Source organism: Haliotis rubra, unplaced genomic scaffold (genome assembly GCF_003918875.1).
Source record: "Haliotis rubra isolate DU_JTF1 unplaced genomic scaffold, ASM391887v1 Scf1881, whole genome shotgun sequence".
Taxonomy (NCBI): Eukaryota; Metazoa; Mollusca; class Gastropoda; order Lepetellida; family Haliotidae; genus Haliotis; species Haliotis rubra.
This window is the reverse complement of record NW_025765871.1, coordinates 1-72,089: the sequence shown is the minus strand read 5'-3', so window position 1 is coordinate 72,089 and position 72,089 is coordinate 1. Positions and strand designations below refer to the sequence as shown.

Genomic DNA, 72,089 nt, shown 5'->3' with positions numbered 1-72,089 from the left:
TTACAATAAGTTAAAACAACACGCGGCATCTACCTGCCTGGCATAATGAACTGACCCAAAGGAGAGATTAGACAAGACGAGAGAGCTAGTTTATTCATAAGGACTTGAGCTCACAGAGCCCCTCGTCATCGTTACACAATACATTTTACATTCGGAGCATGGAGGCAGGACATTTCAAAATTAGCTCTTAATATAAACATTGCTTTATGAATTTAGCTAGATACAACTGAGAAATCATATTAGAGGATTGTAACAGTTGAAAAAATTTGAATCTTGATGGACATTCCCAATAAAATCGATCAATATATTTTCTCTGTTTGCATGATATTTTGGGCATACACAAATGAAATGATATTCATCTTCGATTGCTGGGGTACCTTGCTCAACACAGAAATCACATAATCGCAATGCTCTATTTAAATGTAAATGTCTACCAACTTCTATTTTTAACCTATGACATGATATTCTTAAACGTGTAATGTAACACGACAGACTTCGAGGGACTGTTCATAGAAAAACTATGCTTATTATTTGAATATATCGCAAGTTTAGTGCTATTATCAATATCACTTTTCCATTTTTGTAAAAACTCATCAACCAAACGCTGCCTGAATACAGTACAAAATTCTTTTGAGTTTACACTCAGTGGATTCAGCCACACAAAACCAAAGCCTTGTTTATATAGTACATCTTTCACAAAAGAAGCCCAGTTTTTAGCACCTTTAGTACAATTTTCCATCATAATCTTAAAAGCTAACCCAAAAACTTTTGTATTTAACAATCTATTTGTATTTAACAATCTGAAAAAGTACCGCAGAACCCGTACAAATCTGTTTATGTAGAGAGGATATCTTTCTAATTCTCCGTAGACTGCTGCGTTAGTAGCTTTTGAATGGACTTTTAATATTCTCTTGCAGAACTTAAGGTGTACTCTCTCAATTTCGCTGGCGTATGTTACTCCCAAGACTTCACATCCATAGTTCATTGTATTGGATAAAAAAGAATTGAAAAGCTGGCAGTTGTTTTTTTGGTGTAAAGTCACTTTACCGTATGTTGGCACAGAGAATATTAAGGGCCTTTAATCCTTTGGCATACACTGATTTGTCCATTAGATGATATCATGTTTCCTAGGTAGTTGAAAGTTTTCATTATTTCTAATTGTTTATTTCCAATTGACCATTGTTGTGGAGTGGATGATTTCTTCCTTTCTCGAAAATCATTATGTTAGTTTTACCCGCATTTATAGACAGTCCCCATGTGCCGCAATACTCGTGCAGTGAATCTAATAGGTTCTGTAATCCTTTTGGTGACCGAGACAAAAGTACCATATCGTCTGCAAAAAGAATCAGGAATAGATTAATACAGTCTATTATTATTCCATCATTGTCGCAATTCTGTAGTTCCTGTTCTAAGTCCTCCATGAAAAATGAGAATAGCAAGGGGGACATAACTTATCCTTGTTTTATTCCAGCTCTAATACTGATGAATTCGGAAAAGGTTCAGTTTACTTTTACACATGCTTTAACTTCAAAGTACATGGATTTTATTATAGCCCACATTTTGCCTTTTATTCCGTGTTTAAATAATTTACACAGTAAATCGTTCCTACACACGCTGTCAAAGGCTTTGGATAAATCGACAAATGAACAAAACAATTTCTCTTTCGTATTTATGAACTTTTGTATAATGGCTTGTAAGACGAAGATCGCATCCACAGTAGAATGACCTTTCCTGAATCCAAACTGTACATCGGATATTGCTTGGTATCTATCAGCCCAGGTTGTCAGTCATTTTGTCAGAACCGAAGTGAACAGTTTGGAGAAGCAGCTGTTCAGTGTAACTCCTCTATAATTGCTGACATCATCCGTAGGTCCTTTCTTATGTATAGGGATTATCACTCCTTGTGTCCGACATCTTGGAAAAGTCCCGCTAATGAATGAATATTATGTTGAATAGCTTGGTTATTTGGTCCACAATCACATCGCTAGCACACTTGAACATTTCATTAAGTATGCCATGTAGTCCTACTGATTTACTGGACTTTAGTCTTTGAATAGCTTGTTGGACTTCTTCCTGACTTATTGCCCTATCTAATTCACATGGGTTTGTAGTTCGTTCATTTTCCATTGAAATGCGCACCAATTTTTCTTCTATGTCTGTGTTGGTGAATTGCCCTAATTCGCTATATATTTCGTTAAAATAATTACGAAATTCAGCTGCTTCTAGGCTGTTATCTGCATACTTCTTATTCTTTCCCTTAAAATATTTCCAGAATTCTTTTGGCTTTCTATTCTTTAGATTTTCTATCTCCATGGAGATTACAGGGTGGAGTATACAGTGTGAGATTAAGCTGCACATAGTACATGTATAGAGATGAGAAGGGAATAAGTGAGTGTTGTTGTTATTCGGGTTTTCTTGATAATTCATTTTAAATAATAGAGATGAATTAAATGTTGAACTAGTTGTTTTAGCTTCCTGATGTTACATAGTGAGTAGACATAGTTTGCAAATCGTAATAATATCAGTTGTAATAGTGTTGGAGATAGTAAAGTGAGATACATAATTTCAGATGATTTGGGGTGGTATATACGAGGAGATATAAAACAGTAGCCCGCCTAACTATATTCGCGATGTCCAATGTTTAAAAAGCTTCCATTTTATTTTGAAGAAATTATTAGCAAAACCATATTAAACATTTCACATATCACACCACATTGGGGAATAGAATTTCTTTAGAAAGTTGCAAAAATATGAAAAAAACAATGTCACTGGACCTCTTGGATACCCCCATTTTAATCTTTCAAAAACTGTATCCGAATATTCAAGCTGGCACTGTTTACAATATGTTGAGAGCTGACATTTGTGTGACCATTCAGTATTTAGTTTGAACCATTGGCATCATGTACAATGGGGGTGTCCGTGTATGAAATAACCAATTTGTTTGAGGTTGACAGATAATATGTAGAGAAATAAAACATGAAAAAACATTTAATGTGTTATGACATTATGATATTTAATGAAGTTAATTAAACCTCAAGTTCAATATTATTGAACTTTTCTTCAAATATTTTTGTTATCATCCAGTCTTCAACAACCACACATGATTCATACATAATTCAATCGATACGTGAATCCCTCACAGTTATTCGGGGATGTCATTGTGCTATTCTGCCGAATGGGTACGAGTTAGTGAGTGAGTGAGTGAGTGAGTGAGTGGTTGAGTGTGAGAGTGAGTGAGTGAGTGAGTGTGAGAGTGAGCGTGAGAGTTTGTGATTGAGTGAGTGACAGTGAGCGTGAGAGTGAGAGTGAGTGCGTCATTGTCCACCCAGCTAACAATTTCACGTTGTTACAACGTTATGCTTTCGTTGTTACAACGTTATTCTGTGGACTCCTGTTTACGTTGTCACAACGTTGTGGCCTGACGTTGTGATATGTCTTTTTTGCTTTGCTATTAACCGTTAATAGTTGAATAGTTTTCCAGTAGTGAACAGTACATAAGAAACAAAGCAAAAATTCATTTCTATGTTTATTAGTCAATTCGCATGTTGTTTTGATCGTGTGTTTTCTGACGCTGTAGCTGAATAGTGAAGAAAGAATCTCAAAGTGAAACGTTTTAACATTGTAACGGTGTGAGGAGCCCAAAGCATAACGTTTCCTCAACGTTTTCTTGCAACGTTGTTATTACGTTGTGACATAACATAAGGGGTTATAAAATGACGTAATACTAATATTGTGTCATGGCGTTGCCAATCTACAAGATTCCCACAACGTTGCGAAAACGTCGTTGGTTAGCTCGGCCGTGATCAACAGAATGAGCATCGATCTACGTCAAACAAGAAACCGAGTCTGATCACCTGATCCAGTTAGTTGCCTCTTACAAGCGTGGTTTGCTGCATACCCATTCTAAACCGGATCTTCACGGGTAGGTTCAAGGCTAAAACATTCAGTATCAATGCCGGTATATTCTAATGTCACTGTGACCGTTCTGCTTGACGTGTATAAAAAGTTCAAGCGTGTATCGTTTCATGACTAATTTTATTCGTGAGGACTGATATGTTTTTCCCGAGAATATGTCATTACCTCAACGCCGTCACTGCGCGTGTGCAATTCATACGTGACGCAAAGTTACATTCATTTTGAATTCTGTCTGAACCTCAAGCGGACGTTAAGGTAAGCAGCTCTGTGAACCTGGAAACTTTATGGGGATATTTTGTATACACACTTTGGTTTAAAGGAATTTTGAATATTTTCACAGAGGTTAATGTTTACAAATTACTTGCAAAATATTTAAGTAAATTTCAGTATAATCCCGTCAGTCGGAAACCTTAGTTGCCTGGAAACCTTTCTATTCCTGGACTCTCTGTTAAGGAAGACTTATGTTCCATAGGATGTAAAACTTCGAAGTGCATTAATGTTTGTGTTGTATTTGGATCATCAAAGTGAGGGTTGAAGAGGAGCGACATATATACTCATTGAAACGAATAAGGGAACACATGAACGTGTTCCTTTATTCTTTCCAGGTTTCTTCACAAGGTATGTATTGCACTGTGAGGAAACTCTGAAATATATAAAGGAACACTTGTACTTTCAAGTGTTCCCTTAATCATTTCCATGAGTATATATTACCGGTAGGGTCTGTGTAGTGGATATACGTTTTAATATATACTGTAAGAAGACCAAGTTGGAATGGTTTACAAAACGAACGCTGTTAGAAATTTGGTACAATGTATGCGTTTTTATAATCGCGACGTCACCACGGAGAGGCCATGAGCGATACACACAGCCAGCTAACGGCCAGGCATCATGAGGGTTAAAAAAGTCGGCTGCGAATCGAGACACAAGAACCATACACATGCAGCATTTACCCTTCAGCTTGCTGGATAAATGTCAGCATAAGGCCCTGAGGCTGATTCTAAACAATTGGGCTTTCATTAAGTAAGAGACAACTGCACGTTAATATACTGATACAAAAGTATACATTTTTATCCCAAAACATCCTCATAGTTTCAAATGTAAATAATGTTTCTTGAACTTAATTACGTTACTGAATGTGAAATGCATGTAGTACATGTATTAGGAACTAGTATAAATCGTTACATTTGTGCTAAACGATTTCAATATCATGTTTCTAATTTCTAGAGGTTAAATAGTACTTTGTAGAAGTTTCTACCGAGATGGCAAATAATAAACCATTTCTGAAATAGACAAATTCGATCCTCAAAGTTCATCGTAACAGATCGTAGTTTTGATGTAATGTTAGGTTTATTCTAACGTGCCATATCCTGACATTGACAGGGAAGGAATGATTTAAAAATATTCCTCATTTTAAGTATTTTTGGACCCGTGAAGGTCCGGGTTAGAATGTTGACACATGTCATCGGTTCCCAATTGCGCAGATCGATGCTCATGCTGTTGATCACTGGAGTGTCTGGTCCTGACTGGATTATTTACAGACTGCCGCCATATAGCTGGAATATTGCTGACTGCGGCGTAAAACTAAACTTACTCAAGTATTTTTGTTCTGCAAGTCAAAACTTACATCCCGTGTGGTACGCTGTATGGCATGCAGGCTGTATATCTGATCAAACCATTGAGCAGGAATGACGCTCTTTGAAATCTTCGAAGAAACAGCATGCACAATTGTGCTTAAAATTCCGTGAAATGTAGATACCTTGAGGTGATGCTGCTTCGGACTGTTGTTCAACATAAAGTTAAAAGAGACTATTAGAAAGTTCATGTCATACTTCTTCTCTGTCTCATGCGGGACGGTGGGGTAGCCTAGTGATAAAAGCGTTCGCTCGTCACGCCGAAGGCCCAGGTTCGATTCCCCACGTAGGTACAATGTGTGAAGCGCATTTCTGGTGTTCTGGTGATATTGCTGAAATATTGCTAAAAACTCAACACACTCACTAACTCTCTGTGTTATACAGTCTCGTGCATGTATCTCGCTAGGAATTTGTATATACACATCGCAATATCAAACAGATAAGTTGATTTAAAAGGTTGGTTCATTTCTTGCACCATTTAGATAAATCAGAGGGGTGAGTTTAGTTTAGTTTAGTTTTACGCCGCTTTTAGCAATACTCCAACAACATCACGACGGGTTAGGTGAAATGGGGTTTAAGGTCGTACTTAAGAATATTTTGCTCATATGACTACGTGCATGCGTGTGTATGTGTGGCTGCTTGTACTAGCCCAGACTGAAGCTGGTTTTATAGTGCTAGCCCACTGAGATACCATGCCACAGATAAGCATGAATACCCCACTCAGACACATTATACTGACTCCGAGCCGACCAGTCCTTGATGTACCCATTAATGCCGAGCGCCAGGCAGGGACCAACAAGTACCATATTTTAACGTCTTTTGGTATGACGCAGCCGGGGATGGAACCCGCGACCTTCCGCGTCTCTGGGCGGACGCTCTAACCAATACATCACGGAGGCGGTCCTATCACGAGAGAATTTTGTGGATTTCATCTTCTTTTTATTCTTATTTATTTATTCATTGATTTATTTATTTATCTCTTGTTTTTTAATTTTAGAATAAAAGGAAGATGAAATCCATAAAATTGTCCACATTCATCAAAACGCGTCTTCTAAAATGCTAATAAAGCGTCCCTTCTGAGATTTCTATGGTCAGACTGGATACGTGACTAGTTTAGAAAGCTACCCTATTTTCAATGTATCATTGTGCGACACGAAAAGACCATGTAGTCCTTTCATTTGCTCTCAAAATGTTTGAATGTGTCACTGAGCGTTTCACTTTTTTCTTGAGTCAACTTGAGCTCACAGAGCCCCTAGTCATCGTTACACAATACATTTTACGGATATTGCTTGGTATCTATCAGCCCAGGTTGTCAGTCTTTTTGTCAGAACCGAAGTGAACAGTTTGGAGAAGCAGCTGTTCAGTGTAACTCCTCTATAATTGCTGACATCATCCGTAGGTCCTTTCTTACGTATAGGGATTATCACTCCTTGTGTCCGACATCTTGGAAAAGTCCCGCTAATGAATGAATATTATGTTGAATAGCTTGGTTATTTGGTCCACAATCACATCGCTAGCACACTTGAACATTTCATTAAGTATGCCATGTAGTCCTACTGATTTACTGGACTTTAGTCTTTGAATAGCTTGTTGGACTTTTTCCTGACTTATTGCCCTATCTAATTCACATGGGTTTGTAGTTCGTTCATTCTCCATTGAAATGCGCACCAATTTTTCTTCTGTCTGTGTTGGTGAATTGCCCTAATTCGCTATATATTTCGTTAAAATAATTACGAAATTCAGCTGCTTCTAGGCTGTTATCTGCATACTTCATATTCTTTCCCTTAAAATATTTCCAGAATTCTATTGGCTTTCTATTCTTTAGATTTTCTATCTCCATGGAGATTACAGGGTGGAGTATACAGTGTGAGATTAAGCTGCACATAGTACAGAAGGGAAGGGAATAAGTGAGTGTTGTTGTTATTCGGGTTTTGATAATTCATTTTAAATAATTGAGATGAATTAAATGTTGAACTAGTTGTTTTAGCTTCCTGATGTTACATAGTGAGTAGACATAGTTTGCAAATCGTAATAATATCAGTTGTAATAGTGTTGGAGATAGTAAAGTGAGATAAATAATTTCAGATGATTTGGGGTGGTATATACGAGGAGATATAAAACAGTAGCCAGCCTAACTATATTCGCGATGTCCAATGTTTGAAAAGCTTCCATTTTATTTTGAAGAAATTATTAGCAAAACCATATTAAAAATTTCACAGATCACACCAAATTGGGGTATAGTATTTCTTTAGAAATTCGCAAAAAAAATGAAAAACGAACTGTCTTTTGGTACCTCTTGGATAATCTTATGCTTTCAGATAATATCATATTAAATATTTTCAATATAGTATTGGATGACTACCCGTCATAATCAACATTCAAAGATGTGGATTGTTTGATTTACATTCAGACCGGGGCTGTTTTTCAAGGACACCCCCATTTTAATCTTTCAAAAACTGTATCCGAATATTCAAGCTGGCACTGTTTACAATATGTTGAGAGCTGATCATGACATTTGTGTGACCATTCAGTATTTAGTTTGAACCATTGGCATCATGTACAATGGGGGTGTCTGTGTATGAAATAACCAATTTGTTTGAGGTTGACAGATAATATGTAGAGAAATAAAACATGAAAAAACATTTAATATGTTATGACATTATGATATTTAATGAAGTTAATTAAACCTCAAGTTCAATATTATTGAACTTTTCTTCAAATATTTTTGTTATCATCCATTAAAACCATTCTCTCAAACTCTTTGTTTTGTTATTGCTCATTAAAATGGGTCATTCCCACTTGTCCTTTGAGGTTTTTTAGGGTGGGTAAATCCGCTCCAAATGTTGCGGTTAATGGAGACATGGGCTGGATGCCTCCGTTTGTCAGACAGTGGGTATGTATTATTAGGCAATACTGCCGCTTTAACAAAATGCAATGTAGATTAAATAAATATGTTTATATGGTCGGATGAGTGCGCGGGTGGACGTGTAAAAATTGGAACTACCGTGTGAAAGCCAAACTTAAAGAATGGGGCCTGAATATGGAAGAGGGTGTGAGTGTGAAGAATGTATGTGAGCGGGTATAGATTACTTGTATGGGAAAGTATATGTCTGAGCGGTATGAAGCATTGTATAAACAAGAAGGCAGAGTGGGTAGCAATAAGTTGCGGACGTATAGAATGTTTAAAGTGTGTATGGTTGCGAAAGCTATGTAAGTATGCAAATGCCGCGCTCCTATCGATCTGCCCTTTCCAAGTTTAGATCCGACAGGCTGAGGGGATTAAGTGTTATGGTTGAATGGTTGTGCAAAGTTTGTTGATCCCTATGAAAAAAGATCCCCTGGTCCAGCCGGCATATCTCGATGCAGTGTCACATTTAACCGGGTATTTGTGATCTTTTGAGATGTATGTGTGTATATTATTGATAATGTAAAAGTGCTTTGCAATATGTGAAATAATTGTGTAACTTTGTACAATGTTTAAAAGTGCTATGCAATATAAACCTGTGTGATGTATAATATAAAAGTGCTATGCAATATGAAAAATGCAAACAAACAAAAAGTAAATGAATAGATGTGTATAAATAAAAAGAATTTCATGAGATGTGTTTCCATTTCGTACTTAAAACTATTAAATACCGGGTAGGGTGACCGGTTTGGATGACCATATATCACAGGCCGGCTGGGGAGCAAAATAAAAAGTTCATCTGTTGTTCTCATGGGTTATCGCGCTCCACTGATCTGGATCCTGTACACAATAGGTGCAGGACAAGTGGGAAGAGCCCATTAAAAGCATTCTCTCAATTGCTAAGTGTTTGGGCTGGTCCATTGTATGAAATAGGTAACATGAAAGAGATTAGCAGTGCACTGGACCATGAACTTTGTTCTTATAAGCTGTAGGGGTTATGGGATGTAGGGTGTGGGGTGTGTGTGTGTGGGGGGGGGGGTTACCACATGCTGTGCAAAGCATTGAAATGCAAGCAGACAATTTCCATTAGGTCATCAAGCAAGATTGGTCACTTCCCGTCAACCCGTTGTCAGTTCTTTAGCCAAATGTGAGATGAGGGTTTTGTGGGTTTGCTTCAATGTTGTCATTCACATTGAGGTTTGACAGTTTGTTTAGGTTATGCAATATATCATTGCGGTCTTCCTGTTTGTTGGGTTTATATTAACCGAAAATACCCGTGAAGATCCCAGTTAGAATTGATCTTCAGTAACATATGCTTGTCGTAAGAGGCCACTAACGGGCTTGGGTGGTCAGACTCGCTGACTTGGCTGACACATGTCATCGTATCCCTATTGCGTAGATCGATGTTCATACTGTTGATCACTGGATTGTCTGGTCCAGACACGATTATTTACAGACCGCCACCTTATAGCTGGAATATTGCTGAGTGCGGCGTAAAATGAAAATCTTTCGCTCAAGCGAAAATTAACATTGCAACTAGTGAGATGTTTCTCAGATCATCGGTACATTATTCAGGGCAGTGAGATCTTGAATACACCATTCCTGGATTCAGTCAATACCAAACGATTTGAAGAAGAATTTGTGTTTGCAGGATGCTAAAAGCTTTATTACGAATAGGTACTTACGCACAATATTGTTTTACTTTTCGGATAAATAGTTTCCCCTGCACAAACAACTTAACGTTTTAATACAAGACAAATCTTATGGATAACAACTTCTTGATTTATTTTACACAACGTTTCAGGGCTGGTTCTTGTCCCTTCGTCAGGTGGCAGCAACCAGACCAAACCCAATCCTAGAGGATGACACTACAAAATTTGTTGTGATTGTGGAAGCAGTTATATTGGAGAAACTTGCCGGCCGTTCAACATAAGGCTAAAAGACCATAAAACGTCAGTTGAAAAATCTGATCTCAAATCTGCTCTCTCAGAACACATCGTCAAAAATCCAAATCACTCTATCAACTGGCAACAGACTGAAATCCTGGCTTCCAACATCAGTAATTGGCGCAAAAGAAAACTTCTTGAATCAATCAACATAAGAAGATTAGTACCCGAGATCAACAGGGATCAAGGGGTTTACCTCCCTAGCGCCTGGTGCATCACCAAGTAATCATAGACTCTCAAACCACTCTGCTGTGTAAACATACGCTTGTTCTTATTGTCTGACTGACTGACTGAGTTTTGGTTTTACGCCGCTTTTAGCAATATTCTAGCAACATCACGGCGGGGGAGACCAGAAATGGGCTTCACACATTGTACCCATGTTCTTATTGTAAAAACAAATCCTATCATTGTAGTCTTCTCTTTCATCTCACTGCATTGTTTGTACATACTTAATTACATCTCTCCCCCCCCCCCCCCCCCCCCCCTTGCGCTGGCATATACTTATTTATATATCTGGCTTCCTGTACATAAATATATATAACTGTATTGTTCACTATGATCATTTTCCACCTGACGAAGGGGCAAGAACCAGCCCAGAAAAGTTGTGTAAAATAAATCAAGAAGTTGTTATCCAAAAGATTTGTCTTGTATTACTACATCAACTTCTAATTATTAAATGCCTTTGAAGAATTTCAACTTAACGTTTAATGGTATATGCTTGAAAACGATTACACATTGATCAGATTACAGTGCAAACGGTATACAAAAATAACAATGATTGATGAAGGTGTTAGCTATGTGACATTTCACCAATAAAGAGAACATGTTGCAAGACAGAGGAACACCCATCTTCCCTTCACTCACTAAAATATGGAGCAGCCACACATACACACTCATGCACGTCGTCATATGAGCAAAATAATCTTAAGTACGATGTTAAACCCCATTTCACCTCACCTCACAAACATATGGAACCATTATGTTTGAGAGAACGATAGCCTCGAATAGCTACACAGCTGATTAACGGTATTCGAGAATATCCTACAACTTCACCCAAACATATATTCACCGATTTTGAGATTTCCCACATCAATTTTTTTGAGTGGCATTCAAGAAGTTGGTGGTGTAGAGATGACAAAAACTTTATGGATGATCAACTTCTTTATGTTCACAACAGCGATGTTTCGGTATAGCTTCTAACACCGTTTTCAAGCATGTTTCGGTATAGCTTCTCATAACGTTTTCAAACACATGCAATATAAGAAGCTATACCGAAACGTCGCTATTGTGAATATAAACAACAACCTTTTGGCATCTCTTCCCACGTCAAACCTAATTAAAGGTAGAAACCGGTCGATGGTGATGGTTGTGGTGAGAAGATGGCGTTTGTCTGCTTTGCCTTTCTTTGGAGACGAATTTCACAGTCTTTTAATGTGTGAAGCTCTGCTCTAACAATTTCTTCATATTCCAAGAATACTGATATGAATGCATTTGAAAAATCTCTGAAGAATGGTCATTAGTGAAGTAGCGTGTCTAAAACATGCTTGGGATTCTGATAAAATATCATGACGTTCGACATACTCGTTTAACCTTTTATTGAGAAATGAGGAAAATAATTTACCAATAAAACATGGACTTTCTGTTTAAAATCGAAATACAGGAAGTCACTTAAAGGTTACATTTCCCAAACGACTATTTTATCCTGTGGCCTTTGGGCTATAGCTTTTAATTTATGACCTTTTCTATATGCAGAATCTTTAAGGTACGGTCCGGTATAGACACTCAGTGTCACCAGGGTACATTGGTGGTAATCTGGCGTTTTGCTTTTGGTAATAAAAGTGGATGTATCTGATCTGGAAAACAAACCTGTTCAAAAAATACATTATAGGTATGCATCCTAGATCACAGCTTCTTTTGCCATGGAGATTTCACTGATGTCACATTTTGACATTTCATTTGACTTTCCTTATTTTGAAAAGGAAGTTTAGAATTGTCGATAAATCTCGTTTCAAGAGTTGTAAAGAATGCTTGTTGAAAGATGCTGGATATAGCCCAGGAACACATTATTTACTTTGCTGGTGTCCCCCTCTCTGGTATTGCTGGAATATTGCTAAAAGCAGCTTAAAACCAGACTCACTCACTCACTCATTAACTCACTCACACTGATAGGTCAACCCGAACCTGAAGGGATTATTTAGTTAATATGTATTTTTCAGTTCAAGTCGATTTTTTACTTGTGCAATTGTGTAAAATCATGTTATCAACACTTTTGTTACAAATTTTGACGATTGTCTGAACACAATAGGCAATTAATAGATTTTCAAAAATACAAAGCACCTATGCGTTTCGTTTTTTTGATAGTATATACAGAGAATAAGCTGACAGGATGTCTCGCTCACACAACTGCCCTTGTGTTACAGATCATATTTCACTGTCTGGGGTATATTTCACTTCAGCAAGTACATACAAAGAGAAGACCTTTAACGATCATTCTTTTGTTAACATTTACAATGGTATCCTAGACGAATTCTCGTAAAACGACTTCCTCGTGTTTCTTTTGTCGGCGATTTTTAGAGTTGGACTGATGAAAGACTCACACATCTTTGCCAGATGCTCCAGCATCCCGTAGTCACATTCGCTTGGTTTTCGTGTCTGATATTTGTGGAATTTCAAAGCCAGACTCTACAAGTTGGTCTGTGTTCTTTATTTCATCTCCGCGGGTAATCCCCAAAATGTCACAAGTATTAAACCTCAAACCAACTGTCTATCCATGTTCGATGTTTGACAAATAGGTCGTAAATAACTTTGGGAATAGTCACAATTGTTTTGACTTCAGTCATGAAACCTCAATGTAACATTCATTTTTATCCATCTCGAAGCTGTAACGCTAACTGTATTTCAAACATACCCATTTAGCTTCATGTTGAATTATTACAAGTCCAATACCTTCCAGCAGTAGAAACGCCGTAAGTTTCCTTCCACTTTAAATTCAAGATCTGACATAGAAATCAATCAATCTTCTTGCCCTCATTTTACACATCTTTAAGGCGAACGGAATTGGTTGGTCGGTTTGTCCCACACAGGCACACTTGGGTCTTTTATTCTGAAACTTAAACAATGATTGCATGTGACCAGACAAAATGAATATCAACAAACATCAAACAAGACATTTATCTATCTGGGATAATTTAAAGACAATCTAACTTCTGATTTCTTTCTTTCTTTTCTTCTTTCCGGAATCTCAGAAATAATGCTCGCTTCATTCTCAGTCATGCTTTAAAGCTTGTAGTTTTTATGACAAAATGCAAAACAAAAAACAGTTTGTAAATACGCTAAGCTTTGGGTTAGTACAATAGCAATTAAGTAACAGATGTATCAACACTTGTATGGTTTGCTGCGCAGGAACCCCATTGTTGAATACAAAGACTTATGCACGTTTTTTATTACAAATTTGCTCTGAAGTAAAAGAGTAACGTAAACTAGTAAATTAAATATTTGGAACAACTATAGGTGGGTATTTATGATTTGTTTTTTTCTCGAACTCACAATGTCGTTTTACTATAATTCTGTGATAACACGGTAAGGTCATGCATGAAAGATGGGAATTTAGGAATAAATCCTAAATGAGGCAAAGTTAAAAAAAACTAAGGAGGAAAAGAAAGTACACCGAGTTTTAATATATTTGAAAACTAAAAGAACTATGGTCAAAATTGATTATGTTTTTGAACCATAATCTTTTGTGCAACGGTTTGTAAAAGTGATCTGTGGTATTATAATTTTGTGTAAAATAGACTGATCAATGACGACTGGTGTAAGAAATGAATTGCAAACCCATGACCCCTTCCATTTTCGAAATGTTAATTTCTATCAATAACAACACATTCATTGATTTTCAAAGATGAAATGTCTGAGATACCCATCAGCAGTTGATTATCGTCATGTATTTTACTTTTAGTTTTAAATCAAACCATATTTCTTTAACTGCCAACGTAGCCACACTAAAGTTCAAGGTCTGGAGAGAATATTACTAGCCCATGGAATTTTTAATTGAAAATCAGTCACATACAACCAGCTCAGATAGTTTCTCTCCTATGTTCTGAAGCCTGTTAACTAGAAGACCAATCAACTTCAAGTATCACTCAAATGTTTTCGTACAAATATCAAAAGGTTATTACTCTCTATCTATGGGTAACAATTCATTGTTTTGCATATAGTAACACATTATGTCATTGTTCATCAAAACCTTAGAAATGCATGCTGATCACAATTATTGGCTATTGGCTCATACTAAATTATAGATATATGATTTCTTTATGATACTGATGAGGTTGGTGCAGTTGTCCAGTGCTCCTCAGTTCTCTGTGCAGATTGCAAGTCAGAAACCTCTGCCTTGGGTACAAATCTGGCTTTTCTATCAGTATGTTTCCAAGTATATCAGCTCTATTCCAGTTCTCATTGGTTTCACGAACTTCTATGACATCTGACGCCTTCATCGCCTTCTTCAGAAAATATGCTCAGTTAACTGGAATACTGTTCGAAGCTACGTTAAACCAAACTCACTCACCCATGACGCTGTGCATGAGATACTGCTACATAATGTGCAGTTGGTACATATGTTTATAACAATCAGGATTCATCGTGGTCTAAAGCTTAGTGGAGGAAATTACATACATTCAAAGACGTCATTTGGCATTCTTACTACATATGTTATGCAAGCAACATCGTAAAAGTAATCCCTTAAATGTCATTTTGAGATTAGCTTTCAATTTGCAACATTATACACCGACAAGCAAGGATTTAAACGAGGCAATATATTGCAATAACGTCCTTTTAAGTGTCCTCAACGAGTATATTTATATAGCAAAATATCTCCTCTTGCCCCACTAATGAGTCGCATATTGAAATGATACTGTTACACAGATGCCATACAATGGTGGAGAACGACAATCAGATATCATAAAAACAGACATTATTATTGGCTTTCTTTTAATGTCTTTATTTCTTACAAGATCCAAGAATGGATTTAATCCTATTACCAGAGAGGAACCAGATAGTCAAATAATTGTAAATGAGCATCACCAGTTTACGATATCAAAATACAAATATAGTTTCACTCTATACACGTTGACCGATCGAACTTTCTTTCAGATACATTTTGCTAAGTGGATTTTGTCAAGCTCAAAGGTTTACAAACAAGTAGTCTTCTTCATCTGCACCAGGATTACATGTACTAGTTTCAACAAGGAACTGTCCTCGGGCCTATCGCTCATCTGTTTTATCAGGAAAACAAATGCTCAGTGCTTTGCTACATATATCCGAAAACGTATTTCACTATTATAGGAAACAAAATAATATCGACTTAAATATAAAACAAAACACCGTCCTTTCAATTTCATTAATGATATAAATTTGAGATTGTGCTTCCTTATACATGTCACAGCTGCTCTACCTGTCACTTCACAAACTTTCGTTTTTGATGTGAAATATGACACTCAAGTTTTATAGCTTTAATTAGAGATCGTGCTTCCGGGAGCACGTCTACCTGGCACAACTCGTAAAGATCCGGGTTAGAATTGATCTTCACCAACCCATGCTTGCCGTTAGAAACTAACGGGATCGGATGGTTAGGCTCGCTGACCTGGTTGACACATGTCATCGTATCCCAGTTGCGTAGATTGATGCTCACGCTATTGATCACTGGATTGTCTGTTTCAGACTTGATTTTCTTATAGACCGCCGCCATTTAGCTGGAATATTGCTGATTGCGGCGTAAAACTAAACTCACACTCTCAACCTGGCACTACCAGTGAATTTGTTTAAGTGTTAGGGCCCGGCATTTCCTCTTACACAGACAAACGCAGACAAACATGGCCAATACGCTAATGCGACCAGCTTATCGCTAATTAATGGCCAATAGCTTCGTGGTTAAGGTACTGTCTGATGATAACATTGGAATCCTCGAACGTCCATTAGTACAAAACCAAACAAAAAACAATGACATACTCCATGTAACTCTATTCTAACGTAAATACAGGTATCATCCATGATAATTGTATAATGCTTCAGTGTTACCATTTAATGAGAACATAAATAGACACATCGTGGTTGAAAGTTTACTGTAGAAAATACACTTCAGTGCTAAAACTTTAATGCCTAACAGGAAGAAGCAATGAAACTAACAAACAACAAACAACAAACAACCTATACCTCTCAGTTGAGTTTATCAGATATGGGAATTTCAATATTACAAATTTCCTCAGATATTATATAAACTTCATGAACTGTACTTAGTTAACTTTTCAAGCTAAGCAATTTCGTGTAAGAAACAACTGTTGATGGGTCTTCATTGAACCCATAGATTCTTACACAAAATAACACGATGTAATTTAGTTCGAAATGCTACATGATTTCAAACAATAAAACAAGCACTTTAGGTTATGGCCTATTGGCTATGGCCTTTTCTTTCAATGAAACGCACAACCTTTACGGTTCGATCCATTGTAGACACTTAATGCCACCAGGGCACATTGGTGGTAATATGGCGTTTTGTTTTTGGTAATAACAATAGATGTATCTGATCTGGAAAACAACACTATTTACAAAAACGTTAAACGTATCCATCCTAGATCACAGCTTCTTTAGCCATGGCTATTTCACTGATGTTACATTTGACGTTTCATATGTCTTTCCTTACCTGTGAAAAGAAGTTCAAAACTGTCCATAAATCTCTTTTAAAGAACGATTGTTGAAAGATGCTAGATATAGCATGTAAACATGTCTATGGCATTGTATCATACTTCCTTCAGAAACCTTTTCCGATGACTGATTGCCTTTGCAAAATAATGCGCATTGTGTTTCCTAGTCAACGAGGACTCATAGGTCAACCCGTGTAGGTGGGATAGTCTAGTGGTGAAAGCTGACAGGAGAAAATGTCTCGCTCACACAACTGCCCTTGTGTTACAGATCATATTTCACTGTCTGGGGTATATTTCACTTCAGCAAGTACATACAAAGAAAAGACATTTAATGATCATTCTTTTGTTAACATTTACCAATGATATCCAAGACGAATTCTCGTAAAATTACTTCCTCGTGTTTCTTTTGTCGGTTGCTTTTGGAGTTGGATTGATGAAAGGCTCAAGTGCACATCTTTGCCAGATGCTCCAGCATCCCGCAGTCACACTCGCTTGGTTTTCGTGTCTGATACTTAAGGAATTTCAAAGCCAGACTCTACAAGTTGGTCTGGGTTCTATCATTTCATCTCCGCGGGGTAATCCCCACAATGTCACATGTATTAAACCTGAAATCATAAAACCATTCTTCAATATTGTAGTTATTTTCATCATGCACATATCAGAAGTATTTCAGGCTCAAAACGTTTTGATACTCCCTCGTAGGCTTGTTGAGTAAATTTGACCATTCTATATTAGAGTGGACAGTCTCTTTCGGTAAATCTAATGTTGCTGTTAGGAATAAAGATGGGGTTTGTGTTACGGCATATTGTCGTTCTTATGTTCCCCTTGACTTTCTTATGTCAAATGATTGCATTAATTTTTTGAATCATATCATTTTGGAATCTTCCACGCACTCACAGACCGATCTAGAAGTTTGGAATAATATACTACCCATGTGATGTGATGTGATGTGATGTGATGTGATGTGAGGTGAGGTGAGGTGATGTGAGGTGATGTGAGGTGAGGTGAGATTGGGTTTAACGTCGTGCTTGAGAATATTTCGTTCATATGACGACGTGCATGCGTGTGTATGTGTATGTGCGGCTGCTTGTACTAGCCCAGACTGAAGCTGGTTTTATAGTGCTAGCCCACTGAGATACCATGCCACAGTGAAGCATGAATACCCCACTCAGACACATAATACTGACTCCGAGCCGACCAGTCCTTGATGTACCCATTAATGCCGAGCGCCAGGCAGGGACCAACAAGTACCATATTTTAACGTCTTTTGGTATGACGCGGTCGGGGATCGAACCCGCGACCTTCCGCTCTCTGGGCGGACGCTCTAACCACTACACCACGGAGGCGGTCACCCATCAAAAGTTTACACTCACCTAAAGCACTCGAGTTATGTTATGTTATGTATGTTATGTATGTATGTATGTATGTATGTATGTATGTATGTATGTATGTATGTATGTATGTATGTATGTATGTATGTATGTATGTATGTATGTATGTATGTATGTATGTATGTATGTATAGTTACAGCGAAAATGAATTTCTCCACTAACTTGAATGGAATATTTTGCAAAACAAAGTTTAGAACAGTTGACTGAAGTAAGCACCCGTGAAGGTCCGGGTTAGAATATTGATCTTCAGTAACCCATGCTTGTCGAAAGAGGCGACTAACGGGATCAGGTGGTCAGGCTCGCTGACTTGGTTGACACATGTCATCGGTTCCCAATTGCACAGATCGATGCTCATGTTGTTGATCACTGGATTGTCTGGTCCAGACTCGGTTATTTACAGACCGCCGCCATATAGCTGGAATATTGCTGACTGAAGTAAGTGGCTAGACCTATACTAGTGAGTCTAAAGTTTTGATGGGTAGTATACGTTGACTATGCTAGTTCAATATGAAATGCAGGAAAAGTTATGTTCACGTTCGTATGGGTGAGAGAAGGGTAACTCAAGTTTATTAGGGCTTAATTAACTAGGTGTTAACGGGGTATAATTAATTAATTGTTCTATCGCCACTGATGGTATTGTGATAATCTCTTCTGCTCGCCTGCCAATCGCTACTGATGATATCAAGCTACAAGGTAATTGGCGCAAGTCAAAGACAGGTGATGACTCTATCCTTTGTGATGCTGTTCGTGGCGACGGTCGCATCATTGTGTTTGAAACTGTAGAAAAACCCAAGAAACTAAGTAGCAATTCAATTGTTAGAATGGATGGAACATTCAAAATTTGCCCAAGACTGTTTTACCAGTTGTATATAATCCACTGACACATGCCTCATGGATCTATACGGTGGGCGAGCTGGCTAAGGCGCCAGGCTAGTGATCCAGCGAGCTTGAGGTACCGGGATCGAGCACACCTGTGACCGGGTGTGAAAACCTTGGAGTCAACTTTGTATGCTGACTCTTTCAGTGTTGTCACAACCCCTAGTGTATAGTACACAACCCTGTGCACTTAAAAGAACCCACGAATCCGTTGGTATATGACCAGATGGTGGCCACCTGAATACCTGCAAACAACTAGTTGCGGGTACAGCAACGTTCAGTAAACATGGACAAAGTACTATGACTATGTGTCCCAGTCTACCAAACTGTGAATGGGTACCTCGTTAGGATGAGAAAGCCACAATAACTCGGTGCGCCTAGTGGCAGCAAGAGTTGTATACTCCCCAGGGAGTTGAGATTGATTATACGATGGGAAAAATACCAGCGCCTTGAGCATGCACCAGTTGTATGAGTTAACGCCCATGTCTAACAGTTTTTGTGTCATGATATGTGGCTGGATGGTGTTGAACGCAGATGAAAAGTCAACGAAGAGGATCCTGATGTATGACTTAGGTGTCTCTAGATGTATATAGACATTATTAAGGAGTGACTGTGTGGCATCAACAACTCCTCTCCTTGACCTGTAGGCGAACTGAAGCGGGTCCAGTATGTCGGCAACTTCCTGACGGAGATGTCTCAACAAGATGCGTTCCAGCGACTTTGTTGCTATAGATGTGAGAGCAACTGGCCTGTAGTCGTTGAGTTCTTTAGGTTGTGTCTTTTTAGGAACTGGTACAATTTCTGATGTTTTTCAGACCGAAGGAATAAGGTGTGTATTCATTGAGAATTGAAACAATCTAGTGAAAACTGTACACAGTTAAAGTCTGCACTCCTTCAACACAATGCCGTCAAGGTTGTCAGGTGCTTTTGCTTTTCTGATGTTAATTCTGGAGAAGCTTTGAATGACGTCAGCTTCTGATATATGGATATGACTTTTACTATCCTGTACGGCTTCACTAACTTGAGCTCTCTCATTGGTAAAGTCGTGACAATCAAAGCAGCTGTAGAAAGTGTTGAGGTCCTCAGCAAAGGTTTTATTATCCCCGGCGTTGGTTGTCTGTCGCCGCCTGCTCTTGCCAGTCATCGTGTTCACGCCTTGCCAGGCTTGTTGCAGATTGCTTTGCTGAAACTGTCTCTCAACTTTCTCTTTGTACGCTGGTTTACACTCACGAGCTTTAAAATTTATGTCCTTCTGTATGCATTTGAGTTTTATTCATCTTTCTTCATGTATGCTCGTTTCTTTTCGTTTAATAAAGATTCCATTTCTTTTGTGATCGAGGGTGCCGTTCCACTAACCGATCTTATCTAAGATCAATCTTAGCAAGTTACGCCAATTTTACAATCGTCTTAGCTAAAAGTTACACCCGTTCCACTAACCGATCTTAGGTCGATCGTAGCCGGTCCCGATCTTACGATCCGATCCAAGCTTAGATCGAGACTCTTTCGTGCGAGAGATACAGGAATGCGAGGCACGAGTTATCTCCCTTTTCATAGTCTAGCAAATGATAGAAAGTAGTTTACGAAGTGAGTTTAGATTTACGCCGCACTCAGCAATAGTCCAGCTATATGGCGGCGGTCTGTAAATAATCTAGCTAAGATGCATAGCGTTCACTAAATGAGCGTTCATGTTAGTGAACGCTATGTATCTTAGCTATAAATAATATCGTCTGGACCAGACAATCCAATGATCAACAGCATGAGCATCGATCTGCGCAAATGGGAACCGAAGACATGTGTAATAAAATGAAGGGAGTTTGAACGTGACGTTCAGAATGCTAAGCTTACGAATAAGAATGAGACTAGTAAGCCCCTTGAAGAGTTGCGTGAATCCGTGAAAGCGATCGTGATTTTTAGAGTTGATCTTAGCAACTCATGCTGGTCGACTAACAGTCAGACTCGTTGTGTGTGTGTGTGCGCGCGCGTGCGTCTATGTGCGCGCACCTGTGTGACGGCGTATGTGTGTGTATGTATGTTTGGTGTCTGTCTGTCAGACTCACCGTCTGTCTCATTATATATGCGGTAGCTATTAACATTACTCACATGAGACATAATAATATAACAGTGAACTGTTAGTTAACGGAACCTTCCTACTTGAACAGAGAGCACAAATACCTACTAGACAAACGCCAGACAACCATCCATTTTACAAGCATAATTATTAGCATCGAACGCAATTCCAAAATACAGTTCGATCGAAATTATTTTGAAAGTTGTTTTACAAATGCCACATACTAAAGTAACCGTAACTAAAGATTAAGTTTTTAAAACTATATGCCCTTTCTTCTGAAATATTTAAACCCCAATAAATATACTTGAATCTAAATTACTTCTTGAATAACTAAGACAAATAACTAAATTAAACTGGAACGATATTTTATGGATATAGACAACTTGTTTATTATCGTGGATGCGATGTTGGGGTGTTCCTCTTTTGCCTGTCGGGCAACTTGTTTATTTCAGGAGTAAGAGGATCACCAGACCATATTAATGAGCAAGAGGATGGTGGGGTGGGTGGGGAGGACATGACCAAGCCAAGAAAGACACAAGTGGACTATCATTTGTATTTTTATGTTCAGCATACATAAATTGATAAATTACTAATCACAATCATACATAATACATAACTGCACACAATGTTTAGCATAATGTAACTGCGTAAATATAAGAAATTGACAAAGTACTAATCACGATCACAAGGGGCGGTGGGGTAGCCTAGTGGTTAAAGCGTTGGCTCGTCACGCCGAAGACCCGGGTTCGATTCCCCACATGGGCACAATGTGTTAAGCCCATTTCTGGTGTCCCCCGCCGTGATATTGCTGGAATATTGCTAAAAGCGGCGTAAAACTAAACTCAGTCAGTCAGTCACGATCACAATCATGTCCACAATGATGGTTCATAGACAATTGACTTTAAAGTCCAACAAGATGAGGAACAGCATCTCCATACTCTATCATGGTCTTCCTTCCTGCATGAAGATGGTCTTTTTATCTTAGTATCTATTCTGGCATGGTTATGGATAGACTAAGCACTAGTCTCTTAAATGAACATATTTTACTGAAAAAAGTTCATAGTAAAAAAAAATATAATATAATGAAAAGGAGCCCTGAGACTTTCTTCATTTTCAGAAGCTGAGGAAATCTAGCCTTGCCACATTTTCTAGACTTGCCTGGGCTTTCTTGTATATATTTGCTTCAGGGTCTGTACGACAGACTAGGTTATGGACATCTCTGTAGCTTGTGGAATACCTTACATTGTTAATTATTGCTGTTCTCCATACTCGGCAAAAGAGGATACCACCGCGACGTTTTGGTGTATATAGTCTAACCACAAACTATGTGTTCATGTTTATCGTACCAGCTTCTTTATGCCACTCAAAGAAACTAACTAAATTACCTAAATTAACTAACTAAACTAGCTTCAGTAATATTCCAGGTCTACCTCTAATATTGTTAATATTCCTGTACCAACATTAATAATATTACAGTTTCACCGGTGTCGTCTCAGGACGCCGACCTTTCTATTTTCCACTAGTCTCAGGACGCTGACTTGCGGTTTCCTTTGAAAGTTAGGCTCTGATTCCTTTGAAGGTTAGGTTTCACCTGGGCTCGTCGTGAATAAGATAAGGATGGCGAGTTACGACCTGTGGATGTCGTAATGTTTGTTACCAGTCATTATGTAACTGCGTAAATATAATTAAGTTACCTCCACAAGATTCAGTTACATAGCAAATCAGTAATTAGCTAGGGTGAATCCATTCTATCAGACAGGGGAGTATGGTGTGTTACCGACTCCACTGTCTCATAACTGGGAGTCTCACAACTGGGAGTTCTCGCAAATGGGAGTAGACCGTCGTGATTAGTCCTTTCTCAATTTCTTAGGTCTACTCTTATTTGTGAGAACTCCCAGTTGTGAGACTCCCAATTATGAGACAGTGGAGTCGGTAATTAACAACGAAAACACACCATACTCCCCTGTCTGATAGAATGGATTCACCCTAGCTAATTACTGATTTGCTATGTAACTGAATCTTGTGGAGGTAACTTAATGAACCTTTATACGATAAATTGATTAACATACTCAGGTAAATGTCTTTAATAATTAAACACTTTGTGTAGGTAACTTCGTGATCAAAGAGAAATTAATTTACCTACTCAGATTTACTCCGCCTCCGTAACTACAAGCTATAGTTTAAGAAGTAACTCTGAAATAAATCTGAAATTTACAGTCGAAATGCCCCTTATGCCAAACCCTTTGTACCCGACACAATAAATTTATTGAATGCCCTACCAAATTCCAAAGAGTCATGCAGTCTCAAAGAATTTTAAAACCTGATTACAAAAACCCAAAACAATATTGATTTTGATCTTAATTATGGTTCTTGTTCTTGTCAAATCGTTCATTGCTGCCTCAGGCTCGGATCTAGCGACCCACCGATACGTATAACAGACATTTAATAAACAGTGCATGTTGCTCTTGTGGATATCAACCACCCGTTATAACCTGGATAATTTTTTGAACGGAAACAAAGAATTTACTCCTTGTGTAAACCAGAACATATTTGAATCCGTCCATGATTATATCATCACAACCTTCCAATTTTCACAGGGAAATACTGAAATTAACTCAACAACCTTCTCGTGATTGATTTATATTCCTACAATAGCTTGTTAGACACACACAACTGTAAGTCTCTAATTATGACTACTTAGAGAATAGTTGTATTTGATGTAATCTGTATATATTTATATGTACTTAAAAATATATTTATGCAATAGTCAATATCGATGACGTCACATCCTCCATTTCATTTTATATTTTATGTTGCATGGGAGCGGTGTTAACATAAGCAGTAATACTTCACCAATCCCAATTCATTTTCATAAATAATAATAAAATATGTTTAAACCAAAATGACTTTCAAACTTCATAATAGCCAATAAATATGTGTTATCATAATTATATATTCTTCTGAATAAATAAAATATTCAATGAACTATTTCTTCTGTGTAAATATAATCTTTGATAATCTATTTCATCAAGGAACTATGCCTCCTGTGGGTACTAGGCTGGGCTGATCCCACTTTCATTGTAGGGATGAGGAAACACCACCTATGTGCACTGAACCATTAATTAATGTGTCTCACAACTGGGAGTTCTCACAAATGGGAGGACACCATCACGACCACAATCATGTCCACAATGATGGTTCATAGACAATTGACTTTAAAGTCCAACAAGATGAGGAACAGCATCTCCATACTCTATCATGGTCTTCCTTCCTGCATGAAGATGGTCTTTTTATCTTAGTATCCATTCTGGCATGGTTATGGATAGACTAAGCACTAGTCTCTGAAATGAACATATTTTACTGAAAAAAGTTCATAGTAAAAAAAATATAATATAATGACCTTTCGATTTTCCACTAGTCTCAGGACGCTGACTTGCGGTTTCCTTTGAAGGTTAGGCTCTGATTCCTTTGAAGGTTAGGTTTCACCTGGGCTCGTCGTGAAGAAGATAAGGATGGCGAGTTACGACCTCTGGATGTCGTAATGTTTGTTACCAGTCAAGCATGCAGTTGACTGAATTTAGAGCGGAGATCAATGATGCAAGGAGAGCTAGAGTTCATACAAATGCTTCACAAAGTAACTTCTTTGAGTGTCATTTTTGAAGTTGGAAAGTGCAATAAAGAACACACTTTATGGATAACAACTTCTTTTTATTCGTGAGTGCGACGTTTCGATACAGATTCTTGTACCGTTGTCCAGCTTCACAGAGTAGGAGAACAAATGCAGGAGTACGTAATTGTCAAAAAATACCTCCCGCAGAGTTTAGTGCACAGCGTCTCTATGTTCATGTCGTTCATCCAGGACGGCATGCAATTATAAAAGCTTTATACATAATTAAAATATGTGTTATCTTAAATGTCGCCTACTGTTGGTTTCTCAGGTGGTGACAATCTAACTTTTACTTTTTCTGTAGTGCAACACACTTATCAACCTAATCAATAGAAAATAGGGGATGGCCCTATCGGTCTGTCATAGATTACAACAGTCAGGGCATGACGTCAGATTTTATGTGATCTGTATAGTAGACCATTTTTTTGCGACAAAAATTATTTTGACAATCTTGAGTTATTTGACAATCTTTCAGATCGAACATTGGTGTGTTTTTGGATTGAAAACGCATTATTTGATATGAATAAGATAAAACTCACATTGTGTAGTTTAATAATCAATGCCACCAAGAAATGGAGCCGAATTACCGCTTGTTCTCGTTACGAAACGCGAGATTTGGCATTCAAAATGACTGACCGAACTTATGTGTCGATCGAAGATATTCGGTATGATGCTATACACTTCCTAATGCTCTTTCACTAACACTGAATAATAAATACTCATAAATAATCAAATATCAACAACACTACTAACTATGCTGATATCACGTCCCCGTCTCTTTCTAATTGAAAACATTGAATCTTACATCTGTCCAAAGAGGTATCATTTACTCGCACCCGTACAACCGGTTTGTGACCCAGGACAGCTGTCTGGCTCAGTGAACAACTAGACTGGTATTTGATCTCATATCTCAGAGGCGTTATGTTTAGGCAATCTATATTTGAGACCAGTAGTGTTGCGCCTTGCGCGTTTGGATGTTCGTCAGATTGAATTCGAAAAAAACTAAGTAAGTACACGTTTACTCACATGTATTCTTTTGGACATTTTAGTTATGATCAGTTTGATTTGTGTCTCTTGACTAGCACAATCTGCTTCCAGAAGTGTTCACTCTGTCTCAGTCTATCTCTCTAACTACAACTTCACCAACAGACAGGGTATGCTCGTACCACACGTATAACTGAGTGGCGTGGATTGGCTTCCGATGATGTCTTTTTTATATGGTTCGAGTCTCACCTGATCTTGATCTCATGTTCCAACTCATCGTTTTGATTCGGTAATCCTGTATCCAACCTTGCTCCGTTTGGTCACTCACTCCTTTTAATTGATTTGGTATTGTAAGATATATCTGGTCTGTCTTTCATGACGGGTGTGTTCTTACAGCCTACGGCTAAACGCCGTTCTCTCGAGTCTCCGTCTCCATACCATGCCTAACTGTTATGACTCATGAGCAAAACTGCAAATTTAAAGTCGGAATTCGATGTGATTTTCACATGGTTTAGGGAAGCATTTTTATCTCATAACATCCTCCGCCTGTGGACAAGAGCTGCCCACGGCTCGGATAAATTAAACATGAGCCCGGGTCAGATATGTTAAAATTTAAACACAATGTATTCCATCGAAGCAAAATAGGATCGGTAATTTCTCATAGGAGATGATAACCCATTTCAAACCTTCGAAATATTCGAGGATATTGTACCTTGCTTGCATGTGTACTGGCTCTTTGATAACCACCCCTATCTTGACAGTGTCATTACGGCTGATATGCGTACATGGGCTAACTATACACATAGCGAGGAATCCTGTTTTTACAAGAGTTGATTGTCCCCGCTATTGTTAATGTTTTTCACTGATGATTTGATTGATGTTTTAAAGGAGAATACGAACGAAACTAAGACACATTGCATCAACATATATAAATATCTTTGCCAAACAGCATTTACTTGTGAATATTACAAAACAATAACTTACATACATGTACCTATGAGACCAAGCACCATATTATTTTACATCACGTTTGTCAGTTCACAGATTACACTTATTAGAAAGTCACTTGAACATCATCAGTGTCCCTGATGAAATCTCGCACAGTGGTACATTTTGCCCGACAAGACTTCTACACAAATCTCCAGTCCTATACACATTTTCTCCTTTCACCTTGTTCTTGGCATACTGGTAGCCATCTAGAAGTACCTGAGATGGGACATACTATGCTCTTCTTAGGCCAGCCATATCGAAATAAGACAATTTTGTAACCATGCCTACATACACACACACACACACACACACACACACACACATATATATATATATATATATATATATAATAACAAAGATACACAGTAAAGTGCTTGAGAACATTCGTAAAGGAGAATCCGAACGAAAACAAAACTTTTGATATATTGTAAATGATATTCTAAAAGTCACATTCCGTGATTAAAATTGAACAAAAAGTTTGTAAAATAGCAATAAAAACACAAAAACGTACTCATATTTCCGCCTATTACGGAAACACCCGACAGTTAATGAGCAGAGGGGTATCACGTGACATGACGTCATAAGTGCCTGTTGCTGATGGCTTCCTCTTTTATTTTACCTCACAACTTCACAGTGTCCATGGATTCTGAAGCAGTAAAAGATGTTCCTGATGTCATTTCTGAAATGGATGTTCGACCGTATCAATACGATCCGATTTTACATCTTGCAAGACAATCTTCCACTGAATCGATGAAGAAGAAGAATCAAGCGAAACGGAAGCACCGCTTGAGGTCAAAATAAATTTAAAAATAGACCATATCATTTAACAAGATTACTATTTGTCAGCAAAATGTCATACAGTTCCAGCCAGCAAACTCACCCCTATAAATATATGACCTGTCACTTAGAATTATGTTTTAAAAAATGTGAATACAGTTCATTTTGTGTCAAATGGGTGACTGTAGGGTGTCTAGGATTTAAAAACAAAATAATTATGCTTCAGACGAGGGAAAATAAAAATTATCTGCTTCAAAAATTACACTGGAATTATTTTGTTGAAACAAATTAGGATCCTAGTTCTCATTAATAACGTATCAATTCTCGATACAAGATCCCAGCCTGGTCTAGCAGAGATAATATTCGCGACGCAGATAAGTTATTCCCCGAAAACTGGTGAATTATAAAATACTAGTCAGGACAATGTTTCCCCAATGTTTGGTTATGGAAATAGTTATGGTACTCGGTCATAGCCTTAGAATGACATCTTGTCAGCCAATTAGAATACAGAACAACTTTCACGGCACACACTACTGACAAATAACGAGTCTGATGCCGACGTGCGTAATTGGACAAAATGGAAAACAATGAAAGCAACAAGTACTTCATGATTTGCCGTTGTATTCGGCAATGTTTCGAGTTGACTGCATCATTTAGGGCTCCAAACCGTATTTTTTTGTCTTTTCCTTTACGCGACGACGTAGCCGATTCAGCGGCCACTGATTTCAATTTAATAGCGCCGGCCGGTTTTTTATTGGTGAGACGAGTGATTTCGTGATTGATAGCCGACACCACTTGCGGTAGCCGCGCGACCCATTCGGTGTTGGGTTTACTTAGACTTATCTTACAAATAACCAGTTCGTAAACCCCTTTGCCGCACTCATCCATACTATGTTTAGGCGCCGGAATATTTCTGTAGAATAGTTATCTCTACAATGTACTTTGATAATAAGGTCAACATGTTTGCTATTTATGTAATTTATGCATTTTAGGTAAGAAAGTGTAAGTGTGTGTTCGTGTGTGTGTGTGCCTGTCTGTCGGCTCGTGCGCTTGTGTGTGCGTGTGTGTATGTGTGCGTGCGTGTGGGTGTGTGAAGGTGTATGCGTTTTGTGTTTGTGCATACGGTTCGGCCTGCGTGTGTGTATGTGTGGTTGTGATTTTATTACTAATGTTTTATACAACTGTGACATTTGTGTCTCATAGGCCTTATGGCCGGATGCTGCTTTTAAATTCTTGCAATAATGTACCGTCTGTTTTTAATGTTCTGTAGCATGTGACACATTAATAAACTATTTCTTCTCTCTCTCTTTCTTCTCTCTTATTTCCTGCGCGTACTGATACCCGAATAATCGCTCAGCCAAAGTCCTATTGAATCTCTCGACGATGGCTTGGCTGCGATGAGCTCCGGCCGCGCCGCGCCTGACTTGGGCGTCGTGCTTGGCTAGCAGTTGTGACTGAACTGAACTGAACTTTTATTTATCTCAAGGTTACATACATAGCATAATGAGGGTTTACAGAGGTCATGCAAAGTAAGTAATGGCGACATAAAGTCTATTTAAAATCGCATAATATTGAGCGACAAAAAAGTTGAGAGTTTGATCAAGTCCGAGACATTTTTACATTGAAATAAACCTATCAATTTAAATACAGAAGGTCTCTTGATGCTCAGTGTTGGAAGTAGTTTCTTTCTCAGATCGTTGGAATAATTACAATTAAACAAGTAGTGGTATTCATCTCCAATATCATTTGAAACACATAGGGTACATTTTCTATCAGTATTATCAGTTTTGTACCATCTATAAGTCTCAATCGTTTATCGATGACATGATAATCTAAACAATGTTAAAGCAATTTTATGTTTATCAGGTAAATGTTGTAGATAGAATTCAATATCAGTATTAAGTTTAATAGATTTATAGAAAGTGCCCTCAGATGATACTTCTAAATCGGAGTGCCACTTCTGTATAAACAAATCAATGAGACTATTCTTTTTTTTTCTCTTTTTTTTCAACATTGTTTTATTCACATCAGTTGGTACATTCATTCTATACAAAAGTCATACACGTTGACAGGTGACATAACTAGTTTCAGTCGTTTTATACGAATATCATCCAAACAAAGTTGTATAATTGCAGATCGTCTAAGCTTGAGCAATTAGGTAAGTCGGTGCTATGAGTAATATTACTTGTTTGCTCCTGGGTTCATTTTCATAATAGCACCGTATCCTTCTGGGTAACCAAGAGGTAGAAACATTCATACATTATTATACAGATGTCATGCCTATTACAAGCTTGTACATGTTGACAGTTCACAACACATCAGTCTTCAAACATGAGTAGATACATTCAAGTATTATTTACTGCACAAAGATCATAGATTGTATACATTGATGAGTCATAACACATCAGATCATGTTGTGTAATGGGAGCCCGTTTACTCCACATGTTTTAGGGTCAATATTAAATTTTTAATACAGCTTATGCATATAAATATGTATATCTTTTCCCATCCGTGGATTGACACATATTGTAATTCGCGATCTCAAAATTCTACTTTAAGCATGTTGAAGAGTCATGACACATCGGTCCATGTTGTGAGTAGTGGTAGCCATTTACTCATACATTCTTTTAGTTGGTTTTTCATTCTAGCAACATATCTCTCAACTTGAAAAATATCTTTCAAGGTAGCAATAAAAGATTTGAAAGATAGAGATTCATTTCTAATACAACTTATATATATATATCTTTTTCCGGCCAAAAGAATGTGGTTCACCAGTTTGAAGTTTCCGGTCCCCTGGATACCAAAGCGGATGGATTTAAGATTAAGCTGAATCTTATAACACAGATGTTGTCTCAAAAATTGTTCCAGATTGTACCAAAAATGACTAACCTGTGGACATTCAAAATATACATGCACAATCGATTCCTTTTCATTGTTACATCTTTGACAAATACTATAATCGATCAGCTTCATTTTAAATAATTCCTTTTTGGTTTATATAATGCGATGCAAAAATCTATATTGGAAATTTTGTAGCTTGATATCTCCACAGCATTGTTTAGGAAGACTAAATATTTCCTTCCAGTTTAAGTCAGTTAAGAACATTTGTTGCCATTTACTACAAATAATAGGGAGATAATTATTTTGCACAAGTATATCATATATCTTCCGAGATCCCTTTGCTGGTTTAGTCCATTCCATTAGAAAGTTATTCATCCTAAGATCGTAGACACATATAGGTTTATCACCTTTATCCATTCTTTAGGGAGATTACTAACAACTCGATGATGGTCCAGATAAGTACCCTTGGGGTTGAATTTTTTTTCCAAGTCTATAAAGGATAAGTGCCCGTTCTCATCACATAGGTCTCTTATATAATGCACTCCTTTACCGAACCAGTTTTCTATAATAAAATTTGAGTCTGTACACTGGTGGTTAAACCATATCGGTTCAGCTAGAATAGCCTGAATATCTCTTGCATCTGTCAAATGAGACCTACAGCGGCAGTGTCTGAATTCGAGGGCGTTGTCAACATCCTGGAAAATCTACCGGATAATTCCACGCTGGTCATCCAAGTCTACCTCGGTGAACCATCATCACCAGTCGAAATCGTGAAAGGAATCAAACTCCGGTGGACCAAACAACATCAATATGTACAACGTTTGCTCTGTTTACGTGCAGGTGAACATCGATTCCCACACCAGTCTGCAGGGAGTCACCGTGACCGTGGAAGACACGATATCACTCACCAAAATTTTCCTACCCGACAACATACATTTCATGGGGTTGAAGTGCACACCTGAGACATTATCAGAAAAACAATCGGAAAATATTTTATAACATTTTATATAAGCGATGAACAACCATCTTCCCAAAGTCACGCTTGGCGATCTAGGAGACATGGAGGGGTTCGATCAACTCGGCGAGTAAAACGCCTTGTATGTCCGGCGCTTAAGATATTACAACGTGTATGAACGGGTGGCTCTGACAGACTTTAAAGAACCCGAATGGTTGATCAACATGGCCCTCACCGCACCTTATATCTCTTTAAACAAAAATAGTTCTGTCTCCGAAATTAGGAACAACGGTATCTTGCTCGGGGCTTTCATTCCGGATTCTAGTATAAATGATCGACTAATACCGGATCACACGGGCAACATGTTAGTTTCAAACGTGGTTTCAGATTTAAGGTTCGGCGTACACGATTCCCAATTGGATCTTATGACTACGAAACCAGGCTCCACACTCGCCATAGAAGTCTATCTCGGGCCCACTTTTGAGGAGACAGAACGACAACTTTTACCCGGGTTGATAATACACTGGGACTTCATGACCAGTAACCAACGTTGCCGTATCGTCATACAACCGGAACCCTCGGGTTATATCTTCTCCTTAGTATGCCTCTATGGGGTTCGTGTAGACGCACGTTCGAGTTGCCTATTAGCCTCTCACATATTTTCCTGTACGATAATCTAAGCCTTATAAACCTCAAATACACTGTGCAAGAATTAAATGAAGCACAATTAAAAAATATCTCATAAAATATATATACTCCTCAAAAGAAGTTAAGGGTCACAAGTATTTTGGAATATAAGTAGAAGATATGGAAATAAAATTGTGACAACTAATGACAAAAACAAAACCTCAAGCTCTAAAGAAACGAAAACACAAAACAAAAAGTGAATGGTTTAGCACAACTTTATTCCACAATTCATCGAAGTCAAGTACCCCAAAATCAGAGTTCACACAAAGCCAGAAATCTTTAGTAACTCGTGTAGCCACCGTTAGCATGGATGAATTCCTGACCCTGTTGACACATGCTATTCATTAAACGCCTAAAAAATCGTTGGGGGATTGTTGCCCATTCTGCGACTAGTCGTTGACCCAGTTCTTGTGGGTTGATGGCAGGGACGTGATAAGCTTGAATTGTTCGTCCTAGCTCATCCCAGGCATGCTCAATTGGTAACAAGTCGGGTGAATAAGCAGGCCACACCATATGCTGAACGCTCTGCTGCTGCAGAAAGTCTGTCACCACCCTGGCACGATGGGGTCTAGCGTTATCATCCCGGTACTAGGCCCCTGGTCCCAGTTGACGAAGCAGTGGCATTACCAGAGGTTGAATAATCTCGTTGAGATATCGAAGACCAGTCAAATTCCCATTGACGATGTAGAGAGCAGTTCTGTGGTGCACTGAGATATCCGCCCAGACCATCACACTTCCGCCTCCGAAAGGTAAACGTTGAGCAACGTTGACGTCAGCATACTTCTCTCGTTGGCGACGATAAACACGGGTACGATCATCATTAAACTGGAGTGTGAAGCGGGATTCAGCAGAAAAGATTGTCTGTGCCCACTGATCACGGTTCCAACGAACATGCCAACGGCACCAATCTCGGCCAGCTCTTCTGTGCCGCTCAAGTAGTTGTGGTCGGACTGGAGAACGTCGAGAACGCAAACCTCGGACACGTAGACGATTTTGAACTGTCTGATCGGATACGTTGGTGCCACGGCCAGCTCTCAGCTGATCCTGAAGATGTCTTGCGGTCACAAATCGCTGTCGCAGAACCATCATCATCAAGTAGCGATCATTGCGGGCTGTTGTTTTCCAGGTCTTCCGGAATGGGCAGATTCTGGACAGCATTTGTTGAATGACTCGGAATGATCGGCGCATTTCTCCTGCCGAAATCTGTCATTTCACTTGGAAAACGGAAGAAATGGTGGTTCTCTCCCATGTTCGATGATGCCGTGCATCCCCAGGCAACACAATACACCATCGTACCATTTAAAAAAAAACGACAGAAACAACACGATTTTTACTACTGTAGCGCTTGGTCTTTGGCAATATGGCGGAATCCAGGCACATTTGACGTCACGAGCGGAAAGGTCACGTGGGTTCTAGCGAAATATGCATAATGGCCGAAGCTGAGATGTACAGAAACTGTTTTCGCGATTAAAACATAATTATACATAATTTTAATTGTAAATTTGGGCATATGTTTCTGATGACTTTATCTTTCACCCAGCAAATTATTGCAATTCACTCGTATTCTCCTTTAAATGATTTGGAATTGATAGTGATGGCAAACTTATTTCTACCTTAGAAAATCATCAATAGTATTTTAACTTTCTGCTTTCAAGCGGGGTATGACAATATTTTAATACACAGTGAAACAAAACTGACAAAATTGTAAACATCAATAGTTAAAAAAGAAATCTCTGGCATTCAATCGGATCCGTCACACTTTTTAAATGAATGCTAGGAATTTCTGCCTTCTGGTCGCCGTTTCAAAATCATGTGGGCGGTGGGTTAGCCCAGTGGTTAAAGCGTCCGCTCGTCACGCCGAAGGTCCGGGTTCGAGTCCCCATGTGGGTACTATATGTGAAGACCAGTTCTGGTGTCCCCCGTCGTGATATTGCTAGAATATTGCTAAAGGTGGCGTAAAACCATATCAACTCACTCACTCAAAATCATGTATTACAAAACTAACAGAACTTCAAAGTCATTTGTCCAATACAGCGTAAAACGTCTAAATCTACCTCCGAAATTGTAATGTTGAAATTGTACTTAACTGGCGAATGCGATATGCAATATGGCCGACGACGGGTAGACGTGCCAAACTGTCAGTTGAGTGATGGCGGATGTATGTAATTCTAGAAGTGCATCAAAGTGAATGATTATATGATCTATGATTGGGATTACTACTGAAAAATTTCGTGCAAACCTCGGTGGTTTTGTACCAATACAGTGACGGATATTGATGAAGTAAGGTCGACATGCAGTGGCGTCTCGCATACCACGAATGAATGAATGAATGAATCCTCCAGATAGGTCCAAAAATCCTCAAAACGTCATGGTTTTATAATTATATAATTAACAGAATACTCAACAAACATACACATACATACATGTATATATATAGATTTCCCCATATATATACAGGTTATTTACAGTCAGGTATTGGATAGATTTATTATCTAGATTGGATAGATTGTTATCTAGATTGAGGATATCTTTTAGTTTATACAAATACTTTGAGAATCCTATAATAGTAAAATGCCATGTTATTTCATCAATGTCATTGTTATGGGCCCCAAGAAAGAATGCCGCCATGTCATGCTCTTCCATCATCTCTATATGGATATACATGTACATGTCAACATCAAGATTATCTATTAGAGTTTAGAAAAATGCATCTCTCTCTCTGAAAGTTTAGGATAACATGATGATAGTAATCATTAGCAAAGGTATTACATTTTTTACATTCCTTTTATATTTTGCTTCCGGATCCAATCCTTATTACATACTGCAATTCTTCTCTCAGTTCTGGATATAACAATGCCATGCTGTATAACACATGAGGTGAAAGTGCTGTATGGATTTTAGAATATCGAGACAAGTCCGCTCTGCATGATAGTTTATATTTCCATATTTCCATACTTCTCCTCGTGGTTACTTATTTAATACAATCTCCACTTATATTTCGCCGGGAATTCTCCTGTGCAGATGTAGTGAAATACAAAATGAAGTAAGTTATATTTCTTAGCTGTTGAAAGCAGTACTCCAAATAAACTGTCTAAGTTCTTGGTATGAGAATAATAGAGTGAGGTAGATGCACAAAAGATTGTTTTACAGATTGGGACACATAATAAGTTACAGAGACGCCCAAGCAGCTGTAGTCTGCATTTATCAATAGCCAACCATGCTCCAGAATCCTAGATCAGCAATGGTGGCATCAGTAGGAGAGAGTTTATCAAAACCTTGAAAAACTCGTTGTTAATTTTATTCTTTTCCATATCTTAATACTTGCATAATGATGTAAATACCTACTGTTTAGACCAACAGAGAGGCGGGAATTAACAGTGCGCCTTGCTTTAGTACAGCTCTCCTCAATATGTAGTTTAAAAGAAAGAGTACTTTGGAGAAGAACTACCACGTACTTTACACTATCAGACAGGGGTATGTCATGATCTCCATGTGATAAGCATGCATACGCATTAGTTGCTTCTGTTTTTGAAACACCACAATGTTACTTTTTGATGCATTATAAGTTAATCGCCATTTGGATGCGTAATTAACAACTGTGTCTACAGCTAGTTGTATACTTTTAGGGCTGTAACTAATAAGTGTAGTATCATCAGCAAGTAATACACATGGCAATCTAACGTTATATATACATATTCCAGTGTCTACCTGCCGCAGATCACTTATGATGCCATTTATGTACACTAGAAATAACCAAACTGAGATAACTCTACCCTGACCGATGCCTTGTTTAACAGCAAAAGTATCAGACTGTTCACCCTTATACTGAACGCACGCATACATGGAAGTGTAGCAGTGACGTAACAGAGACCACATTATACCTTTTATACCCAGATGATAAAGTTTAACGAAGAGACCCGATTGCCATATTCGATCAAAGGCCTTCTCGTTATCTAGGAATGCTGTGTAGATGGTTCATGGCCGGGAAGGCTAAAATCGCGACGCTTCTCGGTTCAATGAGCGTATCCTTCGCGGTACTTGCAAGGTATCTTCCCATAAGACAGACCTCCCAAAAGACATACCGCTTCAAACAACACACTTTATCGTTGGTTGCATAAGGTTTAATTAAGCTGTTCCCTTGATAATAATGGTATGTGCCCAGATAAAAAAGACAACATTAGGTATTAACTATAGTTTTATCAATTCATGTAATGAATTATGATTTTTAAATTAAGATACATTGCATCAACATATATAAATATCTTTGCCAAATCGCATTTACTTGTGAATATTACAAAACAATAACTTACATACATGTACCTATGAGACCAAGCACCATATTATTTTACATCACGTTTGTCAGTTCACAGATTACACTTATTAGAAAGTCACTTGAACATCATCAGTGTCCCTGATGAAATCTCGCACAGTGGTACATTTTGCCCGACAAGACTTCCACACAAATCTCCAGTCCTATACACAATTTCTCCTTTCACCTTGTTCTTGGCATACTGGTAGCCATCTAGAAGTACCTGGGGCGCACCTTTCTTGGATGGGACATACTATGCTCTTCTCAGGCCAGCCATATCGAAATAAGACAATTTTGTAACCATGCCCACACACACACACACACACATATATATATATATATATATATAATAACAAAGATACACAGTAAAGTGCTTGAGAACATTCGTAAAGGAGAATCCGAACGAAAACAAAACTTTTGATATATTGTAAAGGATATTCTAAAAGTCACCTTCCGTGATTAAAATTGAACAAAAAGTTTGTAAAATAGCAATAAAAACATAAAAAACGTACTCGTATTTCCGCCTTTTACGGAAACACCCGACAGTTAATGAGCAGAGGGGTATCACGTGACATGACGTCATAAGTGCCTGTTGCTGATGGCTGCCTCTTTGATTTTACCTCACAACTTAACAGTGTCCATGGATTCTGAATCAGTAAAAGGTGTTCCTGGTGTCATTTCTGAAACGGATGTTAGACCGTATCAATACGATCCGATTTTACATCTTGCAAGACAATCTTCCACTGAATCGATGAAGAAGAATCAAGCGAAACGGAAGCACCGCTTGCGTTCAAAATAAATTTTAAAATATACCATATCATTTAACAAGAATACTATTTGACAGCAAAATGTGATAATTTCCAACCAGCAAACCCACCCATATAAGTATATGACCAGTCCCTAGGAATTATATTTTTGGCAATGTGATTGCAGTTCCTTTTGTGTCAAATGGGTGACTGTAGGCTGTCTGGGATTTAAAACCAAAATAATTATGCTTCAGGCGAGGGAAAGTAGAAATTATCTGCTACAAAAATGACACTGGAATTATTTTGTTGAAAAAAAAAATAGGATCCTAGTTCTCATTAATAACGTAGCAAGTCCCCACACAAAATCCCACCCTGGTCGAGCAGAGATAATATTCGCGACGCAGATAAGTTATTCCCCGAAAACTGGTGAATTATAAAATACTTGTCAGGACAATGTATGTTTCCCCAGTGTTTGGTTATGGGAATAGATATGGTACTCGGCCATAGCCTTAAAATGGCATCTTGTCAGCCAGTATGAACACAGAACAACTTTCACGGCACACACTACTGACAAATAGCGAGTCTGATGCCGACGTGCATAATTGGACAAAACGGAAAACAATGAAAGCAACAAGTACTTCATGATTTGCCGTTGTATTAGGCAATGTTTCGGGTAGTCTGCAGCATTTAGGGCTAATTGACTTACGGAATTCTTCATTCCATTTTAAGGATTATAACTTGTCATCCCATAATAAGCCGGGTAACAATCCAAACAAACATTCCATGAACCCGAAGAAACAGATGAACCTGAACAGGGTGGCATATTTAAACAAATACAGAACACGGTCAATCGTATTTAAACATTTTTCTTTTCCTGTTTCAGAAAAACAAGATAGCAACCCGAATGCTGCTTCTGGATGGATGCTCAAATATGATGTCAAAATACCGCCTGTTGTGTAAGTGTCCAGGAAGTCTTACTGACATTGTGGGCCATGAATGAGCCATTTTAACTTATGTCCAGCTTGAAGAGGAATACTTTTTATGGATAGACAATAAAGAACTTTATCCATAAAAAGTGTTCATCTTCAACATACCAGCTTCTAAATGCCACTTAAAGAAGTTATATGTCCAACTTAACAGTTGTTTTTATAGTCTCTTTCAATATCACGACGTTCCAGAAAGGTGACCCGAGTCATTTAAGTGGAAACTGCGATTGCATGTTAGTGTGGAAATATCACGCATCTTCCGGTTGGGACCAGAAGATGGAACTAACTGAACTGAACTTTTATTCACTCAGGCTGCAAACTGCAGCATAAGAGGTACATAAATAATATTTACATTTATATACAACATAAAAAGTATATACAAACGGTATGATAGGTGCAATGTACATTGAGCTAGTTACATATTAAGTTAATGAAATTATTTCTTTAAAAAGCCGTAATTATTTTACAAAAAATTGAGAGTTTTCTTAAAGTTCCTAGTCTCTTGGTGTTAAATAGGATATTCATTTTATACATATTTGGTCTAATATAATAATACTTCTGGATATATTTTTCTCTTTCTAATTCTAATTTGGGACATATAGATAAATAATGAAATTCGTCACCAATATCATTTAGGTTACACATAGTACACCTTCTATCATTTACTGGGATTCGTCTCCATCTACATGTCTCGATTGGAAGAAAATGATTTGAAGTTCGAATTTTTAACAAGCAGTAAATTTAGGTATGGTTCAAAGTTGAGAGATGGATTTTTGAAAATGTTATAAGTGGTTGCTTTGGATGAGGTATCAATTGTTGAGATCCATGTTTTGCTGGTAAATATCTTTTAATTTACTTTTGATAACAGTTTTAAGCCAAAATATACTTTTAAAATTTGGAATTTCCAGATAAAACTCAGTCCAAGATTGTCGAAAATTCTCTCAAGATAGATTATCCATTTATGTTCACACTTGCCAAATATATAATCGTTGAATATTAATTTATAAATTAAGAGGCATAATTTTGATAATTTTCCGGTTACAAGTTTAGCCCAAAACATACCATTCTGCTTTTGATAACATTTACAAGAGGGAATCTACCAAACTCGCCATATAACATAAAGTTAGGTGTACTTTTCCTGAGTGATACTAAATATTTAAGAAAGTGTAGATGGACACTTTCAAAGCAAGAAGTATTTTCAAACCCCAGACCTCACATCCATATAAAAGAATCTGGGTGACCATACAATCAAACATTTCAAATGACAATCAAAGGAAAGTTTAAATTTTCTGCCTTGGCTTAATACAAAAAACATTGCTTTTGTTGCCTTTTCCACCAGTATACGTTTGGCTTTAGTAAATTTACTATTCTTTTGTAGTGTAATGCCAACATACGGATAATAATCTTCATTTTCCAGGATAGTATCTCCAATATTGAAACTTCTTTTGGATTTGGATGTGTTAATTTTAAGTTTCCATTTTTACAATAATTATAAAAGAATGTAATATATTTTGCAAATCTCAAGGATCAGAGGACATAAGGACGGTATCATCAGCATATAGCAAGGCAAAAAGTGTAATGAGCGTGTCTAAGCGGTTGTGGAAATCACCGGGTTTAAGTTGTAAACCACAACATGAATCTGAAGCTAAAGCATCTTCAAGATCATTAAGAAATAATGAAAACAAAACTGGAGACAAGTTCTCTCCTTGGCGGACACCTAATTTACATAAAAAGAAATTAGAATAACTACCGCCGTTACAAACACATGATTTTATATTTTGATGCATGTTAAAAATGACCTTAAAGCATTTCCCAAATATGTTATTTTGTCAAATTTTTTCAAGAGCCCTGAACTCCAGACGGTATCAAATGCTTTTTGGAAATCGATAGATGCGCAATATAATTTCTTTTGGCGACATTTTAATAGTTCCGAAAGGTGAAATAAACTGAAAATATGGTCTGTTGGCGAATATCCTTTTCTGAAACCAGAAAGAATTTGGTTTGATTCGATGAATTTATTTAATCGGCTGTTTAAAATAGATGCGAAAAGTTTTCCAAAACAGCTTAGTAGTGTTATTGGTTTATAATTTTCAGGGTTTTTAGGATCGCCTTTATTTTTATAAATTGGTTTGATGTTACCAGTTAGCCACTTATCTGGAAAGATACCAGTGTCAAGTACAATGTTTAAAAGTAACAAAAATATCTAAGAATATATCAATCGTAGTAGAGATATATTCATTTACCACATAATCAATTCCAGGGGCTTTACTATTTCTAAGATTTTCACACATGATACTATTTCATCATTAGTAATTTCAGAGTTTAGTATAGTGCTATTTCCAGTGTCGACGTGGGGAAGATTATCATAATAATTATGTTCGACAGGTAGCTCTTCATTTTGCGATTTAAAAAATAAAAAAAATAATCAATTTGTGGAGAATGTTCTGAGCCCGTTTCTGCTTTACATTTTTAGTATTTTCCAAAAGGAACGTGAATCATTTTTCCAAAGTTGTGATAGTTTATCTTGGATGGATTTAGTATGTTTATTAGAAAACTATAGACATTTTTGTAATGTTTACTGGCATTTTGCAATCGAGATTTATTCTGGGATGATTTACAATTTTGGTATATCCTTTTTGCTTCAAAGTATTTACCCCGTGAAATTTTGCATTGTTTGCCAAACCAAGGTTGATTAGTGCGATTTTTTAAGGGATGTCGACGCGATTGATTTTTGCATTTAAAGCCAAAAAGCTTACCTGCTGTAGAGACAAGCACATTGCTTATGGCATTATTAACAGGAATGATTACATGGAGCGGGTCATCAGAACCCTCATTAAGAACATTGACAATAGATTGTATAACTAAATCTGAGTTACCAACAGCTTCAACGTACTCATTCGCACGTGCTTTCTCCTGATCTCGGGAGTTTCATTATGTACAGTGTTAGTGGTATTACTTTTTACAACAAAAGGCTTTGTGTAAAAGGATACAGAAACTGGTGAGTGAATATCAGAAAACAATGGTTCAAACTCGTGCACTTTAAAACCAGCGACAGCGTGGCAAATAACTGCGCTTGCTATGGCGTAATCAACCACGCTTACACCTTTACATGTAACTCTACCTATCCCTTTATCCTCTCCAATCCCACCATTAAGAATATACAAATTGTTATTTTTACAAAAGTCTAGGAATTTATAACCATGTGAATTTACTCTACCCATGTCTTCATTACATCTATGGATTGGGATACCGTATGATTGTAGTTTATCGACATCATTCATAAAATCACACAATTCTAATGGAAGCATTTCCTCATTTACAATATCATCGTCACTTGATACATAATCTTCCAATATTCCCGTACGAGCATTTATATCCCCGATTAGGAACAAACTTTCACATATGTCAGATAAAACATTGTTTAGCTCCGGGAATGTATCATCGTCGTAATACCTAGAACCCTCAGGGGGTATATAGGTAACTCCAATATAAACACAGTCGTTGGAGATATTTTGACAATTAAAGTGAATTTAATCACTTGAGGTTTCAAAGATAAGCACATAATCCGATTTAAGTTCAACCAGTTTAAAATATTTGCCAATATCGGTTCAGATGGCAACAGGTATACCCACCCGATCGTTTGTTCGTAACAGGGGTTCTATTGTTGTAGAATATATCATAGCCTGGTATATCAATAGAGTCAAAGTCGTCTAGTTTGGTTTCAGCGAGACACAGAATACTGTACTCACTTATGAGTTTACAAATTCTGGAACAATCAATCTTGTTTTCAGTCCACAAACATTGAGATATAGAAGATTGAGATCGTCATTGTGTTCCGTTTGAGTATGTGTTTTGTTGGCTTCACTGTGGGTGAAAGCTATACCATTCTCACAAGTAGACTGACGTTCGTCACACAGCTATAGTCACGTTGATCATCATTCTCGTTTACCTTGACTGACGTTCGTCACACAGCTATAGTCACGTTGATCATCATTCTCGTTTACCTTGCGGATCTTGTTTGGTTGTGTATATCTCACGGCGTTGGCGTATGTGTTTCTGTTGGTTGGGCGACTACCCCCGAACAGATCGTCTCCCGGATAACACCGTCTGCCATCGATGTACAGTTTATCAACAGTTAGGTTAGCTTTGCAACCTCGACGCCGTGCCTCTTTAAACAGAGGAAGAAGTTCCTTACGCCTACTTACGATTTCAGGAGGAAATTGCTCACTAATTCCGTAAAGTGTGTCTCTGAGTGCCCGGGTGCTAGTTAAAACTTGCCAACGTTCATCCGAGTTGCAAATTTTGCAACAAGTGTACGGGGTCTGTTTGATTTGCGTGGTCCTCTTCTGTGGGCGCGCACAAGTTGAACATCAACATCACACTTGAGATTCTTCTTCACGAAGTTCTGGACAACTTCGCGTGGTTCTTCGCCTGACATTTCAGGGATTCCGTGGAAGAGAAGATTATCTCTCATTGAGCGCACTTTAATATCCAGCACGGCTTCTTTCATATCTCTCTGCTCCACCTGAATAGAATCTATCTCATAGTACGCCTCCTCAATGTCTCTAGATAATCTATCCCGTTCTTCACCACTATGGTTCTCAACGCTGTTTAAGGTTATTGTTTTCCCTAACCAGCTCGTTACATTTGCTTGTGTTTTAACACAGGCATCGAGTCTGTCAACTCGTTGAGTTGTCTCTTTGAGTGTAACCTCGAGTGAAGTGAGTTTATTGTTAAAGGTCACATGCAACGTAAAACACAACTTTGCAGATTCTGATACCTTTCGGTATGGACTTACCGAAACAAAGCGTCAAAAAATGCAAATTCAACTTATAAAGTTGAAAAATAACGCGACGAAAAAAAACGCGCGAAATCGGAGTTCAAACGTTTCACTAATTTTCCCCAGACTTTTCTGGGGAATACGGGTTTCAACAGCTGGGCTGCGCTCATAGCACGTGCGCAGTGAAATAGGTTCGCGCAGCTTGGAAGCGGGCTGTCTGGTGAATACTCGGTGAAGGCTTTGGTGTGAGCTATTTTCATAATGTTTTGTTGATATCTCACAGGCGCGAGCTTTTTTATATGTTATGACAGTAAATAAACTGTTTATATAATTTCATTTGTCTATTTCACCACACGTTCTTCTTACCGAGTCACTTTCTCAGTTCGATACTTAAAAGCAATGTCATTATTTAGCGTTGACAGAATTTCTAACTGTGATATAGATATGTCGCTGTCACAGACAAAACTCAATGTCTTGTTTTATTGACACCTGTGTGTCTGCCTGCCTGTCTGCTAATGACAATATTCAATACACAACTGCGATCACTGACCACATGCAATTTGAACTTAACACCAATCAGGCTATACACCATAAACAAAACGCATTGATTTATGGCCCGAGTTCGGTCTCTGTCACATTATGTAATTACACAGACAGGCAGATGTGATACTTGAACACATGACATGTTATGATGTCTGTTGATTGCAAAATGTTATACACAAAAAAAGGAGCATGTATTTACAAAACCCAACATCTCTATATATACACACACAAGGAGCCGTGAAGGAGGCATCTGCTAATGAACCAGCCGTTACACTTGAGTGCACACCCACCCGCTCTGACTGGGTTCGGTATCCCGGCTGCTTCGTTTCGAGGGAGGTAAACCCAAGTACAAAATATTGCACTTTTGATTTGCGATTATACGCTTATAATTTTGTTTATTTGTTTTTTCATAATCAGCAATGCATATTATATGTCATGAAGAAGTGATAATTGTGTTTTAATTATGTTTGATTTTTTGGTTGCATGTGACCTTTAATGCTGGTGAGTTTTTTTATCGAAACCTACAATATGATGCATTCGTTCTTGTACAACATGAACCATTCCCGTAAGATGTTTCATTTGATCAAACAAGGTCCTTATCCAGCTATTATTGACATTGGGGTCTGAACAACCTACCTGACCTTGTGATCCGTGTACTTGTGTTTGTCCGCTGTTCTGTATATTTTGAGCCGGGTCCCGTCCAGATTGTGGGTTGGGGACACACTGTGTAAAATCCTGCTACACTGCATACATTTCCAGGAGTCAGTATGATGATCACAATATTTTATCACAATAGTATGGAGAGCACAGAGATTTCGTGGTCAACAATAACAAATACAGGCAATCCCTAAATAACCGCATTTACGTTTTAGTAGTGTACTGCTTGTCAGCAGGAGTGTGTTATGATTGGGTGGCAGTTCAAACGCCTCGCCCAATCAAACATCACTCAGATAAAGTTAAATGGAACCTCACATTCCATATGGCTTGTTCAAGTCTGATAACAGGTACAAAGATCGCCATGAGATAGAAAAAGTGTTGATTTTTTTCCGAAAGATCTTCAGGGGTTCAAGTGTGCAAGAAATATTAGATATTTGTACAGAGAGCGTGAAAAAATAGCATAAAAGCGGGTAAATGCATGTTTAAAAATAATAATAACAATTAAAAAAAGAAATTAAGAGCAAGGAAGGTAAACAAATTCAGTGTGATTTCAGTGTTGTGTCAAATGAACTATATCTATCTGTGTTTCAGTGTTCGTCGTCGTCGCGTTCTGTGGAGTTTCCTTGTACCAGTATATGAATGTCTTCACGACCTCAAGGGGAACGATACTTCGTGGTAAGTGTTCCCTTATGTACTGACATCAATTAGTTAACACACATGTACATTCAACCAAAGTGAAAATTTGACAGTTGCCAAAGTGATTCCTGCAATGGAAGTAGATTATTGTTATGAAAATAGACCCATGATCTGGGATATCCTCGAAGGAACAACACATACAATGAAATATGGAAACGAGCTCTTTTCCAAATTCGTGCAAGACCAAGGGTTGATTCATATACACTCGTCTACCCGGCACATCCCAAATGTGTTCGATCGGGTTCAAGTCTTGGGAACAAGAGGGCAAGGCCATGACAATCAACACCGGCGTTACGTAGGACGTTGCACGTTAGAAACGTAGTGAGGGGCATAGCGTTATTTTGAAATATCAGTCCAGGACCATGTAGCTACATGCATGACAGAAGGACTGGGGTCAAAACCTGGTCCCGTTACTGTCTTTAAGTACGCCTTCACTGAACGACAACCAATTGACATTGGCCAAAGGCACAACCCCCACCCCCACCCCGACCATTATTCGCCAGGTCCTTAGTGTCACGAACACAGCACTGAGTCACACTTGTAATAAGCTATTAGCACAGAGAAATGTGAAACACAACCCTTCACTGAAGACAAACCTGTTTCACTTCTCCTGGTTGAATTTGGCATGTCTGCTGACCAGACGTTGAATATGTTGGAATTGGATCCTATGTATGGTCGTCTGTCTGCGGTCTGCAGTCGATTTCTGATGTTCCTCCGAACTAGTGTCTGCTGTTGGAGGTTGCAGTCACAAATCTGTCGCAGTGATGGCAAACCTGGTTTGTATGTCATCTTGTAACGTCATTCGCGCAGCTCAAACCTTGGGCATTCTACAACGTCGCCTGTCTGTTGCACGTCCTTAGACTGAGTATTGACTGACGACCAGAGCCTAGCATACTGCTACAACAGATTGAGCATCGCTCGCTTACGTTGCTGATTTCTGTGTCACGGCTTGCTCGCTATATGATTTAACTTATGATGATGATTTGGAGATTTTATGTGTGCTTTCCGACATGATACTATCGAAAGAGGGGGGAGTTCGACTGAAAGACATTACATTGCTGAAGGGGGCGTTTGGGTTGCATATCTATATTGGTAGGAAATTGCCAGGGGAGCGGAAGTACTGGGGGTTAGGTTGGTATTTGGATTTTGTTTCTCTTATTTAAGGTTATGTGATTTTGATGGGTTTTTTTATATTGGTACTTGTGGGATATGCATGACATATCCAGTTTTGAAATATACCAAAGACATTAAAGGTTTGGGCGATATTTAGTGAATTTAGGAGTGTTTGTAATGATACGTTTGTGTTTATGTCCAGCAAAACCGTTTGGGGCACCATTCTGTGTTGCTTGTGGTATGTGCAGTTGGACATGTTTGGGTGTTACGCCTTTGAATGACATTTAGAAATGATACACATAAGGAAGAGAGTTTTTTATGGATGTCAACTTCTTTATTATGAGGATCAGGCGATGATGTAGTAAGGATATACTCCGAAACGTTGTGTTCCCCAAGAAGTTGGACATCTATAAAAACTCTCTACCTTATGTTTGGCTGTTACGTTGCACTATGTGCATTTTCTCCCATCTTTGTTATTCTACGTAGGGTCGAATTTATTTGTGCGACCTGTTTGTAATTTGGGCATCTCCCTGTCAGTATTTTTAGACCTATGGTAGTTTTTTTTGTTTTTGTTGAGCCCATTGAGATAATCTGTTTGAATGATAATTATATTGTGTTATTTGGCGAGCGGTTCTTGGATCGATGTTACTATGCCCATTACTTCCTTCCTGAATATTGAATGGTTGTCTATGATTGAGAGGGTTGTTGTCTGTCGATGCCTAAACCCATGCGTTTTGTCTATGTAAATGTGACACCAATTCGGCCAGTGTTCCTGCATGCAAACAAGTGTTGTGTTTTGGGTTTGTTTGTTAATTGTTCCACCGGTGGGTTTTGTATTTATATTAGGAATTATTAGTTTAGTTGTGAATATGGTGGATGAATTGGTGTTTTGTTTAAGCTGATTTTAGATGTGTTCAGTTATGAAGTTCATTACGCTTTGCGATATTGGGGATAGAAATGTTTTTTGTGCGTGCATGTGCTTGACGCTTTGGTGCTCATGTTGGTATTTATGAGTAGTTTGATGGTGGGTTATGTTTGGTTATGATAGCCAGAGATCTTTGCTTAATCTTTCCCGTCTTAGTTCTAAAGGAATTTCACCTGTTAGTATTTGTAATGAGATAGGTGAGGGTCCTTACTGTGTGCGTGATTGTTTATGAGGCTTTGTATTGTACTCAGAGTGTTGTAGATTACGCAAACTTTCCATTTTCTGTTATAGTAATGTCCGTGTGCTTATGTGACTCACTGCACGCGATTTTTGTGATTTAGGTATAATATATAATTTTCAATTCCAGTTAGAAATATTGTTTTCCAAGAGTCCCCTCCTCTTGACAAATCGATGGACCTCTTAACGGATATTGTACTGAATGTATTACATGTATGCTGTTCTATTATTGCTAGGGATATGTGAACCGGCGACTCACCGTGACACCGTGAAGGAAGAATCTCGTTTGTTGTCCATGCAAGGTAATTATTATGACTCACATGTTATTTTTGTCCAAAGGATTAATTTGAATTGTAATGAATCGAACAGTTGCATCATGCACAAACTGTTGTGTGCTGTGTATTTACAAAGTTATATTTTCTTTTGAAATATATTATATGTTTAATATTCTGATACCTTAAACATGACATCTTATATTGTAAGTATAATTGGAACTTGTACATGCGTACAATACATCAAGTAACAGAGAAAATATCCTGTATTCCATTTAATGTCTCTATTGAAATAAAATTAAAATTAATATATTGACATCTTATTTCAGAAAAGCATCTGGTGTCTTCCACTTTCTTCGCAGACAATCTCAAGATGTCGAATACTATATTTCAACAAAAGATAGCCGGTATGTGCATCTCATCTCACGAACATGGGGAGATACTGCCACATAAATACCCGCGAGGACCCGGGTTAGAATTGATCTTCAACAACCCAAACGACCCGAATGAGGCGACTAATGGGATCGGCTCGCTGACTTTGTTCACACGTGTCGTCGTAACCTAATTGCAATATTCCAAAAGACCGATGCTCATGTTGTTTGGAGGGGCTGTAGGGTAGCCTAATGGTTAAAGCGTTGGCTCGTCACTCCAAAGACCCGGGTTCGAATCCCCACATGGGTACAATGTGTGAAACCCATTTCTGGTGTCCCCCGCCGTGATGTTGCTGGAATATTGCTAAAAGCGGCGTAAAACCAAACTCAGTCAGTCAGTCATATTGTTGGCTGGATTGTGTGGTCAAGATTTGATTATTTACAGACCGTCGCCATATCGCTGGAATATTGCTGTGCGCGGTGTAACACTCAAATCACTCACTCACTCATAACGTAGTAAGTACCATGGGTCATATGGTATTGATCAGTAAGTCAGTGACACCAGACATTCGTCAAAATATTGGTAATTTTGTCAATATAATTAGAAAGTATCATGAAAGAAGTTTCAGGGTCCTAGTCAGGGTATTGCTCCGGTAGATAATGTGTTAGATTGTGATACTGATGAGAGATGTTAAGTTTGATAATTTTGCTGACAAGGCGAGCCCTTAGCTTTGCAATTCTGAGATTTTAGATCCGTACATCTAGAAACCAGTGACAAAACTTCGCGCGCATATACGAAGACTGGTAAGTTTCTCTTTGTTGCGCAACCCTACTTGTGGTACAGTTTGCATGTGGGTCAACATGTGCAAGCTTTTGATGTGCTTAGTTTCATGATCTTACTCCAGTGGAACATCCGGTCCTTTACTGACGTCACACTTTGTGTCTTTTTTCATTTTTTCATCTTCCCTATTAGGGGCCGCAAGATTTTATATTTCAAACAAGAATCAGTGAGGTATTTGTCATTTGCAGCCTTGAAGAAACACAAGTTATGGGCTCAACTGGATCCCATTTCCAACTGTACCGGACGTGAAAAAAGGACGTAAGTCACAGCTTTCTCTATCAGTTTTAATGTAAATGCTACAGTAATAGACATATGTACGCACTGTGTCCACAAGTGTACATACTAGGATTATAAAAGATAACAAATTGAAACAAGTCTGCTGTGGTTTGCCACATTGCGTCTGTGATGGAAAGCGCTGAACCAGTATCAGTGTTTGAATACACCACTTCGAACCTGACTTCATCTAGATATAGGGGTAGCCTAGTGGTGTCATCGTTCGCTCGTCACGCCGAGGACCCGGGTTCGATTTCCCATAGTGGTACAGTGAGTGAAGCCCATTTCTTGTGTCCCCGGCAGTGATATTCCTGGAACATTGCGAAAATCGACGTAAAACCATACTCACTCACTCATGCGGGTATGTGTACCAAATAACGACGACAGAACCATATCCACAATCATAACAATTCTCTCATGTCTTAAAGATGAACTATATTATACTATAGCCCATATATTTTGAATACATGTTGCGCCTGGATACTTTGTGACGTCGTGTAATAATCTGATCATTTATTTTTTAAAACTTGTTGCAGGCAATGACCTGTGATATAATTAATTTAGTGGATACTTTATAGCTCATTATCTACAGGTTTCTATATTATGAATATGAATACATAATGTTTGAGTAACATTATCACTGAAATAATGCTGACGTCAGCATATACATTTTGATTCCCTAATTCAGTGACTCCATGTTCTACACTGCAGCACAGTTATGTGACGACACAGGGAGGTGTTCTACATCGCTTCCGGCTGCTGACAGCATGGATAATATTAAAAGTATCCTTACGCCATTGACGAAAATCAAGGATGGTGCCCTGGAGATGTTGAAGGACATGTTTGGAGCTCCATCTGTTAAAGTGAAGTATGTGTTCCTGACGGCGGCTTCAGCAAATCACTTCTCTGAGTCTCAAGCCATGATAGAATCACTGAGCAACAACATTCTGCCCAGTTTGAAGAACTACTCATTCTATTATTACGACATGGGGTTAAAGAAGAATCAAGTTGAACTTGTGAGTTTAACCGTAATTCATATGTAGGCCATTTTCAATAGGCTTTCGTTTAGATGTTGCTTATGGCTGTACTCGGCAATATTCCAGCAGTATGACGGCCGTCTGGAAGTAGTGTTTTGGACCAGACAGTTTATTAATGGAGATCACGACCATTGCTGTAAGCATTTATGAATGAGTTTAGTTTTACGCCGCATTCAGCAATATTTCAGCTATATTGCGGTTGTGATATGTAAATAACCGAGTCAGGACCAGATAATCCAGTGATCAACCACATGACCATCGATCTACGCAATGGGTTAAGCATGTGGGATACGATGACAATCAAGTCAGCGAACCTGACCATCCGATCCCGACAGTTGCCTCTTACGACAAGCATGTGTTGCTAAAAACCAATTCAAACCCAGTTGTAAAACGACACACGGATGTTCAAACAAACCATAGGTAGCCTGGTTTGTTTCTGTCCCCTGAGAACATTTTCATACCTTCAAAGTTAGGATCATTTGCGAGTCACTACATCATACACACCGATTTGTATGTATAATTACCACTGTACATTGTCTTGTAGCTGCAAAACTTCAGCAAGGCAGAGGTGATAAAATTCCCTTTTCATCGTCTGCCACACCGGTTTGCCAACCTGCGGTGTTATACATGGAAGCCGTTGATACTACAAGTAAGTATAACCATATCCACTCATCAATTCTCATCATATTCTCACACTTTTGTTGCGTTTATTTGACATATATATGATATATTTGATATCAATCGGAAGACCAGGATCGGATTTGATTTAAATGAAAACCACATTTTGACAGGTCCTGTAATGTTTCCCTAGTCTGTCATACAGATCCTGAAGAAAGTATATCCAAGAAAGCCTATGCAAGTCTAGAATGTGTGACAAGTCTAGAATGTGTGGCATGCCTAGAATGTGTGGCATGTCTAGAATGTGTGGCATGTGGCAATCAAATCAAGTTTGTACACAGGTGGGGGGTGTCAGCAATTTTGTACATATTTTGTCAGTATGCTTAACAATTATCGGAAGGGGAGGGGGCGTCATGGATTTTGTACATGACATTGGGGGACTTACTGCGCACATGAATTTAGGGGGGTCTTTCACATTGTACATACTCCTCCATATATATCATCACACACACACACACACACACACACACACCATAAATTATGAAGGGATCCTAACTTGATGAGTTAATTTCTTTGTCTTTTCAGGCTCATTTTGACTCAGCAGAACATGTCATTTGGATGGACTCGTCTGTTCTGTTCACGACAAATAATACACAAGCAATGTTCCAGAGACTGAAGTTGACAGGAGTTATAATGTCCACCGAAAAATTCCCATTTGCTCAGCACACCTCGATGCATTTGTTTTCCTACTTCAATAGTGATCCATGTCACTACTCCATGTACCAAGAAAATGAGGCAAACTTCATACTTCTTCATAATCAACCATTTGTGCGAAAACTTATCATGGACCCTTGGGTAGCATGTGCGGTGGATCCGAATTGTATGTGTCATAACGGAGCACAAAAACTCTTCCGGTGCCCCACCCATACACGGAAATATGGGAAATGTCATCGTTATGACCAGTCAACTATTGGTCTGATTCTCCTGAAATTATTCAGAAGGAACATAGCGACAATTCTGGCCCCAAAAGGTAAATACGCCCACATATCAAGATCGAAGGAAAGTGGGCATCGGTACCTTGAAGAACTGTACAATAAAACAAGACAAATTAGGCTACCCAAATAATTGGCTACTTCCGCAGTATGGTGTTCGGTGTATAAGTGGCCAGAGGTGCAGTATGTGATATTGACTGTCTCCGATGTTGGCTGTGTTGTGTACAACTGGCTGGAGATGCAGTATGTGATCTTGTGTATGATATTGACTGTCTCCGATATCGGCTGTGACGTGTACAACTGTGGGTGCAGTATGTGATCTTGTGTATGATATTGGCTGTCTCCGATATCGGCTGTGTTGTGTATAACTGTGGGTGCAGTATGTGATCTTGTGTATGATATTGACTGTCTCCGATATCGGCTGTGTTGTGTACAAGTGGCTATAGATGCAGTATGTGATCTTGTGTATGATATTGACTGTCTCCGATGTCGGCTCGCAGCCCGATTTTGAATGACAGCTGGCTGGGACAGAATAGGTTTATTCCAATTCTGTTTCCTCTTTTTCAGTTTGTGAATTCTGCATGACAACATCACCTACTCACCTCAACCACTCAGAAATACATTCAACAGGTTTTTAGCTCTAACAACATCCATAAAGATTTTAAAGTGATCCCAATTAGTGGAAGGTGCTCAGGACGCTTTGGTTCATGTGTTTCGTCTACCTTTGAGTAAACATGATGATGGTCAACACACTTGAAAAGACTTTTACACAGAAGCAGATCATAATACGTTGTCAAGACAACCCTGTGACATTTTCTATGATTTCTTTGATTGCAGTGTATGTCAGCTGATGGAAAACATATCATCCCAAGGACAGTATTAGAATTCTTTGTAGAACAAACCTGAAACATGTAACAAAATATAAGTCACCAATGGAATCATTTCATGCTACTGAGAATAACATAAGTAAACGATGTCATAAACACGATAGCTACAGATATATGAATTGTATATATTTCTTTTTCAGAAATATAAAATGTGCATTCATTTAAATAACGGCATGTACATACCCGCTATACATGCTGTGATAAAACATGCAATATTCCCTGCTATCATTGCCCGGAAAACGACAGCAGAAAGATCTTTCTTCCGAGGCGGAGCAAGCGCCGACAATCCCCCCAAAGTGATGCCTATCGAGCCGAAGTTCGAAAACCCGCACAATGCATACGTTGATATCACCTCCGAGCGTTCCTGGAACGTAAGACGCAAAATGGAGCATTACATGTATGTTGATGTTACTCCGAAAATAACACACATGAAACCAACCATTGACATCCTCTTTTTGAGTGGGCTTGGTGTAATATTGTTTAAGCGTAACATGGTGTTTCAACAGAATAAGCGGGACAATAGGATGTGATGAAAAGCAAATACGTTCCTTTTGTAAACACTAACTTCCATGAATCCTCTCTTAGTGAGTGAGTGAGCTAAGAATTACGCCGCACTCAGCAATATTCCAGCTACATGGCGGCGGTCTGTAAATAATCGAGTCTGGACCAGACAATCCAGTGATCAACAGCATGAACATCGATACGATTGGGATACGATGGCATGTGCCAACCCAGTCAGCGAGCCTGACCACCCGATCCTGTTAGTTGCCGCTTACGACATGCATTTGGTTACTGAAGATCAATTCTAACCCGGACCTTCAAGCTCGAATCCTCTCTTAAGCGTTATATTACAATGAGTAAGAACAATATTATAATATTTTATATTATTTTGCATTAGAATAAAATATCCGCAACACAAATCATGTTCCATGTGAACAACGTACAACAATGTGTCTTGCTCAAGTAACTTCAGATGGAATAATGCAGCAAACACGAACCTCCATGAACCCTCTCTTAAGCGTCATATTCCACTGAGTAAGAACAGCAGCTTGGTCATCCCAGTACCACTCGTCCTTGTAGCCGTAGGTCTCTGTGTAGTTCAGGAACGTCTGTCTGTTTTGCAACAGTTCCTGGAGAGATCTGTAGGCGATGAACTCGTTCGTGAAGGTCTTCACGCCCACCAGCTCCGCCACACGACGACAGTCAGCTGGTTGTGTACCCATGAACAAGACAACTGGGTACAGCAGGTAGGAACAAATGAACTGGAAGGAGACAAACTCATTTCAAGCCACTTGGAGAACAATACAAAGAAGACAAGAAGACAAAGTCATCAATATACCCCGCAATGGTATAATACTCTTCATGAATATGTCATCTAGTTATGACTATGTCAAATGGTACATTGTTCTTCACACTGACCTAACAAAAACATATATATGTAATCTATACATATACTAGCAAACTTGTATCAACAATAGACTGGCTGAGTGCTCCCATGGTTTGATGTACCTCTGTACCTTTGATGTCACTATGTTCTTAAATACCCTCAAAGTGGAAGGAGAGTATTGAAATATTTTAAAGTTCTGCTCCGGAAAAGAGCACCAACAGCAATTTCACTCAAAGTCATGGAAACGCAAAAACTATTTTATTCAGAAATCCGAAAAACTACCAAAAGGCACCGGTTCACCAACAGACCTATCTTCTTTCCAAGTTTAATGAAGAAACATTGAACGGTTTTTAAGTTCTGCTCCGGAAAAGAGCACTACCGCCAATTTCAGTCAAAGTCAAAGTACCCATGGAAACGCAAAAACTATTTTATTCAGAAATCGAAAAAACTACCAAAAGGCACCGGTTGACCACCAGACCTATCTGTGTGCAAAGTTTGCTGTAAAAATACTGAACGGTTTGTATATTCTGCTCCGGAAAAGACTTTTGCACGGAAGGACGGAAGGACGGACGGACAGACGGAGTCCACAATAATACCCCTCGCAAAACGCATTGCGGAAGATAAATATTCACATACGTCACGGATATGGCGTTCAGCGTTTTATAGTGCATATATGTATATACCTTCCCTTACACGACGTATCATGACCCTTGGTTTGAATTCCCAAATCTGTCCAGACTGTAAATGATATCCATACTCGAGGTCGTCAATAATCCCTTCATCATTTTACTATTCATTTCCCACGTTAAACTGACGCTATTGACCAAAGCGCTGTAAAATTCTAATAAAAATGCACTTCCAAATACTGAACACGTGGTTAATGCTATCGCCAATTTCTGGTGTCCCCCCGCCGTGATATTGCTGGAATATTGCTATTAGGGTCGTAAAACAAGATCCACACACCCATTAAGCTGCAATTCCACAGCGAGGCTCTAAAACACAGTTGCCCCAGTATTCAATTACTTCGCATGTCAAGGTTACCCTGCTTCTGTAAAACAGGTTAAGTGATAGGTTATATTTGACATGTTCTTATTTAAGTATAATTTGGTCCAGAACTGTTATAGAATCGATGCAAACGGACACGCGTTGTCTGTCGTACCTCAAAAGTGAAACCTTCCACGCCTATTCGGTCCCCAAACCAGATTAGAGTGGCATTGACGAAGGCAAGGATGGCGAGAAAAGCGATGACGTTGACAACGATGTTGGCGATGAGACGGATCGATGTGGAAGGTCCATCTGATGCCGCCTCGACCAGGTTGTTTTCTTTCCTGTGAAATGAATCACCTAATTAATGGCAGTTACGAAATGTGTTCTACATGAGTTCTGCTAGGATTGTTGTATACACGTTTTGAACCATTACGATATTCACAAGAGTAACAGAATGTCATGTATATTCTGAAATGCGCTTTGGCCAGTAGCTATGGCACTCCATCCTGCCAGCAATTACATTTTAAATATATGTTCAAGTCCAATATGTAACTGTGGGTAATTGGTATGAGTATTTGGACAAAGTTATCCTTGTTGTGAAAGTTGACGTGTGTTACATTTCACTCGGGCATGGTCAGTAAGATAAATTGTTCACTACCAACATGTATTTTCCAGTTTACAGATGTTGGTCATTGTTGCCAACCGAATTAGGTGGCAGGTAATGCACTCTGAGTGAATGAATTTCTTTATTCCCTCCTGCATTTACATCCGAAGATTTCCAATGTATCTGATGTTACTTGGAGCATATACACAGTACTAGTATATACATGAATATAAATAGGTGCCTTTTTAATACATTATCTATGTACACAAATGAGAGATTTTTTGATACAACACAGAGGGAGTGATACAATACATTTTCCAATTTGAGATGTATTGACAGATTATTAATGATATGCTTTCTTGTACTCTGGCTCATAATTCCAGATTTGCCACAGAATAGAGCAAGCATATTATTTTCCTCTCGATCTCAAGCGCATCCTCTCGCATTTTACGGATATACTTCTATCGCAGGTCCTGGCCACAGATATATTGGGCTGAGGCGTAGTTGTTTAAAAGTCGTTTATTCTGTAAAACATAAAGATAATGTATGGTCGAGGAGGGTAACAACTCCGCCTGGCCGTAGCATCACATGAAGTGGCAAAATTTGAAGATGACAACGCCATGGAACAAGTACTACTGGTATTACAACCAGATTAAGAGTGAGAGAAGAAGCGCTCGTAAATAAGCAGAAGGGAATGACTGACTGACTGACTGACTGAGTTTGGTTTTTACGCCGCTTTTAGCAATATTCCAGCAACATCACGGCGGGGACACCAAAAATTGGCTTCACACATTGTACCCATGTGGGGACTCGACCGGGTCTTGGGCGTGACGAGCCAACGCTTTAACCATTAGGCTACCCCACCGCCCCAGAGAGGAATGAAGCAAGATACGCAATGCATTGGGAAATACAGCTGGCGACAATACTTTGATTGTACCGTTGAATGTAGGTTGACCACAAACCTAACTGCAAATCCATCATTTCAACATTTTTTTGATTTCATGGGTTACTGTTGAATGTGAGGGGACTACGAACCCATTTCTTTCTATCTGTACTTGTTTTGATGCTAATGTAGACTGTTAGCGAACGGCAAAGATAGCCTTTTACATTTTCCTGATTTCCAATCTACATTTCAAGTCTACATTTACTTCCTTTTGTTAATTTCTAATTCAGTCTACAACCAATGCACACCCACCCTGTCTTCATTTTACCAAAGTCGTCCGACGATGCGGTGGTCACTTCAGTCTCCGGACATATCAGTTTAGAAATGGCCAACGCCGCTGGTGCCGACATCACAGACGCCGACAGTAAATGGCTGGCAGGAACCTGAAGAAAGGGTTAACACTGAAGTAAAGACTAGTGTAGATAATCTGGCTGGCTCAACAACTGTTTGAATTTACTGTGAATTGACTTCTATATTCAATCCAGTTGCGTTAGAAATTTGCTTATAAGATAAGTATCAGATGATGTTACTGGCATGGGAACCTATTGTTTCCTGCAGTCCTTAAGGAGTATTGTGGTTGAGTGAGTGAATATGAATTCGCCGCGTTAAGCAATATTCCGGCAATAATACAGATCGTACCGTGGGGAATCGAACCCGGGTCATCGGCGTAACAAGCGAACCCTTTAATGTACGGGCTATCCCACCGCCTGCCTCTAAGGAACATTGGTGAGTGACATTACTTAAATAAAATACCAATAACTTATCTTCGAAATAAAAACAATGAAATATCATCGATTGTTACCTTAATACCATTACAAAGTAAGTTCTTCTAATTAAAATGCTTTATTATCATCGTATCGTATATCGTAACAAATTCTTAATTTGAGCCAACATGTCAGTAATACAATATCAACCATATTGTATCTTCAGCGGTAGACAGAATTTCAGAGAATAACATGGTCTTACCCCAAAGCCGATGTAAGCTCCTAACAAACCACCTGAAATTGTGGCGAATCCTCCTGTCATCACTGCATGGAGCTCAGAAACTGTCATTGTTTCCAAAAATGGCTTAATCATAAGTGGTGCTTCAGCCTGAAAAACAAGAATGCCTTAGCTGTTATTCGAATGCACTCGTCTGCTGCTTCAATTTCGTCTAATCGATGTCGCAATTTTGTCATCTGCCACTTACTGACTGTGAAACTTTAAGATTTATTGATTAATGCTGTATTCTGTTCTTGCACGTATGTGTACCTTACATGACAGACGGTGTATGGCAATGCTACTTTGTTATATTAGTGATGCTGTGAACCTGTAACATGCCACGACACAATCCTCATCTTTCTTTAATCCATGCACCGCGTCATACCAAAAGACGTTAGAATATGGTACTTGTTGGTCCCTGCCTGGCGCTCGGCATTAATGGGTACAACAAGGACTGGTCGGCTCGGAGTCAGTATAATGCGTCTGAGTGGAGTATTCATGCTTCACTGCGGCATGGTATCTCAGTGGGCTAGCACTATAAAACCAGCTTCAGTCTGGGCTAGTACAAGCAACCGCACATACACATACACACACATGCACGTTGTCATACGAGCGAAATATTCTCAAGCACGACGTAAAACCCAATTTCACCTCACCTCACCTTTAATCCATGCTCTCTGTTTTCCTTGAATTTCATTTCCTTGAATTTCGGTGCTGATCTGCATATTTTTGCAACTGTTATATACATGTACTGTATAGTATAGGTTCTTTATGCTATAACCCCCGACGTTGAATAAAGCTTCTTGTACTGTCTGTCTCGTATCGTATTGTTACATACATAAACATTATTAATTTCGAGACATCTGTATTAAACGGGCAGTCCAGGTAAACCCCGGTCCAGGTTACCCGAATCGATATTGCGAGACGATCGAGGCATGTTATGCTATTTGTGTGATTTCATACAAATAAAATGGTTGTTTACAGAGGAGCTTTTCGAGAGCAGAGATGAAAGAACGAGGAATGCACTACCATGCCAACAAAGATATTGGCTGCAGCGTTGAGCGACTCCGCTGGTGTCGTTGCGAGGCAAAACGACAGGAAGCGTCCAAACACCTTCACAATAGCTTGCATGACGCCCAGGTAATACAAGATGGAGATGAACGAGCTGAAGAACGTGACCATAGGCATTATCTGAAAACAAATATTTCATGTTATAATAATTTGTCCTGCTTTACCGTCTGTACATGTTCACAAACATTAAAAAAAAAATATGAGCATTCTTCCGTCCAATTTCATTGAAACACTCAAAAGTAATTTATATTGAACAGTAATTCTTGAAGAAAGAATGCTGTTTCAAATTTGATCTACGCTCCCCTGTACGTGTACATGTAGACTGAAAACACTTCTTGCAGGATCTCGGTCTGAAGAGAAGGCACTGCTGTCTTCTTGGAACTGCTTCTTTAAGTGGCGGTTAGAAGCTAGTATGATGAAGAGGAACACTTTCGTATAGATAGCCAAATTCTTTGTTGCAATAGACGCGACGTGTAGGTGTAGATGCTAACGCCGCTATCAAGCAAATGGTGATTTGGAACTGGGCATGTATATTGTATTCAAGCAAATGATGATTTTGGAACTGGGCATGTACAAATAGTTGGCGTATACCAAAGATAAGCGGGACAGGGGATTATTTGGAGTAATTTCAAGATACATACAGCAAATGCAAAGACGTGAGCACTAGTATTATCGAAGACGAACTTAGATCCTGCATCACTGTAGGTAAGGAACGTTGTCACTTGATCACCAAGCCATTGGAAGATATTGAAACCCCACGTTGTCCTCAGGGATGACGGCGGCAAAGAAGAACTGAAGAGCCAGGCCCCAGAACACAGGATGCCAGTCAACCTGAAAACAGCGTTGAAAGAGTCAGAGAAACATCATCAAATACCTGTATATTACTCTCTGGGTTCATTTGGACTCAAGCTTGATGTCATTCAGCGTGTATAACATCCGCTACCTACCCTTCCAGGGTCTCTGGAGAAGATGAAGGACAAGAGGATGAAGGCAGCCAGACCTGCGAGGGATATCAGATTCTCGGGAGTTGGTATCGCCACCTCAATCACTAGGATTATGATGATGGCTATTAGGCACACCACATACAGCACCCTGAAACATTGTAATGTTCCATGTAGGTAGGTAGGTTTATTTAATTCCTCCAGGTTTGGAGATATAAAATTAATTGAATATTAAAAGCTTAAATTTGTAGTCACAAGTGTTGAAATTTTATGATAGATTAATTAGAGTCTTTAAACAGTGAAACTGGGTTGTAGGGCTGAATAATTGACCGTTGTGCAGAATTTATGGCTGGGCGGGGGGAGGGGGGACTTCAAATGTACAAGCTTTAGGTAATATCAAATTACATTTGGGACGTCATGCCATTGTTGCTGGCTCCATTATTTTTCAGGAATGGAACGATGTGTAGCAGTTTCAAATGTAAGACTTCGCTTTAACATTGACATCTAATATTGATAACAGAAATATTACCAATACTTTGTATGTAATTTACGTTGTGTAATATCCTCGTAACTCGCCATTCCTTAAAAATAATGGGCCTCGGCTCCATTATTTTTAAGGACAGGAGAGTTACTTGTACATTGCCCTCTATCTGCAGGCTACTATTCGGCACCTGTAACCCTATCGGACAGGAAACCCTTTCACCCGCCCAACCTGGGGGACAATGACCAGTTATAGCTCTCCCAGTCTGGGCTACAGCCAGGAAACGAAGTGGTGTGCTTCATTTGTTTGTTACTCAGCAATACTCCAGCTATATTACGGCAGTCTGGAATCTAGTTACTTACATCATGAGCATCTAGATATATACACAGCTGTGATACGATGCCATACCCAAGCAAACCAACGAGCCTAATTACCCACATTAGTCGCCCCTTCCGACAGGTGTTGGTTGCTGAAGGTCAATTCACAAAACCTTAAATATCACTGATGGAGATAAAACGAAACACTTCCAGTTAGCAGCAGCACGGGCCGGAGTTTCAGTAGGCAAACCAAGTAACTGGTTAAGAGTAATTGGGCAAACTAGTCAGCTATTAAGGTTTATACTGATGCAAGCAAATACCGAGGTATGTAACAATTTTGGAATGATCTAAGATATGGAAATTTTATGTTGTTATATCACACGATTGTAGCCCGGTGCCCAGTCGTTTAACAAAGCTATTTTAATTATAGTCGTAATAGTATACCAGCTGAAGTTTAAAAAGATGTAATAATGTTGTGGTAATTACTGTTGATATTGTTATAATATTATTGTTACTCCATAAGCTATTGCAGTTGTTTTATGTTCTATTTTTAGTTTGGATAACAAGGAGAACTCACCATCTGACTATTTTCATTCTTCTGGCATTGTCTGTGTCTGCTAACGCCTTTCCACATGCTTCAAACGGGGCCTTGATGGAGTCCCACACCAGATTCACCACGATGAGTAATACAGCAAGTACTGTCCCAACCAGAAGTCTGATAGAACCTTCATCTCCAAATTGACTGTACATAGCATAGGCAAAATATGCCATGTATAGCACAAACACAACAATAGCAATGATTCTCCATATCAGTGTGGAGTTTTCCTCGTAAATAGTAACCACCTTTGCTTGTGCCGATGTGATGCCCCTTTGACAACCATTCATTTCATAATCCATCTGGTTTTGGGGATCATATTCAGGGTTGTTATTTTCAGGCAACATTGCACTCTCTTCTGGTGTCTGAATAATAAAAAAATACATCAGATAACTAGGATTTCGAATAACAATGGATTTGGATATTAAAATCGATGACGGGCAATATGGAATTTATATATGTGTGGATATAATACTATGATAAATTATGTCCTTGGCAACATTGTTTAGACTGAGTGAGTGAGTGAGGTTAGATTTACGCCGCAATCAGCAATATTTCAGCTATATGGCGGCGGTCTGTAAATAATCGAGTCTGGACAAGACAATCCTGTGATCAACAGCGTGAGCATCGATCTGCGCAATTGGGAACCGATGACATGTGTCAACCAAGTCAGCGAGCCTGACCACCCGATCCCGTTAGTGGCCTCTTACGCCAATCATGGGTTACTGAAGATCAATATTCTAACCCGGACCTTCACGGGTGTTTAACTGGAGTGCAGATAGGCGGTGCAAGTGTAACATTTTGTATTTTGACAGTTTATAGGCCAAGGTGTTTGCGTTTGGTGTGTGTATGTGTGTGCGCGTCAGAGAGACGTTTTAGTTCAATCTTTGTGTTGTACACACGTTGGATTTCATAATGTATTCAGCTCAGGCGCATGTGCGTAACCGCAACACCAGCAGTGTGAATAGAGTAGTGACACTATCAAGTAATATTAATAGTACAAAAACTAAATTTGAGTATGACTCAATAGACCAAGAGTGGTTACATGAGTGAAGTCGGGGAACATAACCAAATTGAATTGTACCTGTTATGTGGCAGCTGTTGTAAGGCAGCATTGCAGTTGTATTTCATTGTAATAGTTCCCCCCTTACCCCCACCCAGCCTCATTATTATAAATTCCATTACTTAAAGAATAGCTCATTACCTTGTTCCATATATGTGTATATATCAAGGCAGAGGTTTGCCTAGCCTCGACCATCCAGCGAAACATGCTATAATCTAGTAGTTAGAGCGTTCGCTTGTCACGCTGATGACCTGGGTTCGATTCCCTACATGGGTACAGCATTTGAAACTTATTCCTCGTGTCCCCGCCGTGATAATGCTGGAATATTGCTAAATGCGGCGTGAAACCATACTCACTCACTCACAACAAAACACGTCATTGGCCGGACAAGGCACACTAGTTATGACAATTATATGAATAGTGGTAGTTTATGGTGGTTTATTTCAGAAAAGTAATACAGGCCATAGGCCCAGGTAACACTTTGAGAATTACAGAGTGATAAAATATGTTATAATGAAGACTGTCTCAGTAACATAACTTGATATATATATGCTGATAAATGTTTTAAGATGCTTGCATTTGATGATTGCAGAAGCGTATTAAATTTTTGGATTGTTGGATATTCATAAAAGTGTAAAGGGATATACAGTCGCCGCAATGCGTGATATTTAATAAGTAAGAAGTGATATTCATCTTCTATATATGGCAATTTACAGATCTTACATAATCTGTCATTTCTAGCCTCACCAATATACCTGCCAGTTTCTATTCGTAGTTCATGAGAACCCGATCTAAACTGATCAAGAGCACGTCTATGTTTAAAATAGCTAACTATGAAAATATAAGATTCAACACCGAACATAGGTTTAAACAACGTGTATCCAAATGTTTTTTGTGCCTTTTATTAGTGCAGAATGCCAGTCCTGTTGATACGAAACTTTGAGTCTACCAAGAAATTCTTTCAAAAATAGCGTTTCACTTCGAACCATCTGTTCTTGCCAAACAAATCCAAATCCATAGACTTCTAATATATGCATTATCCTAGATGCCCAGCTCCTGAAACCATTACTTTCCATTTGTACAAGCATGTTATAACATTTCTTTACATATCGCTCATTTGACATTTTCAATATTTTACACCAATATTTGATAGACCTTTTGATGGTATAAATATACAATGGATATCTTCGACATTCGCCTCGCACAACATGCGCTGAAACAGAGGATTTAATTCCTAGAAATCGTTTACAAGCTGCTACATGTATAACTTCTATTTCGTTAACAACATTCAATCCCCATATTTCTGCACCGTATAATAAAATGGGACAAACGTTGGTGTCGAAAATCTTAAAGAACAAGTGAAAAGGTAATGGCTTAAACATTGACAGTGATCTAAAAATACCAAATAACAGTTGCTAAGCCTGCAGACATACATTTTCTATGTGTTTGGTCCATACTAATGACCTGCTGAATAAAATACCTAGATATTTGTACCAGGAAACACATTCTATTTGTACACCATTATATTTTTGATACTTCGACAGTCTTCCACCTTTTTTAAAAACTATTACCTTTGTTTTTTTCATATTTACCGTCAAACAATTCTCAGAACAAAATATCTTTAGGACATCAAGTCTTTTCTGTAAACCAAACACTGTATCAGAGATAAACACCATCAGCAAATAAAAGAAGAAAAAACTGTACATGTTCAGGATGAAGCTGAATTCCTGGTACGCAACATGCTTCGATTTCTATGAAACATGCATACACTTTACCTCCCTTTTTTGAGAGATAGCGTTCAATAAATAACGGACTGTAGGATAAAAATGTTATCAATAGTACTGTAACCTTTGCGAAAACCCGCTTGCGATTCAACGATTTTTTCATAGCAAGAGCACCAAAATGTTAGTCTATTATTCAGAATGTGTATGTACAGCTTGCTGAAGATACTTGTAATTGATATACCTTGTAATTGTTAACTACACTAGTGTCCCCTTTTTATGTATAGGTACAATAAGACCCATACACTACGATTCTGGAAAATACGCTCGAGCAAACAGAACATTGAATAGCAACTGAATATAGGGAACTAAAATATCCTGTGAGGACTTAAAAACAATTCTGCTATGATATGATCAGGCCTAGCACTCTTGGATGATTTTAGTTGTTATCGCTGCACAGATCTCATCTCTTGTAATAGGAGCGTCAAGTATACTAGGGCTGTCTTGATCTATCTTCTCTTCAATATCGATCGATAGAATGTAATTTGACATTAAATGTATCCGTATGTTGAAATATGTTTTTGAAATGTGTATACCACGAGTCCATTGTTATGTTGGGAATAAAATTCTTAGATGAAGAAAGCCTGCACATGGTGTTCCAGAACAATTTTGAGTTATTCAGATTTGTAAGTTATTTATCTTTTACAGATCCGTAGTAATTTCTTTTGTTAGATCTTAAAGTATAATTGTACTTGTTTCTGGCATGTACATACTTTCGTAGCGATGCACCACAGTTAAAAAGGGCTAATACACCCCAGAGTCTGTCTTTCTCATGTCTTAGAAATGTGCACTCTTTGTCAAACCAAGGTTGTGAATTTCGTCTATTTATGCCATGTTTGCGTTTCATGCACTGCGCAGCTTGACATATTGCATTTGTAAGAAATGTTACTGCGTTGCAAATATCTGAAAGAACGTTATCACAAAAGCTTTCCAGCAATCTAAATATATCAGGAGAAAGTAAATTCTCCCTGAATTGGCCGACCTTGTCCACATCCCACTTAAATCTAAACTGTGCACCCTCGCCACGTGCATCCTGTGTTACGTTACCATCCTCGCGTAGAGTGGCGTGTATGCCACGTGACTGAAACGTACATCGTACAGGTAGATGATCAGACACAGACCTCGTAACGACATAGATGACAGCAATATAAGTGAAATCGCCTTACATTCATAAGACTGTCAGAACTTGGTCTCACGAAACCAGAGTTGTCTTCATCTGTCGCCGTACCGTCTTCAGCTTTAGGGCTGCTTCTAGACACCTCAACACTCATCCCGACAAAGGGATGTCCTTTTCACTGCGTCTGTAAATGGGAATCAAGTTCTCTTTCCGACGGAGCTCTCCACAGGTACACACATGTGTCGTTGTTTCTTGGAGACGAATGACGCATATCATGTGAGTCGATTAACCTCAATGGTGCATGGCTGCAAGCAATGCCTGCACTGCTCTGTACAGGCTGCGTTGTGCTCATTCGTGTGGAACGCAACATGATCAGCCCTGTTCTTGTCTTCTTACATACCAGGAAAAAACATGACATAAGTGAAACACTCTGCTCGATGATAGGTAAACACCGCCTGAAGGAAAACGCCCCTTGGACACATTTATGATTGATGCACACAACGAATTTATTTTATATTTCATATTTTTCATGTTAAATCACACACATTTCGCCAAACATAGTTTTCTAAATGATATGGACAATCAGTTGTGTGTACATCGGGACCCATTGCCATAACTTGAATATTGATCGTCAGGAACCCATGCTTGTCGTAAGAGGCGACTAACGGGATCGGGTGGTCAGGCTCGCTGACTTGGTTGACACATGTCATCGGTTCCCAATTGCGCAGATCGATGCTCATGCTGTTGATCTCTGGATTGTCTTGTACAGACTCGATTATTTACAGACCGCCGCCATATAGCTGGAATATTGCTGATTGCGACGTAAAACTAACGCACTCACTCACTCACTCATCGCCATAACTGTATACGTTTTATGTTAGTATATGTTTCACACAGCACTTCATGTCATCCCAATCATAAAGCAATTCATGTTTAACAATATACACCAAACTTAATAACCTTCCCTCATGTAAATTTTCACTGCACTCGATGGTGTTGTTTGAGAAAGGGACATTTCTAAATTTGTGAAGGATCTTTCATTTCTAAAGATTTTTGAGTGAATTGTATTACATCGTTCGCCCGTTGAAGATACCACCGTCTAATACCAATAAGCTTGTGTGTTATACCAACGAACATGCTCCTTTTGTACATAAACTCGCTTCAATAACAAATGGACGAAAACTCTCAATAACGCTGGGCTTATTCAATGACAATGCGTGTTGAAATGATAGAACACAGAGAGGAGCCTGTGCTCACTTGATGACCCCAGCAACATTGCTACAAGGCTGCCGTCACATGACATTATTCCCGCTGGCGTTTCCTGTTCACCAATTGGGTCATAGGGTGTTGTTACGTAAATGTAAACTTCGTGCCCCAGGGTAGTCTGTCTCATAGTCCCTGAACCACAATATTTTCCCTACTCCTTGCAATGTTAAAACCCTAAATGAAGCAAGTCTAGATTTCCCAAGATTTCCCCAATAATCCCACAATTCACTGGGGCTCATTTTCAATTTACATGAGTGTATTGGTTACATTCAAAATGATATATATTCAGGGACTAAGCGTTAGTCTTGGCGCAGTGCGGCGTTTCACAAATCGGGCGCAGCGCAGTGAGAGTCGTAGGTCAAATGTAGTATGAGAGTTCCGATCACCGTATTGCTAAGCAGCTTTGTGAGATAGAAACCTGGATTGTAAACGTACACGGCGTATGGTATTACATTAATGCGAATCAACTTCTGTATATATCACTATTCTGTTGAACTGCCGTTCTGTTAATCTGGTAACTGACTGTACATATGAAAACCGTACTAACAGTAAGTCATAGATAAACTATTATACGAACGAACCCGTGGAGGTCCGGGTTAGAATATTGATCTTCACTAACTCGTGCTTGTCATAAGAGGCGACTAACGGGATCGGGTGGTCAGGCTCGCTGACTTGGTTGACACATGTCATCGGTTCCCGATTGCTCATGCTGTTGATCACTGGATTGTCAGACGATTATTTACAGACCGCCGCCATATAGCTGGAATATTGCTGATTGCGGCGTAAAACTAAACTCACTCACTATTATACGAACGGCAACGTAATACCGATTTCTGAAGCCAGTCAATAGTTGCCCCGCCCGCCCTGCATTTTCATTCCAACGTGAAATAATAAAAGTGTCCTTATCCCACTTTTCCCCGCCAGTGTGGAAATGTAAATGCCATGTGAGATGTCAAAATACCTTTATCGGGTGATGTGGATCTTTCTGCATCTACATTTATTAAAAAAGTGTTTCGGAAGCAAAGTTACTCGATCAACAACAACATAAGAGCTTTCATAACAAGGTACATTTTAAATGAAAAACATTTTATTTAAAATATTTTTAGCCCTTGCGTGTTTGCACGTTAAACATACGGATGTCCAAGCAGGGAACAAATCCATTTGTGTAAGTAACAGTCCGAGCCGGCGGCAATAGCCAACGCCTTAAGAAACAGGATATACCCGGTGTATTGAGTTCAAGTTAAGTCCTGGTAGACGTCCGCCCATGCACATCACTAGTGCCAGTGAATGTAGATCCCGAGTACTGCTTGAGGATATCGGGTAAGAACCGAACCCCCAGCAAGCCATGTGCCTTTGGTGTAGGAATAATTAGTTTTGATTGTTACGTTTTGGGATTGCACTCTCCTACCCCGACGTAATGAGACGATGTTCTTGTTATCCACCACTGGTTTTATCAGGAACATAACTATGTACAGGCTGACACCATATAATTGGAATATTGCTGAGAGTAATGTACAAAATAGTAACACTAAAATGTGGCCTACACGGGACGCTGACCTACTGAGAGCCCTGTTTTTTTTGGACGAATCTACGAATTCACTAAAAATATTGGGGCGCTGGGGTAGCCTTGTGGTCAAAGTGTTCTCTCGACACACCGAAGGCCCGGGTTCGATTCCCCACATGGGTATAATATATGAAGCCCATTTCTGGTGTCCACCGCCGTGAAATTGCTGGAATAATGCTATTCCAAGCGGCTTAAAATCCAACTCACACACTAACAATACTGACATACACTCTTGATGTCGTATTGAAGATGTAACGTTAGCACGCTAGCTGAGTATACCGAGATAGCGTCTTTATATTGTTGGATTGATAAGACTACAAACACAATCACTAACAGAAAGTTTTATTATAAAACATGCATAAAAACATATAAACATCACGAACTTATGTTACATATCATGTTACCATGGGCAGTGTGCTTTTGCTATAACCATCTAGATCATGACTTCAACTGCCTGTTCATATGTGTCTATGGAACATGGTAATAGCAGCACAACATAAAATATAAGCAACACTGAATAGATGGGAATTATACATTTGAGCAAATTTTCTGGTATAAAAAGAATTATTAAAACTCGTGTGGTTTATCCTATTTAAATAGTTCGAAAATGACTATCAAGGAATATTTTCCTGAAATTATTATTTAAGATACAGGTTGCCTTTTCATGTTATCAAACTTTCCTAAAGATTCAAATACCAAAGGACAGGGGTTATGATTCAAGGTCAACTATGAGTATGATATAAGGTCAGGTAAGATTATGATTCAAGGTCAAATATAATTATGATTCAAGGTCAAGTAAGATAATGAGTCAAGGTCAAATATAATTATGATTCAAGGTCAAGTAAGATAATGAGTCAATGTCAATGGTCATACGGTGCTCTGACGTACAAATTTGGAATGATTTCTTGTGATAATGAACATGGATTTGTCGCTACACATATTTTAACTGTCTGAAGTGATTTTGCAGTCCTGCTTTCTTTGAGCAGAAACAAGTTATTCAAACAACGTTAACGCTTTAATTTACATTCAACCAACTTTTCTTTTCAAAGAGTGATTTTGGAGAGGTTTGATGGTTGTGAATATATAAATAAGAAAACCTGCAGTTTCATTTAAACCTCTTAAACAGCACTCCTCAATGACAAGTTACTGCCCCAGTCAACCACTGCCCAATTGTTCTAAAGTACGCGGATGGCATAGCAACATACAGGATTCAATATGCTTTCTATGTTGTACCGAATTCTCAACAAAAAGTGGGTTTCATCAAAATAGTAATAATAATCCTAAAATTTAAATATACTAGTAATAGTAATACTGTCTTTACTACAGATTGCTAGAGTAACCTAAAGTATGCTTTCAATGCGGATGATGTTGCAACATATAAGAGTAAGTATAGCACGTTTAACCATTATAGAACGCGTGGCGCTACAATACATGCAAAGTGGAATGTCATAAAAGGGAAAGTATGAGATCCCTGTCATGCGTTTAAACATGTGAAGCGTATTACTGAATACCATACAGCAGGTCCACGGATAAAAGACATTTTAAAACATAGCCATTCGTCCAAGATGGTCAAAGCTGAGCCCAGAATTTATTAAACATAAAAAACATTAAATTTTTGTTATAATTAAACCTGAGTACAGGTTTTGTGAGTGTGAGTGAGTGAGTTCAGTTTTACGCCGCTTTTAACAATATTCCAGCTATATCACGGCGGGGGACACCAGAAATGGGCTTCACACATTGTACCCATGTGGGGAATCGAACTCGGGTCTTCGGCGTGACGAGCGAACGCTTTAACCACTAGGCTACCCCACCGCCCGTTTTGTGAGTGTCAGTGTATCATGTCACGGTAAAGTATATATTGTTGCTTTCGTAAAAACATTTCTAAAACATTATTCTCAGGTTGTATTATATTTATCCTATAAACTTTCCCTACCAACCTATGACATCAAAAGAAATCAGTCATATTGGGAAACAAAATACTCTCATTAACTTTCGTGTCTTTGGAACTTTTGCTTTCAGTGTCTCCAAAATGCTATTTGTTTACAGTTATAAAACTAAAAGTCTATTGCCTTACTACCTATCAAATTAAGTTTCACCATTCCCGAGCTTGTAGTTGTGGTGGTTGGTTTTCAAGTTGATATGTAAGTTTCTAAACAATATCATAAATATTTGTAATATATATTACGGTCCAGGATATCCTCTCTCACGATTAAGTAGGTTTCGTAACTTACGTCGGCACTCTGTCATCCATATTTCAACTAACAAATATTTATACAATCACTCCTATTTTGGAAAACACTAAACATATGAGCGAACCACTTTGTACTGATTATCCAATCCGTTATGTATAGAATATTATAAACAGGTATTATGCATCCTTCCTGCCATTGTTCATATTTGTCGAGTACGATGGTGCATAGAGTATGCAGATCTCAAAGGTTGCTTGGTTGCCGAACCCACTATTATATGGTTCCTCACTGGTGGCTCAGAATTCTCGGAAAAACAAACCTGAAAAGAGAATATATTAGATGAAATATCACATACATACCTTAATTATTGTATTGCTTCGATTTTCTACACGTATTACTATTGTAGATTGCGTATCGATATTGTGACAATAGAAACGGCAGCGGTCGGCATATGTACAACTGACTGACTGACTGACTGAGTTTGGTTTTACGCCGCTTTTAGCAATATTCCAGCAATATCACGGCGGGGGACACCAGAAATGGGCTTCACTCATTGTACCCATGTGGGGATTCGAACCCGGGTCTTCGGCGTGACGAGCCAACGCTTTAACCACTAGACTACCCCACCGCCCCGGCATATGTACAAGCAAGCCGAGAATCAATCATTGAATTACGCACAAGGCTGTCAGTGCCTATAACAGGGACATTCATTGAAACTGAGAGCTTAGCAAATGATATTTGAAACACTTCAGTGCAAAATGCGATGATGTTTACTTTTCTAAAATTAAAAAGGGGCGGTGAGGTGGATAAAACGTTCGCTCGTCACCTCCCAGATCAGGGTTCGATTCCCCATATGGGTACAATGTGTGAAGCCCATTTCTGGTGTCCCCCGCCGTGATATTGCTGGAATATTGCTACAAGCGCTGTAAAACCATACTCACTCACTAACTAAAATATTTTCTTACCCGCTATACATGCTGTCAAAAGCATGCGACATTTCCTGCTATCATTGCCCTGAGGACTATGGAGGCAAGGTCTTTCTTCCGAGACGGAGCGAGCGCCGATAATGCACCTAGAAGGATGCCCATCGACCCGACGTTGGAAAACCCACATAATGCATACGTTGATATGACCTCTGAGCGTTCCTGGAACGTATGAAACAAAACGTAGGATTAGATAACATGCATGAACCGACAGCTGTACAACAACAACTATTTACATTGTACCCGTGAAGATCCGGGTAAGAGTTGATCTTCAGTAACCCATGCTTGTCGTAAGAGGCGACTAACGGGATCTGGTGGTCAGGCTTGCTGAATTGGTTGACACATGTCATCGTATCTCAGTTGCGTAGGTCGATGCTCATGCTGTTGGTCACTGGATTGTCTCGTCCAGACTCACTCACTCAATATTTAAGTTGTCTCAGGTGTGGGTTTGGTAGAAAACCTTTCAGTGGTTTCAGATGTTTACACATTTTCCAAATATAGGTCCACTGGACATGCTCATAAACGACATTTTATTTTATATTATTTCGAATAAGAAGAAAATATACGCAAACCATGTTCCACGTGAACGACGTACAACAATGTGTCTTGCTCAAGTAACTTCAGATGGAATAATGCAGCAAACACGAACCTCCATGAATCCTCTCTTAAGCGTCATATTCCACTGAGTAAGAACAACAGCTTGGTCATCCCAGTACCACTCGTCCTTGTAGCCGTAGGTCTCTGTGTAGTTCAGGAACGTCTGTCTGTTTTGCAACAGTTCCTGGAGAGATTTAGTAGGCGATAAATTCGTTCGTGAAGGTCTTCACGCCCACCAGCTCCGCCACACGACGACAGTCAGCTGGTTGTGTACCCATGAACCAGGCAACTGGGTACAGCAGGTAGGAACAAATGAACTGAAAGGAGAAGACAATACATTGCAAGCTTCCAAATGAAGGTTTGACATTCAGTACACAGGGAATAGCTGTGGCCGAACCAGGGCCTGGTCATCGAGGGTTTGAATCCCAATTGACTCTGATTGTCTTCTCGATTGATTACCAAATATGAGCGTGTGTCAAAATGTGTGATGCTATTCCATACTACGACCTTAAGATGGGTTTGCGACACTTTCCAACTGTCTGGCACTATTTAATTATTATTTGTTGTTTGACACTGATAGATACAGATACTGATGTATATTTTAGCCTTTT

General features: G+C 38.8%; 2 protein-coding genes, 1 long non-coding RNA gene and 1 pseudogene across 3 annotated transcripts; 2 read left to right on the top strand and 2 right to left on the bottom strand.

The window, feature by feature from the left end:
• Nucleotides 1-36,322: 36,322 nt before the first annotated feature.
• On the top strand, nucleotides 36,323-49,816 carry LOC124274158. The gene is made up of 7 exons (XM_046709475.1): nucleotides 36,323-36,433; nucleotides 38,267-38,339; nucleotides 44,941-45,024; nucleotides 47,557-47,622; nucleotides 47,922-47,999; nucleotides 48,993-49,062; nucleotides 49,789-49,816. Exons 2-7 carry the CDS (start codon nucleotides 38,288-38,290, stop codon nucleotides 49,799-49,801), a joined length of 363 nt encoding a protein of 120 aa, XP_046565431.1. The 5' UTR covers nucleotides 36,323-36,433; nucleotides 38,267-38,287; the 3' UTR covers nucleotides 49,802-49,816.
• A 27-nt stretch (nucleotides 49,817-49,843) lies between these two features.
• LOC124274156 lies at nucleotides 49,844-52,218 on the top strand. The gene is made up of 3 exons (XM_046709473.1): nucleotides 49,844-50,093; nucleotides 50,659-50,763; nucleotides 51,318-52,218. Exons 1-3 carry the CDS (start codon nucleotides 49,845-49,847, stop codon nucleotides 51,855-51,857), a joined length of 894 nt encoding a protein of 297 aa, XP_046565429.1. The 5' UTR covers nucleotide 49,844; the 3' UTR covers nucleotides 51,858-52,218.
• Nucleotides 52,219-52,548: 330 nt separating this feature from the next.
• LOC124274152 lies at nucleotides 52,549-65,168 on the bottom strand (annotated as a pseudogene).
• Nucleotides 65,169-69,519: 4,351 nt separating this feature from the next.
• LOC124274155 lies at nucleotides 69,520-71,667 on the bottom strand. The gene is made up of 3 exons (XR_006897874.1): nucleotides 71,531-71,667; nucleotides 70,864-71,043; nucleotides 69,520-70,217 (listed from the first exon to the last, which is right to left on the bottom strand). It is a non-coding gene; the product is annotated as an uncharacterized LOC124274155 (long non-coding RNA).
• Between the last annotated feature and the right edge of the window lie 422 nt (nucleotides 71,668-72,089).

What these genes read in the sequence shown, in the direction of transcription:
- LOC124274158 (XM_046709475.1), top strand. Translation starts at nt 38,288, where the DNA reads ATGCTGCTTCTGGATGGATGCTCAAATATGATGTCAAAATACCGCCTG. An exon ending in GTCAAAATACCGCCTGTTGT is followed by an intron (nt 38,340 to 44,940) that starts GTAAGTGTCCAG and finishes TCTGTGTTTCAG; the next exon opens with TGTTCGTCGTCGTCGCGTTC. An exon ending in AAGGGGAACGATACTTCGTG is followed by an intron (nt 45,025 to 47,556) that starts GTAAGTGTTCCC and finishes TATTATTGCTAG; the next exon opens with GGATATGTGAACCGGCGACT.
- LOC124274156 (XM_046709473.1), top strand. Translation starts at nt 49,845, where the DNA reads ATGGATAATATTAAAAGTATCCTTACGCCATTGACGAAAATCAAGGAT. An exon ending in AGAAGAATCAAGTTGAACTT is followed by an intron (nt 50,094 to 50,658) that starts GTGAGTTTAACC and finishes ATTGTCTTGTAG; the next exon opens with CTGCAAAACTTCAGCAAGGC. An exon ending in GGAAGCCGTTGATACTACAA is followed by an intron (nt 50,764 to 51,317) that starts GTAAGTATAACC and finishes TTGTCTTTTCAG; the next exon opens with GCTCATTTTGACTCAGCAGA.